The 60,349-nt window shown below is 35.4% G+C and overlaps 2 non-coding genes across 2 annotated transcripts; both read left to right on the forward strand.

The window, feature by feature from the left end:
- Positions 1-8,837: 8,837 nt before the first annotated feature.
- Positions 8,838-8,920, forward strand: LOC113319824. Its single transcript, XR_003345806.1, has one exon. It is a non-coding gene; the product is annotated as a small nucleolar RNA R38 (small nucleolar RNA).
- A 1,732-nt stretch (positions 8,921-10,652) lies between these two features.
- Positions 10,653-10,745, forward strand: LOC113319854. The gene has a single exon (XR_003345833.1). It is a non-coding gene; the product is annotated as a small nucleolar RNA R44/J54/Z268 family (small nucleolar RNA).
- The last annotated feature ends 49,604 nt before the right edge of the window (positions 10,746-60,349 follow it).

The following is a 60,349-nucleotide window of genomic DNA, read 5'->3' on the forward strand; positions in this document are numbered from 1 at the left end:
TTTTATGATTATTTGCACCGAATGAAAATTAAGTAAATGATTATTATTAATTAGTTGTGTTTTCTACTGATGAAGTATGCTTAATTTAGGGCTTTTGATACTTCATGCTTTCGATTAACAATTGATGTTTTGAAAATCTAATTTAGGCAATGATTAGAATCACAATTTCTTTTGATTGGAGTTCTATTGTCTAGAATTGCATGATAAAAATTAACATTAAATCACATGAATTTTGGTGAATGGTGGAATCCTAGCCCCGGTCTCTCCATATTTTTTTACAACACTTTTTAATTGATTTTGTTATTTTTATTTATAAAAATTAAATCTAAAAAATCTGCTTTCACAAGTCTCAACGAACTTTTTACTACAACGTCATTGAAAATAACCATCAATCTCCAACTCTGATATAATCACAAAATCTCAACAACTATAACCATTCAAATCAAAATACTAAAATTGAGACAATTAGAGACTTACCCAACAATTCACGTTCTCTGAATTGTTAAATCACCAAATCATTTCCACCAAGAACCTATTCCTGTTTTAATGAAGAACATAAACCCTAGCTTATCTCTGAATTAACCTTTCTTCACTTAAGTCTTGATTCCATCTGTATTTCAACTCTAATCCACCTAATCATTCAATACCCATCTTCAATTTATCTAAATCTTCTCAATCTTTCCCAATTCGAACTCCAACACAACATGCAGAACCCTAATTCTTCAATTGATCTTCTCTAAAACAGCTTCAAAACTGCAATCAAACCTCAACCCTTCTATTCTTCATCCATCAACAACCTAATTAACTTACCTATTCCATACGAATCCAATGTTTAATTTACAAACCCTAAATCTTTAGTTCATCTTTGAAACAACTGAAAACAATACATAATTCTTCTACTTTGTTCTCAATGATGAAAACCCATCATCTAATGCTCGATTTCATCATCAAACTCTCACAAATTCAATCCTCTCCAGAAAACCCTAAATCAATTACAACAACACCACTCCTCCTTCGCTCGAGCTCAAATAACTTTTAGCTCCATCACCTTCTTCATCTGATCATCTTGAATATATGATTCCTTCAAATAGGATTCACTCTCATCTCATAAATCGACCAGAGCATAGGAACAGAGAAAGGAAAGAGGAAGAAGAAGAAGAAGAAGAAGAAGAAGAGAAGAAATAAGAATGAGAAAGAAATGAGGGATCGAGTTAATCTTCTCGGTTTGATGTTGACACGACCACACTAAAACTCCACGACACCTGTTGAAGATAAGGCCAGCCACATGATTAAGATGTGAAGTTACTATTTTGTCCTTCATAATTATCAGACGATAACTTCTTCGTCTGATATCCGAATGACACGTTCAAGTAGCCAATTTCGCATAACTTTTCGAGACCTATCTAGCGATATTGGTTTCGTATCTATTTAGTTGTTAGGTTAATACATATTGATTAACGTTCGTGTTAATTTAATCGAGTTATAACCGGTTAATTCATCTCTTGACTAGTCTAATAGCGTTGACGATCTCGAGGGTCTTTACAATATCAACCGAGAAGGTTGATAATCCATTGGAATAGGTTTGCATTCAATATACAAGAAATGGAACAACATAAGTTGCAATCATAAATAAGTTCGGCAATAAAGTTAAAATTATCAAAATAACCGAACATCTAGTTCGGTTTGTAAAGGAGTTTTGCGAACAACCGAAGTTAACGGTTGGTTTTAAATTTATTTGGTACGTAAAGTTTGGTTGGAAACTTGGTTGGGTTGAAGTTTGCGAACCAACCGAACTTCAAACACTTGGTTACTTTTAACCTGAAGTTCGGTTGAGAACTTGGTTGCATTGAAGTTTGCGAACCAACCGAACATAACTCTGTAAATCCTATGATAAGGTTTGGCTACCTGCGTGTTCCGAAAAGTAACCGAACTACGTGTTCCTTTAACTGTTCTTCACATTTTGTAACTGAACTACTTGAACCTAGCCGCGCAACAGAAAAGTTCTTTGATAAAGGAAATTTGGATGACTGCAGCCCGTGTAACAACGAAGGAACTTAGGTTTCAGAAAAATAAGTTTTTTTTGATGAAAATGCTCCTCATATCAGTAATAACTTTCAAAGAAGAAATTGTCAGATTTTTCATGAAGGTGGTTATATAATCAACGCCATGTTTGGTTTCCGGGAAGGGAATGCGATCCCTGGGAATATTATTTCAGGAATATAGCTCACTTGGAGTATGATTCCTTTACTTCTTATTTGGTTTAGTTAGGATTAGGAATATAACTTTTGTTATGACTTACTATATGTTGTACAAACATGAACAAAAAGAAAATATCAGATTTTTTTTACTGTTCCTCTTAAAAGATTACAATAAAAATATTTACATCGAAAAAAATAATGAAAATAAGAGATATATAAGTGTATAACTTATATATTTTTTGGTATTTTGTTTTGATAATTATTAGATAAAATAGGAAATATACTTTTTTTTAGCATATTATCTACAATTACAATAAAAACGTTGATATATGATACCGTGACATACATAGCATATAAAATGTGAAAATACGATATTCATGGGTTACTAAAAAAAAGAAATATGGAAAAAAAGTGGATTTCCAACCGGCGGGAATCCTAAACCCACCTTCTTGGTGGATTTCATATTCCCATATTTGGGAAACCTAAAAGTAAGGGAATCAAAAATCCTACGGTTATTACACACTCAAAACGAGGGTATGAAATCATATTCCCGGGAATAAAGTTCCATACCCATGAAACAAACACGTTAGAAATTTAGAAGATGAGGGAAAAAATATGATCGGTCAACAGGTAATTAATTTTTTTAGACTGGGCGTCAAAAAAATAAAATATAACTTCAATAGGGAATGCTTTTGGCCACCTCCATAAATTGGTTACCTTTTTTTTTTGGTGATGGATCATCTTTTGGTAATCCCGGGAATGCTGGCTTTGGATTTGTAGTAAGGGATCATATTTGTCAGGTGGTGTGCACTATGTCAGGTGGGATTGGTATTACTACCAACTACATGGCTGAAGTATATGCCATTCTTTTTGCTCTTGAATTGGCAGGGATGTTAAAGGCTCACAAGATAATAATCAAGTATGACTCTCAATCAGTCATTGAGGACATCAGGAAAGGAATAGTGCCATGGTTCATTAAAAACAGATGGTTAAATGCAATTAAAAAGTTAGAGAACATGACATATTGTCAGTGTTTCAGAGAAATAAATTTCTCTGGGAATTTGGCTAAAAGAGGAGCTGATTTAGAAGCAGGAGAAAGGGTTGTTCACATTGGAAGACCAACTTTCTTAAAGCGCATAGAAATGCCAGAAGTAGTCTATTATATATTTTGGGAATAAAGAGTCAGAAGTCCTTTCTAGTTAGTGTGTCAGATGTAGTTTCCTTTTCGTTTTTTCTCACTATTATTTTGTAATTCTGTGATACTCTTTAGTTATTCTATTAATAAAAAGTTGTGATTCAGAAGAAAAAAAAAACTATGTGATAGACGCATTTATGTGTCTATTTTTTTCTCAGTGTTCTGTATTGTTAGACTCGATTAAATACTTATTGTGTTATTTTATGTTTTTGTAGATGTTTTTGGAAAAATAAGCTCTTGCGTTGGCTCGAAAAGTGGTGTTTTACACCCCAGAATAAAGTACTAAAGGCACACAGGAAACACCCCGGAGGAGTGTTAAAAGCGCCCTAAAAATGTGCAGGAGAAACCCCAGAAAATTACTATTCACACCCAAAAATTACTATTTACACCCCATAAGGCAAGTGCTAAAAGGACCCCAAGAGTGGATAGGGGGCGACCACCTTTTTCTCCACTTCAAAACAGAAATTGGCGGGAAACATGGGTTTTAAACTGGCAGAACTCTCGATCAGATTTTGGACATGTAGCGAGGAGACTAAACCACTAGAATTGATTAGACTATCTCCATTGGGCTTAAGAAACATGATATGGGAGTCTGACCCGATTAAAATTGGCTTGATATTCGATGGGAGCTCAACATGGGACGTGTATTAACGGCGGAGGCAAAACACGAAATTTCTTGTGATTGTGTATGGCTGAGACGATATGGGAGAGTTGGAGCTAGTGTTTGGTGCGTGGAAGAGTTAAATAAGGATAATTGACAGATTTCAAACACGTGAAGAAAGAAAAGCAGCAAATTATTCTCGTGCTGCAGTTAAAAAGGAAAGAAGATATTTGGGAATAATGAGGGAAGATTCTTGTCGCTGTGGAGTATAAAAAGACTCTTGGGGTATCACTGAAGGGGTGTCGAGAGTTGGAGGAGAATAGGAGAGCCGCAGAGGAAGAAAAATCAACCAACATCATTTTCCTTTGCTGCTGCTGCTGATCGTGAAGAACACGAAGAACGGACTCCAGAAGACAGTCGTTTATCAACAGTGATAACGTCACAAGTTTGAGGGTCGCATTCAACTGCGAAACATCACTTTGCTTCTATCGTTCTTGTAACAGTGTTATGCAACATTTATAAGCGTTGCAAAATCCGGCTTTTAATAATATTTTCTCCATTTCATCATTTGTAAGCACCCTTTGAGCAATGAATACCAATTTTGAGCAAGTTTACATAATGATGAGCTAAACCCATCCTCTGGGGCGACGGAGGAAGCTATTTTGTCAATGAAAAAGTGGTAATTTTTTTTAATTATTTGTGCAATTTAATTTATGATTATTTGCCTAGAATAAAAAATGTTTTTCCAATGATTTTTATTAAGCAATTGTTATTTTAATTAATGGTATATGCTTAACTTCGAGTTCTTGATATTCCATGCTTTCAACTTACAATCGCTCTTTTATAAAATCAATTTTTGCAATAATTAGAATCACTTAGAAGGAAAAAAATTGCATAATAATAATAAAAATATCACTTTGTAATTGGTAGAAAAGTGGAATCCTTTGCCCCAGTTCCTCTCGCCCATATTGTCAATATTTGTGTATAATTTATTTATTTATTAAATCTAAAAACTCTGCGTTCACAAGTCTTAGAGTTCGAACCATATTTGCCATTTACTACAACCACAATCAAAAAAATCTTAATCACTATGCCGACATATTTCAAATTCTTCATCATCATTATACTCATCGTAATCATTATTATAATAACAAGAAAATTGTCAAACCTCATCTAAATAAGCAGTGTTACCAATTCTAACCTCGTCATCTTGATTATACAATTAATTATCCTCGTTTTCAAGGTTACTATATTGGAAATACTATGTTGGAAATTGAGATTATTTCGAGCAATTCTTTAGTTTATTTCAGCTATCCGCTTGAGAGTATCTTCTAAATAAAGTTTACTTATTGATGCAGTTCGTTCATTCATTTGTTACATAAACCTTTTTGTGTTCTCAGTTAACTGCTTGAGAGATCCTTCTAGAGGAAGAATAGGAATATAAGGATTCGTGTCCATAAGGCCGAGAGAGGGATTTCTCTCAATGAAATAAGAACTTAGGTTTGGCAAAGCTGACTCAATTGAATCCTAGAGCTGAGCTGAACTAGCTAGTCTGTGTCTAAAATAGAGCTGAACAAGTTGATCCCTAAAGCCGAATTGAGCTAGTTGTTCCAAAGATCCGAGATGAACTTGTGGTGCTTTATAAAAAAGCTGGAATGATAGAGATCCAAAGTTGAACCGATCGAATCAAGCTTTCCAACTGAAAAATACTTAACTAACTCGATCTAATAAGACATAATATATGTATATATATCACTTTTCCCCCCTTAATTTTAAATATCTTAAAACTACCATCAACAATACTATGAAAAAATAGACTGATCACTAACCTTTTCTGCTACTATAATTTAGAGATGAGATGAATTAGTCGCGCTGTAGAGCTGAACTAATGGACTTGGGTAGATCTGATAGGAAATAATATATACTCTTTCGCCTTTAATTTTAGGTATCACAAAACCACCATCAACATACCACAAAGAACCCGATTGGGGCACTTCCCCTTTCAAATTCTATAATATCATTTGCTTCTTAGTAGTAAATTTCAGGAAAAAAAAGAAAAATTTCACCCAAAAAAAATGGAAAAAAATAAAATCCCTGTTGCATTTTCTTGGAAGGCTGTTTTTAGGCATACCAAAAACTTTCAAGGCATACAAAATAGTTTTCCCCATCCTATGTGACCTTATAAGGGGTTTCTATTGGATAGTTCAATTACCTATACACCCTTGAACCTAAAATCAAAAAATAAACTATCTTAAACATCTCTTCTTCCTCCTCCAGCCAAACCACCTTCCTTTTCTCTCAGAAAATTCGATCATCGGTTAAATTGAACTATATAATGGATCGTACAAAGAAAAAAGAAAACATCAGGTGTTCTAAATCCTCTTCCAATCCATGAATTAAAGAAAAAAACCAATTGAAGATGAAGTTGTAAAAACTATAATTGAACCAGAAATTGAATCGGAAATTCAACCATTTGAAGCTCCAAATACTGAAATGAGGATAAGAAGGTATTCCCTACAAACCCAATCTTTTATTTGTTGTTTTTGATTGGATTGAATGGGTTACATTGCTTGAAACTTAGGGTTTTGACGGTTACGGTAGCGGGTTCGGCTGATAATTGAGTTGAGTTTTGAGCCGAACTGTTCTTGAAATTTCACCCTGAAAGTGTCTATGAACAGTTCGGTTAAGCCGTATATGTCAATTTTTATCCGAACCCCAAAATGTGTATTAAATAGGTCCCAGAACAGTGTCAGGTTCGGCTAATACCTTGCAAACCTTCCCGGCCGAACCAGTGAAGTGAAATTTATCCCAGGTGGTTGTCAGGTTCGGCTGACTCGATTAGATCACTTTCAAGCCGAACCTCTCTATGTAAACACTTCGAAAATATTGATTTGCAGGCTCTAGGTCCGGCTAGCTCGTGTTGCTGAGTTATCAGCCGAACCTTCTCTTTGCACACTCAAGTTTTTCGATCTTGTTTTGGCAATAACTTTTTCGTCCGATGTCGGAATGACCTCATTCTTTTTGCGTTATGTTTTTATTTTTATTCTCTTGAAGTTGAAGATAATATATCATTGATTTTAATGAGTTTAAAATGGACCTTGGTATTCTCCATCATTAGACTTCACTTTCTAATACTTTTAGTAATTTCCACTTTTTTTGTTTGGTTCATCCTATGAAAAGGCTGCACAATAGAAAACATATGTAATAAAAAGCCTAACCGCTAAATGTGTATGAATTTAAGTGTTTCATGGAAAATCAGTATCATGTTCGGCGGATGTGATTTTTTGAATATGAGCCGAACTTGGAAAAATGTATAGTTCGGTTGATACGATATTTAGAGTGAAAACCGAACCTAACTCTCAGGAATAGGTTCGTCTTGTTATTAAACTTTAATATAAGCCGAACTAGGATCTTGCAAGTAGGTTGGAAGTTGGAAAATGAAGTTTCGGCGTATAACGTTAACAAATTCAGCTAGCTGAACTGTTCATCAATTTAGTGGGTTCGGCTTATATTTTTATGCCGAACATAGCCCCCTTTCGCCGAACCATGATGAAATATACATTTTTTTTGATGATTTCAAGCTACAAAAGTAAGATTAAACATACAATAAAAGTGTACATTTGTATTAGAAGCATTGGGTTCCTCATCTATGTATTCATCATCTGGATTTGGATCATAAAAATCATCATCTTGAGTTTGAGTTTGTGTAAAATCATTTTCATAATCTAAGAAATCAGCCATTTCTGGATCACTGTTGTAGTTGATATGTATTTTCCTAGGTTTTTTAGATGAAGAATGACCTTCCTCATCCTCTATTGAATCAAGAAATTTTTTTTTCTCAAAAAGGACAGGTTTGCCATTATAAAAAGTTTTGGTTAAAGGGATTTCTGATTTTTTTATCTGACATCCTTTTTTTGTGTTTATTCAATATGCCTACAAAGATTTAGGTATGCCTAAAAAGTAAAAACAGCAATCAGATTCCAAATAGAACAGATAGCCCACCAAATGATAAACCCCAGTAACAAAGAGTCCAAAACCCAACTGCAATCCATGTACCATAACTACGGTCTATAAATCTACTCTAGTCACCCACTATAAACGGTCGTTTATAACCCTAACCCTAATTGATTCACACAGACGAGATTTCAATCTCTCTCCTCGCCTCCGCAGCAAAAACCCAAAGAGAAGAACAACTTTCTTCATACGTAATCTGCAATCATGGGTAAATCCCAGCTTCGATTTCTATTCTCCTCCTGATTTTGAATCTGTGTATTTTCTGAATCTGATAAACTGTTGGTTCCGTGATTTTCATGCAGGTAAGGTTCACGGATCTTTGGCTCGAGCTGGAAAAGGTAGCTAAACAAGACAAGGAGAAAAAGCCTAGAGGCAAAGCTCACAAGAGGATGCAATACAACAGACGTTTCCTTACTGCTGGTAACATTTCTTCTCCTTCTCTATTCTGTTGATTTTAAGTTTTTTGTTGGTGAGATTCATATATGCGAGGATATTTCTTTGTGTATACTGGTTGTTCGAAGTGATTTAGCTGTGTTTTTGTTTGAGATTTTTGTGGATTTTGGTGTTTTGGATGTTAAATTGGTTTGCTGATCTAGTAAGAAAAGATGGGTTTCAGCTGTAATGGCTGTTTGTCTGTGGATACCAAGTTTTTTTTATAGTATCTTTCTATAATAATTGGGGATTTTAAAATTGTTTGTTTATTTGAAGATTGTTACTCTGACATATCTACTAGCTTGCTCTAGATTTTGATTGTTTTGTTTTTAGTTTTTAACAATTCCATAGGAAATTCTTTAATTTTTTTCCGTTCGATACATCTAAGTTATACAGAATATGTGGATGATGAGAAAATTAAAACTAACAGTTATCCCTGTCTTAGTAGCTGGTGCTGATAATGTTAAATCTGACACATAAAATTCTGTAGAAATTATGCTCATAAACTCTGTTGTATATAGTTTGTATTTCATATGCAATCTTAGAAAACCTTGTTTTATATTGATGATAGCTATAAGCATTTTCTGAGGATCCTTGTGATAGAAAAAATTCGATGGTTTTATCTGTTTACTTAGGTGTTTTTTGTTCTGATTTTGTTAGAATGTTTCATTCAATTGGTTGAATATATGATGAAGTTTGCACTGGGCTCTGAGCAGAATTTTTGCGCTAACTGATCGATATGCGGTCTAGCAGAATTTCTATGCTAATAGATACGTTGATGAGTGAAAAAGAGTTGTGCTCAAAATCAGGACTAAGATGACTTTGACAGTACTTAATTAGGATTAAGATGACTTTGACTGTACTTAATTAGGATTAAGATAACTTTGACAGTACTTAATTAGGATTAAGATAACTCTGACAGTACTTAATTAAGATGTTCAGTATTGCTTGGTTAGAGTTTTGCATATTATGATTTTCTTTGAGAACATGTATCATCTGTGAGAATTTAAGAGTGTTCTGTAGTTTGTTTTGGAACATTCTAGTGTTAAGGTGTGCAAATGAGAATTGTTGTTTGAGATCATGTATTGTATTATCATCTAAAAACTGAAAATGCATCTCAAGGTCCAACTGCAACTCTACCATAAATGGTTGAAGAATGATATTAGATGAACGATTTGAGGACTTGGAGTATCTACTCGTTTAATATTACTTGTTTTCCAAGAGTAAAATAAATCTTATTTGATTGGAGTAGTGAGAGGATGAGACTTGGGCCAAGACTAAGTATGTTACTAGGTCGGTATACTGATAGTGGAAGGAGAGTAAGGACTAGTTATAGAACTACCAAATTACTGTGGCAAATGGTATTTTTCTTTTCTGATTAAAATTAATCCACTTGCGTTCAAGTTTTGCATCTACTAGAAATATTTTTGAAGTACCAAATTTTTCTAGTAATTTGGTAGTTAAATTCCCAAGAAATAAAATTCTAAGTTTATTGCATCTACTAGAAATATTGTCTGAACCCTCATCAAGTCACTGTATTTGATAATACATAAGTGTACTATATTAGGACTGAACCCTCATCAATTTGTCTCTAGCGTTAAGTGCAACTTCTGGCAACTGTATGATCGTCTCTAGCATTAGGCCCCATGAATACCATCTTACCAAAAGCGTTAAATGGGATACAGGTAAAAACTATTGAAAGGGCAATTTTCATGAAATAGACTTTTGTTGATTAAAGTATGCTCTCTTTTGCAAAAAAGATGTTGACCATTAATAATTTTTATTTATTGTGTTCCACTTTGAGCCACACATCTTCGTACACTCTTGAATGATTCTAATGGCCTGCTCATGTGATTATCCAACATTAGATTAATTAGTGACTGTGTATGTATTAACCTTAGAATAAACATGAAGCCATTGATACAAACATGGTAATAACTAGTCAATGAAAATGTTTGAGAGTGTATAAATGCTGATTTAGACTAGACCTCTGTTCTGTCTTTTTTGTTGTTGTTGTAAGTTTTTGGGTTCACTTTCATTTTCTTCTATTCCATACATGGAAGTTCTGCTTAAAATGAGGCGTATTCTCTTGTTGCATCCTTATGGTGTTTTCTTTTCCTAGATTAGAAAGTCCTGATTGCCAAGAGACATTTTCCTCTCTATTGGGCTTTGTTACTGGTTTGTTGTTGATTTGAGTAAGATTATGATGAAAATTGCAAGTGACGATAAGACAGACAGGGACATCAGAAATCCTATCTTTAGGATGACAAAATGTTGATCGTCTTGGGAATCTCTCTGATTCTTTTTCATCAAATAGTTATGGTTCTTTAAGGTTAAGCTTAGGATGTTTGTGCAATGGATTTGGCTTGTTTTCTGATCATGTTTTGTGTTTCTTGATGTGTGCCAATGATGGTTTTTAATATACTATTGAGTTAACTCCTGTGACCACAACTTAGAACTGAGGCACGAGTCACTGAATTTGTTATTGCACTGCTTTCTTGATATGTATTTCATTTTTTCTTTTCTTTGATTATTATTTTTGGAGTTGAATCACTAATTTGTTGTTGCCTTTTGTCTTACCAGTTGTTGGATTTGGCAAGAAGAGAGGACCCAACTCTTCAGAGAAATGAAGGAAAGAGTCTAAGGTGTAGAGAATAGCTGTTTTTTAGTTTATATGCGGATTTTGGTAAAGCTGGCAAAGTCACAGTATTTCCATTAGGCTGGTGTAAATTCACATCTTGTATTTTACATGTAGTATGTGTCACTGTTATACAGTTGCTTATACACATCTTGCTTTGAAATCAGCATACAAGTGTATTATGAATGAAATTTATAGTGGTGAAACTAGTAACTTTCCCTTGAAATATTTATTGAGATTAGACATTTCTCAGAAGCAAACTTGCTGAACATGTGAACTCTACAAGTAGTCTTTGTCCCTTATGAAGATGAAACCGTAACTAAAAGGCTTTGCTCTTGATTCTAATATTGCAGGTAGAATTTTAAATACTAATCTGCACGAATGGAAGTTTATAAAAGAATTGATAGTTTTGCTAATATGGAAACTTAGGTGCTCTGTTGTCTTTGATAATGCCTCAATTCAAATACCCCAGCTGTTAACTCAAGTGACCAAGGAGATCACTGAATGGGACTTGAATTCCATGAAAGCTAGGAGTAGAAGAATAGGCACTAGACAAAACTGTGATACCTTGGAATTAGCCAGAAAATGGATTTCATAAATTAAATTTTGATGCTGCTTCCTTTCTGAAAGATAATAAAAACATGGGTATTGGACTAATTCTGTTCTCTGATCGTGGAGGAGCGCAATCAATCTCAGGGTTAGCTCAAGATGAAGAGCAGGCGGAAGCTCTAGCAGCTTTGGAAGCAATTAGATGGGCAAAAGCTGCTGCTATTGACAAGTTACACCTAGAAGCAGTTTGCGTTAATGTACTTCATTCTAATAAGAGATTTCAGCCAAGTAGGCAGTGTTGAAATCCAACACTCATTATAACACTCGTTATTTCTAGAAATTCTAGCCCTTTTACATAGGCTATTAGCCACCTCATTAAATTCTCCATGCACAGAAGTGCATTTCCAATCTTATAAACTAACTAAATTTTTTTTACAATCTTGAATAACATTATTATTTGTCCAACGGACACAACTTACTCTGCAATTTATGGCAGAGTAGGTTATTTAAACTTTTGTAATCGTTATTTAAACTTTTGAATGAAGTCTCCTTTCTTATTAAAAAAAAAAAAAAAAAAAAAAAATACACATCTTGCTTTGGTAAATGCCTATCCAGAGCTGGTGTATATGAACTTTGGTGGTATAGACTAGGCTGCAATAGTGGTAGAGAACAAAGCTAGTAGTTACATAAGTACATACGCAGACTCTGCTTGATAGTTGAAACATATACATAAGAATCAAGTACACAGCTAAACTTATGACAAAATCAATGAAAATAAGAAAACTAAACTTACAAATGAAAGGAGAAGTCATTTTGGCAATCAGTGAAAGTGTTGACTGACAATTTAGACAGCTTGAAAGGAAATCGAAGGATGAGCAAAATCAAAATACTTCAAACTGTCTATATAGGTATAGATGCAATAAGTTCCATAAAAGGATTCATCCACTATGTCATCAGCATCACACGCACTGTCCTTGAGCTTTTGCAGCTAAAATTTGATCTACCTAGCTCTGTCATGTCATGTTGTCAATGTTAGTTCTTGTTTAGCAGTGCCAATTTGTTCCATAGTTTACTAGGAAATTTCTGGGGCATGTCCTTTGACAATGAGGTACTAAAATCTATGAAATTTATAGGGCATGTCCTTGGTCAATGAGGTACTAAAATCTATGGATAGTTTAATAAATTAAGACACTTTTTGTACACAAAAAAAGAAACCATATACCAGGGACTTCTAATCAGAAGTATGGTACTTGTACAATTCTGAGATAAGCATGTGCTCCAATGTTTCTGGCTCGGCATTGCTTCTGGGGCATTGGTTGGAGTTTGTGATGTTGATGCGATGTAGAAAAGAGAAAGTAGGTAGACCTTCGTTTATAGCTTTCCACAAGAAACTGATTTTTTGGTGGACAAGGCAAATTCCTCAAGAATTTTGTGGGAGGTAGGGGGTTGATGTGGTGTTGGGTGTCTTGTTGTTGTATTAAACACGTGTATCCTGTGGCGGTAGTGTAATTTCCTGATTTTGAGTGTGGCCATATAATGTTATCCGAGGCATGTTTAGGGGAAGGTGAATACTTATTATGTTTTGGATATCAGTAGGTGGGAGGTAATTCAGTTGTTCAGGATTCCAGTTGCGGGTGTAGGGGTCAATGAGATCATAAACTGATTGGATTGGGTAGCATTGGTCGGGGTTTAGGTTTTGGTGGTGAAGTAACCAATTTGATTGGATAAGAGTATTTAAACCATTTCCGATACAATGAAAAATAAGATTTTGTAATGTAGGTATGAGAGATGCCACCTGTCTCCATTGTGGGATGAAAGAGGACGAAATTGGAGTGTTTTCTTGGGAGAGTGGTTGATTGTGTAAATATTTCTCATTATATAATCTGGAGCAGAGGGAATTAGGTTGGTCGTGTATGTTCCATATTCTTTTCATGAATAAGTCTTTATTGTGGTGACTACTTTTCCTGATGCCAAGACCTCCTTTTGTTGTTGGTTTATTTAGTTTGGTCCATCCTATTGGGTGAAGTTTCTTAACTGTTGAGTCATGGCCCCAGAAAAAATTCCTAGCAATCTTATCTATCTGCTTGTGTATATGAGTAGGGAGTAATTGTGTTTGCATAAGGTTGTTTGAGGTAGGAATTAAGGAAGTTTTGATGAGTACTAACCTTCCTGCTTGATTCAGGCATTTGGTCATCCATCCTTGAGCTTTCCTCGCCAAACGTTGAAGTAATGGTTCGAAGATGTGACTAGAAGTTCTCCAGCTTTTAAACTGAACTCCCAGATATATTGGTGGAGTTGACGATGCTGACATGTCAAAAAATTGTTGAATATCGTCTAGCTGATTTTTTTGCAATCTTGGATGGTGAATTATTATTGATTTTTCTGCGTTGATTTCCTGACCCGCTGAAGAACTGTAGGATTGAAGAAGTCTCCTGAGGTGAGTATTGCCTCCCGGAGATGCCTTGTAGGTGATTAAGAGGTCATCCGCATACATTAGATGCAAAATAGGTGGAGATTTTTGGGATATGTTTAACCCTTTTACAAAATTTTGGGATTCCAAATTGCCTAGGTGGTTGATAAGATTTCTGCACATATAATGAAAATATAGGAAGAAAGAGGATCTCGCTGACGGATGCCTCTCGTAGGAGTGATGTATCCATGGGGGTACCATTGATGTTAATTGAATAGGTTACTGTAGTGATACAAAGCATAATATAATCTATTGGGAATCCCATTTTTGTGAATGCCTTTTTGATGAACCCCCAATCTAATCTATCGTAAGCTTTCTTAATATCTAATTTCAAGGTTGTTTTTGGATCTTTGGTAAGAGCAAAGGTTTTAATATGATGGAATAGTTCTTCAATAGTTGCTATGTTATCATGTATGGATCTGTGTGGGACGAAGGCGCTCTGATATGGACTTATGCTAAATGGAAGGAGGGGGCGTAATCGATTAACTAGGATCTTTGATACCACCTTGTAAACTACATTGCAAAGGCTGATTGGTCTGTATTGGGATGGTTTTGAAGCATGATCAATTTTTGGTATGAGGGTTACATTGGTATGATTCAGGAGTGGGTGAATGTTTAGTGTGTAAAAGAAACTGTGTACCATGACTATTAATTGATGGTGTGTGGTGTCCCAAAAAACTTTGAAAAAATTACTAGTATATCCATTAGGTCCCGATACACTTTCAGAGTTGATAGAGATTAGAGACTGTTTGATTTCCGTTGTAGTCACCTCTTCTGTTAACTTTGCGCGTTGTCTTGAGGATAGTATGGGTATGATTTGTGCGAAAATTTCTTCGTATATTGTTGTGCTTTGGGATATGAATTGATTAGTAAAATGATCGAGGATGATTCAGATTACCTGATTTTTATCACTGACCCAATTTTTTTGTGAATCTTGTAATTGTTGAATGTTATTGCAACTTAGGTGAATGATGGCTTTTGTGTGGAAGAATGTTGTATTGTTGTCTCCTGATTGAAGCCATTGGATTCTGGATCTTTTCTGCCAGTATGTCGCAGGGCACTGCAACAAATATAAGTGATGGGCTCGAAGTTGCTTTTCCTGGTTTAACCAGTAGTCTAGTTCGACACCAGTTCGTACAGCACATTGATGTTGTGCCATTTGAATTTGAGCCGTTGATTTCTTGATTAGATTTGGAAGGTGCCCAAAAGTTTCTTTGTTCCACTCCATAAGTATCTCGCCATTTCTAATTAGTTTTAGCTGGAGATCTAGAGTCGGTTCCGAGTCATTTTGATGATTCTATGCTGTTTCCACTATCTGCTTGAGTTGTGGATGATTTAACAAGAGATGCTCGAACTTGTAGGTTTTGTGCCCGTACCAATCAATTACTTTGGTATGTAAAAGAATTGGACCATGATCAGAAGTTATTCTTGGAAGATGGATAACACCTGCATGTGGATTGGCCGTACGCCAATGTGGGGTAGCGATGGCTCGATCTAATATTTCCATGATATTGTCTTGTCCTTGTTGATTGTTTGTCTAGGTGTATGGATCTCCCCAAAATCCTAAATCTATAAAGCCTATTTGATCCATTATTTTGAGAAAAGGCTGAGTCTGAGCATATGTAACTTGTGATCCCTTTTTTTTTTCCTTTCTGATTGATTCATCACCTCGTTGAAGTCACCTAATAATACCGATGACTCTGCATTGCTGATAGAGGGGAAGAGAATGGGGAAATCGTGCCAAAAATCGTGTCTTGCTTCTGGTTGTGGCGGGCCATAGATACCGGTACACAACGCGCCGGGGGAGATATAATGGCATAAATGTAGCTTTGTGATTTAAGAAGGACTCGAACATTTAGATTGTTCTTCCACATAAGGCAAAGTCCTCCCCTTCTTCCAATCTTTGGAACGAAGGTATGGTTTTGGAATTGAAGGGTTTGGGAAAGTTGATACATGTGGATTGCATCGGCTAGAGTTTCCGATAGGAAAAGAATATATGGTTTATGTAGGGATATCAATCCTTTTAGGTGTTCTATGGTTGGTGGGTTATTAATTCCTCTACAATTACAAGGTAGGATGCTCATTTTGAAGGTCTGATATACGATGAGAGAGTCAAAGTTTACAAGGCTTCAAAAAGATATTGAAGGGTATGCAAATAGAGTTAGGAGTGGGTTTATAAATTTAAGTTTAGAGTTGGGTTTGAAAAAGGGGTTAAGAATGGAGATTGTGAATGATTTCCAGGCTAGAAAAAGCTTGTTTTGTTGTTCTTGAGGTTTTAACCCAAAGACTAAAAAGAAACCAAGGAAACTTAAACCAAAGAAAATCGACAAAAAAGTAACTTAGAAGATGTGCTTTATATCACAACACTTACATGAAATATCTTTTGAAATACAATTATAACCCAGAAGGTTTGCTTTATAATGAAGTACTTTCAAAATTGCATAAAATATACAACTTAGAAGGTGTGCTTAATACAAGACACCACTTACAAGAAAATTACAAGCGAACCAACCTCGAAAATTAAACCAGCATATTACAGAGTACAAAGAACTATTATACTTGAACAAACTGTTATAATTGATATCGAGCAAAAACTTCAACCTTAAATAACAGGGGAGTTAGTCGAGATAATATAACAGAAAATGGAAGAGGATATAAAATAGAAGTTTAAGGAGACTTACCTGGGGGATTATTTCGATCAGAGGAGCTTATGGCTGGGAATTGAGGGTGAAATCTTCATTTGGACACATATTCGGCAGAAAGAGAAGACAACTCAAAAAGCAAAGCAAAAGATTATAATAGTTTTTAACTTTAAATCTAAACTAGAACTAGAAGTCACACCATATAAAACAGAAAAATACTCAAGATTTTACTAAGATTAGAAACAGGTCCAAGAAAAGGTTGTCCTCCTATTTCAGGAAATCCTGAAAGAAGATACACAAGAGAAACCAAAAAGAATAACCAAAAGGAGAAAAAAGAAAAGGAACAACATAAACTCAAACCATCTTCAGAACATGCATCTAGTGTACACTTTACTAAAAAACATACTATCTCAAACTTTCTTCGAAACTATCTCTTAGAAATAAACTGTCATGAAAAGAAAGGATCCAAGAGGAAAGGGTAGGTAGCAAACTCAATACCAGTGGCAGAGACCTATATAAAGGAACATGAGTAAAAGTAAATAAATTGCATGCGAGGATTATCAGTAAACAATGCTACAAACACATATGAATCGACTACTCAACTAGCAAATTTCTTTTACGAACAAAGACACAAAGCAGCAGAAAGCTTTTGCGCAAGAGTAAGACATCAGTCAGCCGGAAACACCATCCAACATACAAGAGGCAGACTACACTGATATAAGAAAAAGAGGCACTAGCCATAAAACCAACATGAATAACACACACAATAAGAATTAGCATAAGGACTGAAAAGATTGTTTTCATTTTCCTTCAAAAACTATAAACCCATTTTAAGAAAATCAGCATAACGACTATTAATAAGGTTTTCAATTTCCTTCAAAACTAAGAACCCATTTTAAGAGATTTTGCTTTAAAACACCTTTTAATCCCAAAATAAACACCATAATTATTGAAATCTCATAACATACTTTTTAATTTCCCCACTAAATCAAAGCAAAACAATTTGGACACCCTGTTTAGAACATCATTCACCACCAACAACAGAGTTCAATTCAAATAATCAAGTAGACAACAAAATATTAATATGTGAACAAGTTCTACTAACAACCCCGGCAAGTCGAGAAAAAGAAAAAATTCAAGAGGAAGACAGCAACATGGATCAAATAAACCGAAAACCAATTAAAAATCATAACCTAATACCCTAGAAGAGCAATACGAAAATCAGCAAGACGAACTAAGAAATAAAACGAACATGATAAACTTCAAAACAGAGAACTTTACCTAATCAACAAAAATTGAGCTTTACTCTATCAAGAAATCAGATGCAAACAATGCTAAGGAGGAATAGGAAACCTAAATACCTTTCAAAATATTGTTCCATTGATCAGTTCCTCACATCCACAACTCCCATCTCTTAATCTATCTTTCAGCCCCTAAGAGTCCTAAGGATTACTCTTGATTGGAATTAGTGATAGACGCATTTATGTGTCTAATTTATCTCAATTATATATATCGTTAGTGCTCGATATTGTACTTATTTGGATATTTTATTTATTTGTAGGTGTTTTTAGAAGAATAAAGTTTTGCGGCGAAATTGGCTGAAAATGCGGCGTTTGGACCTCCGTTGATAGAGTACCGGAAGCGCCCCAGAAGTGTACCGGAAGTACCCCAGAAATACCCCGGAGGAACCCCGAAAAAAGTGCGGAAAATGCCCCAGAGGACACTTGCTATACGGACCCTTGATTTTGGATAAGGGGTAACCTAATTACTAATGGGTGACCCATTTCCAGGCATCTGGTAAAGGGAGACCAGCCACAGATAAGGGGAGGTCAACTTCTCAAATTCAAAAGAAAATTTTGGCGGGAAAATTTTCTTTCACCAGACAGATTTAGGGTTGGATTTTCGGACGAGTTTTAATGAGATTCAATCACTGATTCTCATGGGCTGGACGTGATATGGATATACAATTCTAGTATGGATGATTTCATGGGATTAATTGGGCTAGAATGGTCGGGAGAAGTGAATCAAAGTTCAACAGTATACGTACTCTTTCGGTTTATTTTCAAAGATTTTGTGAAGAATTTTGGGAGAGTTTTACGCTGGATAAAGATGTACCTAGTCTTGTTCAAGTCTTAAGAGAATTTTGGAGCGTAATAACTGGCCATCGGACGCGTACAAAGCAACAGAAAAGAGATTATTCTCTCAACTCGAGAAAAAAAAAAGAGAAATACTCTCGTATTTAGTCGAGATTTATGGATCTGTTGGGCTATATAAGTGTTGGTTTACATCAAAGAAAGGTTAGAAACCCGGAGGAGAGAATTAGGAGAGAGTTCAGAGCCGAAACGAAGAACAGAAATCATACCTGCTGCTGTTGCTGCTGCTCGAGGAGGAAGACGAAGAAGGAAGAACGGACTCGCAGAGTCAGTCGTTTTTCCACAGTGCTTACAGCGAAATCAAACTGTCGTTTATCTACATCATATCATTATTATCGTTTATAAACAGCATCATCTGTTTTGTAACAGCGACGCTGTAACACTTCTACAGCGTTGCGAATTTCTGTTTCATCATATTTCTTCAATAAAAACACCTATTCAGCCATGAGTGATTATTTTGTGTGTGTTTTTACCATGAAGAGCTAAACCCATTAGCCAAGGCGACGGAGGAAGCCATTGTTCCACATTAATTGGTATAATTCTAATTTTATTATTTATTTGCAATATTATTATTTGATTATTTGCATGGGATTGAATTGAAATATTAGTTCTTATTGAATAGTTGTGAATTAATTTGATGAAGCATGGTGGGTTTTAAATACTTTTGATGTTTTATACTCTTTGATTACAACTATTACTTCAAGAATATACTTGAGGCAAATATTAGAATTATTTTTAAAGATAAAATTGCATGAATATTATTTAGAGTTTACTATTTATTTGGTCAATGGTGGAATCCTAGTCTTGGTATTTTTCTCCAAAACTTTGAATTATTTTATTTAGTTGCCTGTTTAATTTAAATCTATAAAAATTGTTTTCTTCACAAGTCTGATACGAATCCGTTTTACCACTCAACTACAATCACTATTTGATAAACCATCAAATTTTTGGCGCCGCCGACGCGGACCTGTGTTTAGTTAGCATTTTTTTTAGATTTTTTTTTTTATTATTTTGTTCTTCTTTACGTTTTTGGTTTTTTTTGTTTCCTTGCAGATTTTTGAAGATTGGAGCGAAAGACAATTTTGCCAAAGCTTGTGGTGATTTACTTAAAGTTTGGGAGCGAAAAGCAAAGCTAAAGGAGCGAAAGAAGAAGATTTTCTTTATTTTGTAAAAGAGAGAAAAAAAAAGAGTGACATTTTTATTTTTGTAATTTTTTTTTTTAGACTTTCTTTTCTTTTGTATTTTTTTTTATGGACTTTGGACATTAATTTTGGGACATTTTTATTTTTTTTTTAAACCCTACGGAAGGGTACCCTTAAATATAAACTGTTTGCAGGGAAGGACGACGATTACGATATCGTCTCGGCCCCTCGGGTTCGCACACGCATAGGAGTCGTGGCCCGAGTCGACTTCAGCGGTTCTTCGCCCGTCTGGTACGGGAGGTAAAATTCTAAACACCCGCGAATCTCCTGCAAGCGGGTTACTGGACTCCTTAAGGTGAATATATGCTGAGGACTTGAATATGGACTGTTTTTAAATTCCTAGTAAAGGGCAAGGACTGGACCATATAAGATAAGGGTTCGGATTTCATCACCGCTCCCTTCTTGCCCGCCTTAGGAAAACGAAACCTAAAGCGAACCTAAGCCTAAAATTTGGACTAGAAAGAGACCTATAGGGTATCGAGCTTAACAGGACAATCATTCGAAAAATATTGGTTACTCTTTTAAGCACACCTCGAAGTTCTTGACGGTTTCTGCGAGTTGAATGCGTGACTGCGCCGCATTGGATCGGTGAGGTTTTGGGTATCAAAGCTCCACTGAGCTTCCCTCGCCTCGATTCAACTTGCTTAACTCGGATTGATTCCAGAGGGGTTGCTCAAATTGTAACGAATTCCCTTTCGAAGGATTAGAAGCTGGTCTAGAAACAATCTAAGTGGAGCCATCATGCTTGTTGTTTGCTAGAAATCTTTAGGTTTGCTGTGGTAAAGTCGAGTCAGCCTGCTGTGTGTTTGCTAGAACCTTCCTGTTAGGATTTTTATTTCTTTTTGAATTCTTTTTAGTGTATGCCCGATTTTGTTTAGGGCTTGGAAAAGAGATACTCTAGGTCGATTGATTAGCGAAAAACCTAGTAGTTCTTCTGATTAGCAGGGAGCTCGAAGACTCTTCTTTGGAGAGCCCTGTTTTTGGAAACTTCAGTTTTGAGAATCTGTCTCTTTGTGAAAGTACCCCTAGTACTTCTGTTGTGCCACGATGGCAACTTGAAAGATTACATGTTCCCAACTAGGACCAACCGAGCTTCATGCATTAAATTGCCAGCCACTACGGCTAATTTCGAGATAAAACCTAGTATTCTTCAAATGATCCCTATATTCTTAGGAAAAGATGATGAGAACCCTTATTTTCATATTAGGGACTTTGAGGAAATCTGTGGGACAATTAGGATAAAGGACCTTACCGATGAAGTCTTGAAACTTAAGATGTTTCCCTTTTCTTTGAGAGACAAAGCCAAGACCTGGCTGAACAACTTACCGTCTGAATCCATAGAAACATGGCAGGAACTTATCGCTGCCTTCTATATGAAATTCTACCCTAAGCATAAAACTGCAGCTGTTAGGCAGAAAATTAGTGCTAGTGTGCAACAAGAGGGAGAGTCTCTTTATAGGTTTTTAGAGCGATTCAATGATCTCCTATCTCAGTGTCCTCACCATGGATTTGATAATATGAAACTTGTACAGATTATTTATGATGGTTTAGACTATTCCACCAAAGCCATGGTTGAGTCTATGTGCGCTGGTGAGTTCACTAGTAAAAATGCTGATGATGCTTTTACCTTCTTAGGAGCTATCGCTGAAAAATCCCAACAGTGGGAATCTTGTGTTGAACCCCCTAAAAGACTCTTGGTCAATAGAAGTAGCACCAATATGGTAGATACGAGTTTTGCGTCAGATGCTAAGTTTGCTGCTTTATCTAGAAGGTTAGAAGCTTTGGAAATGGGCCAGACTAAAAATAGGTCCCTTGTTGAACCTAATAGAGCCTCTCAAGTCTCTAGTTGTGGAATAGAGCCCGATAATTCATTTTGGGAAGGTCAGGTTAGTGAAGAGCAAGCCCATGCTGTCTATAACAATGCTAGGTTTGAGAACCGTCAGAAGTTTGACCCATACTCAGAAACCTACAACCCTGGTTGGAGAAACCATCCTAATTTCTCTTGGTCTAAGGGCCAGAGTCAAGGCCAGTCTAGTAATTCTCAGCCTCCCCCAGGTTTTGGTTTTAAGAACTCTTCAGGTCAAACCCAGTTTCAGAACACTTCCGAGAAAAAGATCTCTACCTTAGAGGAAGCTATCACTATGTTAGTAAGTAACCATGACATGCTATCAAAGAACCACATGAGCTTTCAACAAGAAACTAGGCAAGAGTTGAAGAATAATTCCCAGAGTCTTGCCAAATTAGAACTTCAAGTAGGACAAATAGCTAAGTTTATAAGTGAGAGAGAAAATGGAAGGTTCCCTAGTCATACTGATCCTAACCCCAAAGGAGAGAAATCGTACAATCATGTGAATGCTGTCACAACCCTAAGAAGTGGAAAGAAAGTTGACAACAAGGTCGCCATGCCTGATAGTGAACATGCTGTAGTTCACCCTGCTGAGCCAGAAAATGAGGAGACTGATAGAGTCTCCAAAGAGACCAATGAGGGTCCTGTTGAGCCTCACTTTGTTCCCAGAGCCCCGTTTCCCCAGCTGCTAGTTCCGACTAAGAGGGAGTCCAACTTTAATGATATATTGGAGGTTTTTAAGCAGGTTAATATCAACCTTCCATTATTAGATGCAATTAGGCAGATTCCCTCTTATGCCAAGTTCCTTAAGGACTTGTGTACGCGAAAGCGTAAGCTCAGTGTCCAGAAGAAAGCCTTCATAGCTAGTCATGTGAGTTCTATTATTCAGAATACCACTACTCCTAAGTATAAAGACCCAGGGTCCCCTACCATTGCTTGTACAATAGGTAAGTACCGTGTTGAGAAAGCGTTGCTTGACTTAGGAGCCAGTGTGAACTTACTGCCATACCATGTGTACCTTAAGCTAGGACTAGGTGAGATGAAACCTACCCAGATAACACTCCAGTTAGCTGATAGGTCCGTTAAAATCCCTCGTGGTGTGATCGAGGATGTTCTTATTGAGGTCGACAAGTTTATTTATCCAGTGGATTTCGTGGTCCTAGATACCCAACCTGTCCCCGACCCAGAGAACCAAATACCTGTGATTTTAGGTCGCCCATTCTTAGCTACGTCTAATGCGATCATAAACTGTCGAAATGGTATCATGAATCTTTCTTTTGGTAATATGACTATTGAGCTGAATATTTTTAATGTAAACAAGCTACATTCTGAGCTAGATAGCACATGTATTGAAGAGGTGAACATGATAGGAACCTTAGTTCAGGAGTCATTACCAAACATCGTATCGGAAAATACATTGGAGAGTTGTTTATCCCATTTTAGCCTGGATTTCGACGATAATAGTAACATTGAACAAGTTAATGCTCTGTTGGATTCTGTTCCTATGTTAGATATTGATATATGGAAAAATAGGTTCGAACCAATTACTAGCTTCTGAGTCTATCTTAACACCTTATTTAAAAGAGCCTCCTGAGTTGGAGTCTAATTATACATTTTTAGGCCCACCCGAGTCTTTCCCTGTGATTATAGCTTCCGATTTGGATAGTGATCAGGAAAGTAGGCCAGAGACCGTGCTTCAAGAAAATAAGGAAGCCTTAGAGTGGACCATAGAAGATATGAAGCAAGCTGAGGATGAACCACCTGATTATGACTTAGAGAAAGCAATTGACCTTTTTCAAGAACCCGATGGTCTAGAAATTAGGAACATTGTGACTAGTCATTGTAGAGGCACCCAAAATTCTAAGTTTGGGGGTAGAGAACTAGAAGAATCTCTTGAGTATTTTAAGGACTGGGAAGATCCGGAAATTCAAGCAATAATGAGAGGTTTGTGTGAGAGTAGTGAAAACCCTAAGTTTGGGGCTAGTAATGATTCTTGTGATCGTCAATTATCCCCATTAGAAGTCCCTATCTTGGGACTCGAGCTAGTGAGGTATTCCATGAGTCTATTCAGACTCCACAACCCATCCTCCTGATAATGTCCAGGAAAAAATCCATATATTAGAGACCCGTTTTTCGGATAAAGCTGTTTGCCGAGACACTCATATGAAGCCCAAGTGGTCACCCGAGATAAATCCAGTTGTCTTGCGAGAAACTTTAGATCAGGTTGTGCTCTATCTGCTCATTTTTCTAATCTTGAGCATTTGTCTCCTATTCGTGGCAGTTCTATTTGGTCTTATGGACCCACAATTGTTTCGACTATTGGTATACGACTTTGGAAGGTGAAAATTCTTTTTGAGGTATTTGATGTCTAGCTAATGACTATAAATTTAGCGTTTCCTGGGAGGCTCCCGCGTTCATGTGATACGGTAATATCCTTCCTTATTTCTTTTCCCTCCAGTGGTAATAGTTTCTCCTTGTTCATGCTTTTAATTTCATCTTTAGAACATTGAGGACAATGTAAGATTTAAGTTTGGGGGTGGGGAAGAAACACTTTTTGTCACCTTTTTGCAATAAATAAACTCCAGAGACTAGAAATTTATGCCTATTGAGGATTGCACTAACTAATCTAAGTGGATGGAAGCATTTTGATTGTAGGAGTTTGAGGAACCAATCTGATTAGATGGAAACATCTAAAGAGTCTATTCATAAAAGCACAGAGCTCAGGTGTTAGAAATAACATGATAGTTTCACCATATCTCGTTGAGTCCTTTTCACTTCTATTTTTATTTTATTTTGTTTTTAAACTATGTTTCTCTAAGTGATACGTGGGGCCCACGATTCAAGTTGTTACCAATGCTAGGGTGAATTAGAGTGATTGAGATACCATGAAAAAAAAAAAAAGTTGAAAAAGAAAAAGAGGAAAAAAAAAAAAGTTGAAAAAAAAAGAAAGAAATTGAGACCAGACCATTTGACCAAAAGGAATAAATTCAATAAATTCGACCACTGGTACCCTTGTATATGCCAGTTGTGTTGACCTAGAGTTAGGTTATTGACCACTGGTACCCTTGTATATGTCAGTGTGTTGATATTAGTCAGACTAGTATCTCAATCCATTAGGATAGGTTCATTTTGGCGGAGGCCTTCAGACAGATATGGGAAACGTCGTTCACTTAGTAAACATCAAAACCATCTATGTTTTCTATATCCATCTTCTTGATCTATCCATGTGATTAGTTTTGACTCCGAATATGATGTCCATAGTGCAACTATCTGAGTAGAGCTCTGTCACTTTATATGAATTTTAGTATGCTTGAGTGCAAACTCGTGTACAGCAATTGGAATTTCGCATCAGGGTACTTCTTCCTGTAGTCAATAAGTATGCCAACCAAGGAGATTCTTTAGTGCCTTCCAAGGTTCTGCGTAGATAGCTAAGGTCTGGAGTACAGGTTTTGTGGGTATATCTCTGGTAAGCCCTCCCGAGACTATAACTCGGCCACTAGGGCCACATAGGGGTTTAAAGGCTTATTGCATACGCTAAATGCAATCGACGATGCCTGCGACAGTGAGTTAGAATTTTATTTTGTAGTTTTGATTTGCTCGGGACTAGCAAATAATAAGTTTTGGGGTATTTCATAGACGCATTTATGTGTCTAATTTATCTCAATTATATATATCGTTAGTGCTCGATATTGTACTTATTTGGATATTTTATTTATTTGTAGGTGTTTTTAGAAGAATAAAGTTTTGCGGCGAAATTGGCTGAAAATGCGGCGTTTGGACCTCCGTTGATAGAGTACCAGAAGCGCCCCAGAAGTGTACCGGAAGTACCCCAGAAATACCCCGGAGGAACCCCGAAAAAAGTGCGGAAAATGCCCCAGAGGACACTTGCTATACGGACCCTTGATTTTGGATAAGGGGTAACCTAATTACTAATGGGTGACCCATTTCCAGGCATCTGCTAAAGGGAGACCAGCCACAGATAAGGGGAGGTCAACTTCTCAAATTCAAAAGAAAATTTTGGCGGGAAAATTTTCTTTCACCAGACAGATTTAGGGTTGGATTTTCGGACGAGTTTTAATGAGATTCAATCACTGATTCTCATGGGCTGGACGTGATATGGATATACAATTCTAGTATGGATGATTTCATGTGCTTAATTGGGCTAGAATGGCCGGGAGAAGTGAATCAAAGTTCAACAGGATACGTACTCTTTCGGTTTATTTTCAAAGATTTTGTGAAGAATTTTGGGAGAGTTTTACGCTGGATAAAATGTACCTAGTCTTGTTCAAGTCTTAAGAGAATTTTGGAGCGTAATAACTGGCCATAGGACGCGTACAAAGCAACAGAAAAGAGATTATTCTCTCAACTGCTCGAGAAGAAAAAAAGAAAAATACTCTCGGATTTAGTCGAGATTTATGGATCTGTTGGGCTATATAAGTGTTGGTTTACATCAAAGAAAGGTTAGAAACCCGGAGGAGAGAATTAGGAGAGAGTTCAGAGCCGAAACGAAGAACAGAAATCATACCTGCTGCTGCTGCTGCTCGAGGAGGAAGACGAAGAAGGAAGAACGGACTCGCAGAGTCAGTCGTTTTTCCACAGTGCTTACAGCGAAATCAAACTGTCGTTTATCTACAGCATATCATTATTATCGTATATAAACAGCATCATCTGTTTTGTAACAGCGACGCTGTAACACTTCTACAGCGTTGCGAATTTCTGTTTCATCATATTTCTTCAATAAAAACACCTATTCAGCCATGAGTGATTATTTTGTGTGTGTTTTTACCATGAAGAGCTAAACCCATTAGCCAAGGCGACGGAGGAAGCCATTGTTCCACATTAATTGGTATAATTCTAATTTTATTATTTATTTGCAATATTATTATTTGATTATTTGCATGGGATTGAATTGAAATATTAGTTCTTATTGAATAGTTGTGAATTAATTTGATGAAGCATGGTGGGTTTTAAATACTTTTGATGTTTTATACTCTTTGATTACAACTATTACTTCAAGAATATACTTGAGGCAAATATTAGAATTATTTTTAAAGATAAAATTGCATGAATATTATTTAGAGTTTACTATTTATTTGGTCAATGGTGGAATCCTAGTCTTGGTATTTTTCTCCAAAACTTTGAATTATTTTATTTAGTTGCCTGTTTAATTTAAATCTATAAAAATTGTTTTCTTCACAAGTCTGATACGAATCCGTTTTACCACTTCAACTACAATCACTATTTGATAAACCATCAATTAGTCACCATGTAAATCGATTTTTTTTTTCTAATTTTGAAGTTTGAGTCTAGGGTTTTGAATCAATAGATTTATAAGAGGTTTCTTTAAAGAAATCTGATTAGATGAAAATATATTGAAGGTTTGAGGAGAAAAAGTTGATAATGAAGATAAAATATCAGATTTGGGAGATTTGAAGAGATTTGGTCATTTGAAAGTTGCGAATCATTATCGCCCGGGTCGACTCAATTTCGCCCGATTCGTAGAGCTCATTATGCACCGACCATCTCATATTGAGGTGATTAAACATGAATTGAAGTCTAATATTTTGATGGTGTATTCTTATTACAAGACTTTACATTCCTATAAAAAATGATCACAATTCTAGATGTATAAAATCACCACCCATCCCTTTGAATATCAACAGTTCAAAATTAACGGTTGAAATTAAGATCAGTAGATGGTCAGGTTTTCTATCTCGAATTGCATTCATTTTTGGTAGGAATGTAAAGTCTTATAATAAGATCATATAAATAAAAGTTCATATTAGACTTTAGTTCATTATCGTTTTTGCAAATCTTGTCCGACCTTGTCTATCTAAAAGTGTCCATAGATCCTCCCTCTTGTTCTAATTGTTCATTTTTCCAACTACTTAGAGTTATGAATTTATTACAGAAATCAACAATGTTTGCAGTTACGACATTTTGAATTCTGCTTATTATAGTAAAAGCCATTTCTTTAAAATTTATGAGTTTTGTTTCTTTGTTTCTTACTAATGTAAAAAAATTAAGACACTTCAGAGGAGCCTCTCCCAATATTGTGTGATGTATGCAGAACATGAGTCCTACTGTGACGAGGTCACCAACTACTATAAGGGTGCACTTCTTAGCCTTTGGATGTCACATCTTAGATATGCACACATCTCTAGACAAGAATTATATATAAAAATATTTGTCTAATTTTTATTTTATTTTACTGCATGCTATATTTAATTTAATTTAATTTGTCCCTCTATAAAATGAAAGAAATTATTTTGGTCTTGGAGAAAAATTGTTAACCTTCCTTTGTTCCAGGAAACCTAGGATAAGTTAACGGGAATAAGATCTTTATTTTGAGCACATGAAGCTCGGTTGATTGATTAGGGGGAGAAAGAAAAATAACTGGAACTACTAACTAGTGGTGACGGAGAGCGGATCGTCCTTTACAGCACGACATAAAGTTGTGTTGAAGCATTAGTTGCTTCTTCTATTTAAAAGAGGCGAGATTGATAGTTGAGCCGAATGTATTTTGCATCTTGATTCGTGATACTAGTTTATTTTTCGGAAAATGGGTCATTTGTCCAAAAATTTTTAAAACACGGTCCAACGGGTGAGTAAAAAACAGTACGGGTGAAATGGACACAGAAAAAATAGTAAGAATGAAACTGGATTCATCCTGGCTTAAATTTAGAAAAGAGCGAGATGAAACTCGTTGCATCCTGGTATAAATTAAAAATAAGAAAAAATATTTGAAAACGGGCATGATGAAACTGTTTACATCCTGGCTATTTTTAAAATTTTATCCATTTAAACAATATCAATTTTTACATGTCTTTTCCACCCATGAATTATTAATTTTGGTTTTTTAACCAATTTTGTGCTTATCTTTTTGATCAACAATACTAATTTTCTTCTTTATCATTAAAACAATATTATAACCATATTTATGCAGTAAATCTGTTTTATCCAGTTTTATATCCAAAAGTGATGATATACTAATTGTGCTAAGGAAGAAAGCCATCAGGTCCATAATGATCAAACTTGATCAAATCTTCATCTATAACAAAAAATTAAAACAACCCACAGTGATTTCTATGCTTTCAGGAACAAAAACGGGCAAAAATACAAATTTCTTTCTCATGGATTAGAGGGATTAAAGGGCAAATATAAATAAAATACAAACATCTAAAAGAGAAAGAAAATAATAAAAATATTTCTAATATTTATTTTTTATTTCAAGATATGCATTTATCTAAGATTTGATATCGAATGGATAAAAAGTGCACATTTATAATAACTACCATAAGGGTGACCTCGTCACAGCACTACTCTGCTGAACATTTAGAGCTGAACGAAACAATTATAGATTACAAACAAAATTAAGAGTTTGAACGAAACAATCATAGATTACAAACAAAATTAAGAGTTCTCTGAAACATGTGTGAGCTGACTGAAGTTATGATTTTTGTTTCGTGACTAGTAAATATGGTGGAAGAATAGATGGAAAAATGCATGCAACCCCTAAACATATAAGCGTCAGCAATCCAACCCAGATAGCCTTGTGCGGGATCCCAAGTAAGAGCTCATCACAAATTGTATAAAAAGATCAAGGAAAAATTGGAAAAATTTTAAATCTGCCCCAACATTTAAAAGTTTGGAGAAAATGCCCCGTTGCGTCAAAATCCCAGTTAACTCACATGTGTGAGCTCACACACGCGGAAAAAAAGACAACTATACCCTTCAAAATTCATGGTTCAAGGCTCAAAATTCAAGATTTAGGGTCCTGGTTCAAGGTTTAAGGTTCAGGTGGTGACGACGGTTGTTTTGATGGTGATGGTGTTCGTACACATGTCACTTAACTGGGTTAGACATTAATGTTAACGGAACGGGGTATTTTTCCAACTATTTTTAACGTTGGGGGATTTCCAACATTGCACCTCGTATGGGTGCAATTTCCCAATTTTCCCAAAGATCAATAAACAACAACAACCCAATCACAAAAAATCAGATATTATTGACAAAAAGATAACTAGTATCTCTTAAACTACACGGTTTCTCTGTGGAATTGTCTCACAACTGTGTCGACTCTTTCTTTTCATTAGATATATATATGGATACAAAATACAGATAATATCTCAACTTATCACGAATATACAGGGAAGTTTCAACTAAATACAACAAACTATGACTGCATAGGATTCGGACCTTCCTGGAGACTTGTTCTGGTGGTTACTGACGGCTTGCTCTGGCTGTTATTGTGCCACTGCTGTGGTAGAGCATGTGTACACATCCAATACCCCCCCTCAAGTAGGAGCGGGAGGATGATGTTGCCGAACGCCCAACTTGCTGACAATATGGCGAAAGTGATCCACACCAAGTGGTTTGGTGAAAAGGTCAGCCAATTGGGCTGCAGAGGGAATGTGGGTCGGTTTGATGAGACCGGAGATCAATTTTTCGCGAACAAAATAACAATCGATTTCGATATGTTTAGTTCGTTCGTGAAATACCGGATTTTCAGAAATGTGAATAGCAGCCTGATTGTCACAATAGACTGGGATTGGTTTCGGAATATTAACACGAAGATCAGTGAATAAATAATGTAGCCATTGTAACTCAGAAGTTACCCTGGCGAGAGCTCGATATTCTGCCTCAGCAGAAGAAAGAGAAATAGTGGGTTGTTTCTTGGATTTCCAAGAAATAGGACTAGCACCCAGCATTGTGAAATATCCTGCCGTAGAACGACGAGTAATTGGGCAACCTGCCCAATCTGAATCAGTATAACCAGTTAGGGAAAGAGATCTAGTTGCAGAGAGAAAAATTCCATGACTAACAGTACCTTTGAGATAACGAACCACACGATAAGCAGCATCCAAATGACCAGAACAAGGATGTTGCAGAAATTGACTTAAATAATTCACAGAATAAGTGATATCAGGGCGAGTCACCTGAAGATATAGTAGACGACCAATTAATCGTCGATAGACACTTGGATCAGGTAGAGGATTTCCTGAATCCGGTAATAATTTAAGGTGTTGCTCCATAGGTTTAGCGCCCAAAAAACCTACATCTTGGACAATGTCAAGAATATATTTACGTTGTCCAAGGAAAATACCTTTTGGAGAACGAGAAACTTCAATTCCCAGAAAATATTGCAAACGCCCAAGATTTTTGAGCGAGAATTTGGCTTCTAGTTTATGTTTGAGTTCGTGAATAGCCAAGTCATTATTACCTGTAATGATGATATCGTCGACATAAACCAAAACATAAATAGAGACTGCACCTTTGTGAAAAAGAAAAAGAGAGTAATCAGAACGAGACTGTTGAAAACCTTCCTCAAGTAAGGCAGTAGAAAATTTAGCAAACCATTGACGAGATGCCTGCTTAAGACCATACAGAGATTTATTGAGTTTATAAACACGAGTATCTCCCTTTTTATGAAAACCAGGAGGAAGTTTCATGTAGATTTCTTCATGGAGATCCCCTTGTAAAAACACATTATTGACATCAAGTTGATGAAGAGGCCAATTAAAAATGGCAGCAATAGACAATAAAACACGAACAATGACTAATTTAGCAACAGGAGCAAAAGTATCATGATAGTCAATACCTTCTTGTTGTGTGTATCCTTTGGCAACCAACCGGGCTTTATGACGTTCAATATCACCATTCGGTTTATATTTAAGCTTGAATACCCATTTACAGCCAATGGCAGATTTTCCAGGGGGAAGAGTAGTCATAGTAAAAGTATCATTATCTTGGAGAGCAGTATGTTCTTTAATTATGGCATCACGCCACACTGAAGATTTAATGGCCTCCGTAAATGATCGTGGTTCATCATTAGCAATGACCGAAGAGAGAAAAGCACTATGTTGCGGAGTGAATTTATCAAAAGAAATATAATTGGTAAGAGGATAGAGAGAGTTGGAAGAACCTTTGTTAACAGAGCAAATGTAATCTTTCAAGTGAGAAGGACGATGATGTTCTCTGATGGATCTGCGTAAAACACTCTCGGTGGCAGAAATAGGATTAGGAGAAACAACTGTGTCAGGTGGAACGCCCGGAGAACTGAATGTAGAATGAGAGTCATTCACAGGAGAAGAAGAATCATTCGAAGTGTGTGTGGACGAATTAGAATCATCTTCTTGCAAAAAAGGTGAAAGACTAGGAGAAGATGTATCTGTCACATGATTTGATGGAACAACATGTATGAATTCCTCATAGAAAACATCATCAGAATCTATAAAAGGTGAAATTACATTGTAAGATGTCAATTGAGCATCTTTGAAGGGAAACAAATGCTCATGAAAAACAACATCTCTGGACACAAAAGTTGTCTTTGTGAGAAGATCCAAAATAATGTAACCTTTGTGATTATAGGGATATCCCAAAAATACACCAGTCTTAGCTCGTGAATCAAATTTAGAAGTTATTTTTGTGTTTCGAGCATAACACAAACAACCAAAAACGCGTAAATGACGGTACTTAGGAACAGTACCAAGGAGAACTTCATGTGGAGTTTTATGTTGCAAAACAAGAGTAGGCATTTTATTAATGAGATAACATGCCGTGAGTAAACATTCTCCCCAGTAAGTGATTGGCAAATGTGATTGAAAATGAAGAGCACGAGTCACGCTAAGAAGATGACGATGTTTACGTTCAACAACACCATTCTGTTGAGGAGTGGAAACACAACTCCGTTGATGATGAATACCATGGTCATGAAACCATGTTTGCATTTCTATGGATAAAAATTCTGAGCCATTATCAGACTGCAATCTTTGCAAGGATGAAAGAAATGGAACGGGAGTGCCAGTGGATATGTGATCAATTTTGTTAGAATATTGAGTGATAACAAAATTAAAGAAGTATTTGAGAAATTTAAAAGTTTCACTTTTGGTGTGCATGAGATAAATCCATGTACAACGTGAAAAATCATCAACTATAGTGAGAAAATATTTAGCACCTGTGAGGGAGGGCGTCACAAAAGGACCCCAAATATCACAATGAATAAGTTCAAAACATCATTTCGAAGACAATGCAACTTTATTAAAGGATAAACGGCTTTGTTTAGCCAATGGACATACATCACAGAAGTGAGTAGAACTAGATTTAATACAATCAAAATTACGACAAAGAAATTTGAAACGTTCTAAGCTAGGATGACCTAGCCTTCAATGCCAAACATCGGCAGATGCTTTATTACACAAGACTCGATTGAAGGACTGATGAGGATTGACTTGGAGATGATACAGGCCGGAGATGAAATCAGCCTGACCAATCACTGTTCTCGTTACTCGGTCCTGAAAGAAGCAGACATTGTCGAAGAAATAAGCGACACAATTAGTTTGGCGAGTCAACTGACTCACAGAAATAATATTGAATTTAAAATTAGGAATATGATGCACATTCGACATCGTAAGTGTAGGCGAGAAAACAACTTCGCCAATATGCTTAACAACGGAGAATGATCCATCCGGTAGTTGCATTTGAATCAATGACTGAACAGGCATATATGATTTAAAATAGTGCAATGAGTTACAGATGTGGTGTGTGGCACCTACAAACCAGGGATCAACAAGAGACGTGGATAAGGTGATACCTGCAAAATTGGCACGAGTGTCAATCTGTGCAGACTCTGGTGCAGGATTAATCAAGGCTAGAAGACGGAAATATTGGTCAGCAGACAACGTTGGAAGAGCATGCTGAATGGCAGACGTATCAGCTGGTGCAACTGCAGTTGCTGTTGTGATGTGCATATTGCTGGTAGATGGAGGCAGAGAGTTGCTGGCGCTGGGAGGAAAACCATGGAGTCGATAACACTTGTCTTTGACATGGCCAAGCTTGTTACAATAGTAACAGAACGGACGCTGGCGCTTGTTTTGGTTGGCTGAAGAACGAGAGCTGGATGGAAAATGGCGATTCGAATTGAGTGCAGCAGCATCAACTGTTGGAAGAGAAACAACAGTGATGTGTTGTTGTTCTTCCTCCTGCTGAACCAGATTGCAAATACGGAGTGCAGTAGGGAAAGGGTCCATGGTTAAGATCTGATTGCGAAGGTTGGAAAACCTGTCATGCAGACCCTGTAGAAACTCCATGGCACGCTCTGATACCATCTTAAACTACACGGTTTCTCTGTGGAATTGTATCACAACTGTGTCGACTCTTTCTTTTCATTAGATATATATATGGATACAAAATACAGATAATATCTCAACTTATCACGAATATACAGGGAAGTTTCAACTAAATACAACAAACTATGACTGCATAGGATTCGGACCTTCCTGGAGACTTGTTCTGGTGGTTACTGACGGCTTGCTCTGGCTGTTATTGTGCCACTGCTGTGGTAGAGCATATATACACGTCCAATAAAGGGAGCGTGCCATGGAGTTTCTACAGGGTCTGCATGACAAGAAATATAGAGAGGAGTGCAAGCGATTAGGTGCTAAAATGTGTGTAATAATGTCAGTGGATCTCAAACCTTACAGGTAGGATCCAATGGTCTCTAGTCTTGGTGCAAGTAGCTTTTTCTGCACTTAATTAAATTTACAGCGCATTTCGTTCAAGGAATTGGATTCATGGGAATCCAATTCCGGGGAAATGTGACCAATTCTTTGAACCAAATGGTCCAAATCAATTCCATGTAATTGAGAATTTTGATTCCCAGGAATCCAATTCCCCCCAAAATAATTGATTTCCATTGCATTGGTCTAGTAGTGCAATGGAATTGGATTTCAAGGTAAAAACAAAAGAAATTGGATTACCTCAACCAAACGCTAATTTTTTGTAATTGAATCCAATTCCATGGAATTCAATTCCAAAAATTGGATTACCCCATAATTGAATTCTTAGGAATCCAATTCTTCCAACCAAACGAGGTGTTAGGGTAATCTAGATAAGCTTAAGAGATAACTACAATCATCATGGTAAATATGGGTTGTATATGAATAGAATTGATGGTAGTCTGTGTTTTGTCAGACTTGATAAATAGTATTGACTGTGGTCTTTGAATCTGTAATCACGAGAATTAATTCCCGCCCCATGTAATAAGAAAATAAATCCAGTACGTCCATCTCACTTCTTCCAAGTCTTTCCGCTGCTGCTCGTCCCTCTTTTCCCTTACTATGTGCTAGCTGGATTTGAGTTGAACGAACTTACAAGTTTGTGTATGTAATGTAAGAAACCATATAGACGATTATTCGTTTTTCTAAACATATAATTCGTACGGTTTGGATTATTAATTTTGTAAACGGTAACAGTTAGAAACTAGTTAGCATATAGGTCTCTTGATGTTTTCATCTATAGCTGGATCCGACAGATGCAGCTGAAGAAAAAGAGAGCAAATTTTCGGTCTTGTTTTGGTGTTCGCAGCCTTTTGTCATATTTTATCTTGCAAGAGTAGGCAGCTGAATGATATTAAGGTTTAAAATAAGCGGAAAATTATCTAGTTGAGCCTCTACAAACCTTGTTGATTGGTTTTTATTTTTGGTTTTGGTATCATTCAACCGGTCTTGGGAGAAGCAAGACAGCTTGGCCAATAAAGCTACCATTCACCGTACTCTCAGTAAGGGCGCGTACGATCAGCTAAATATAAAGAACGTGGATCTTCAAGCTCATGGAAGTTATTTTTCTGTCTATTATTGATATGCAGTTTTGATTTATCCAACAGGATTAATATCTGAATAATATTACTACAAGGTAAAAAGTTGCAAACTAATAAGCTAGCTACTCCTTTAAGTATTCTTGTTTCATTTAAATTTTGAATTGTATATTGTTACAACAGTTCCTATGGACTCAACAAAACAAGAATTTGTTCATTTTGATCCCACTATGGACTCAACAAACATAAAAACGTATATACAAACCAACAAATTTTTTGGTTTGTTAAGCGAGATGGAAGAACAGACGCGCGCTAGAGGGAAGGTCGAGCGTGGGAGCGCAAACACGGAGTTAAAAGGAAGATTGCAGGAGTTGGACGGAAGACCACTGGAGTTGGAAGGTAAATCCCTGGAGTTGGAAGTTTAACCGCCCCTTGGTTCTCTTTATCCGAAACTCGACTATTATATTTAGGTTTTATTTTTTATTATTTGTTTTATAGGTTAAATAATTAGTGGGACCCAATCCTCATTAGTTTATATTAATAAAATCACTAGTGTGACCCAATTATTATTAATTTATATTAATAAAATCATTGGTGGGACCCAAAAATTGGTTTACCATAGTGGAGAAACTTGTTTGTTCATCCACGTGGCTCAATAAAATTTTTAGTTTATACATTGCCGTAGTAATTTCCCTTACTTGATATACAAAACCTTAGTGTTTACGTACACCAGCTCTAATATGGCATTCGAAAAGATACCATGCGACTTGGAAGGGCCTCAAGAGTCAAGCTTGACATTGTTGCCGCAGGTGTTGGTAATTGGAAGATTGGAATGCAATTAGGGATCCCGTCATTTTCAAAATGGATCAATCAAATGGGATTGATAAACCGGGGGTATAACAACCGCGCAGAATAATTTGCTTAGCAATATGTATGGAAAAACTCCAATATGCTTTCGAGAGAATCAACTAGACAGTCAGATTCAATCTTCTGAAAAAGTATATCTATGAGTTGTATCTCAATTTCTCAATTCAATCCGCAATCAAACAAATATGAATTTGCGATCCCGATTGAATATAGAGAAATAACTTAAACGGTACCAAAGACCAATGTTCAACTGTCAATCAATTTATATCAACAACCAAAGGTTGGATTATCTAATTGATTGAATTTACCCACAACCTGTGATATTTCAATTATATAAACAAATATAATGTGGAAAATAAATAACACAACAAAAATTTTGTTAACGAGGAGACGGTAAATGCAGAAAACCCCCGGTACCTAGTCCATATTTGAGCACAATACTGTATTAAGCCGCTATAGACAGTAGCCTACTCCAAATTAACTTCAGACTGGAATGTAGTTGAACCCTAATCAATCTCACACTAATTCAAGGTACATTCGTGTTCCTTACGCCTCTGAATCCCAGGAGGACTCCGCGCACTTGATTCCCTTATCTGATCTCACCCACAACTAAGAGTTGCTACGATTCAAAGTCGAAGACTTTAATAAACAAATATGTCTTATATAGAAAATTCTACTGATATGAATAAATCTGTAACCCACAGAAATACCCAAGAGTTTTTGTTCCGTCTTTTGATAAATCAAGGTGAACAAGAACCAATTGATATACCAAACTTATATTCCCGAAGAAAAACCTATATATATTAATTTCCTCACAATAATCTTAACCGTATGGTAGCGAAACAAGATATTGTGGAATCACAAACGATGAGACGAAGATGTTTGTGACTTCTTTTTTATCTAGCTTATCGGAGAATAAATCTCGAGCAAATCTTAGAGAAGATAGTACTCAATCAAGATTGAAAACAACAAGATCAGAACACGCAACTACAGAGTGATAGTTGGGTCTGGATTCACAATCCCAATGTAGTCTTTAAGTCGTTAACCTACAGGGTTTTGGGGAAAATCTAAGGTAAAGGAGAATCAACCCTAATCACAACTAGTATCACACATGAGGTGTGAGGATTATATTTCCCAGTTGCTAGAGTTCTCCTTTATATAGTTTTCAAATCAAGGTTTGAAATCTAAGTTACCTTGGTAACCAGGCATTCAATATTCACCGTTAGATGAAAACCTGATTAGATTCAAGCTAATATCTTTCAACCGTTAGATCGAACTTAGCTTGTTATACACAAATGAAATGTGATTTCATTTAGGTGCTTTCATTTAGATATAGGTAACCGTGCCTAAACATGCACACACAATTGGTTCAACAATAGTTAACCGAAGTTAGCCATATGAGCACTTTCATATTAACCTTATTCATCCTAATGACAACTAGTTCAAATGACTCAAATAAAACTAGTTATGGAGTTGTTCAATTGTTTATATTCTCTTAGAACTATATAAGACACAATTGAAACAAAATTGATTTTGATTCACTTGAATCAATTCATGAACACTATAGCCACGGTTTGGAAAAGATTGTATTCCTTATTATATATATGTATTAGTTCATGAATAACCAATTTTAGAACTTAACCAGCTCAGGGACGCATACCAGTTTGCATTCCTAAGTGGCGGACTGAGTTTGGGTTCGCCAGTACGCATGCCGGTACGCATACCACCAACCTCGGCAGAATTCCAGAACTTGAATCTTTCAACAGTACAGAACCGGAACAAGAGCTGTGAACTCAGTCCACAAACTCAGTCTGCGAACCCAGTTCACAAATTGGCGGAAGTTCTCGACCCGAGAAAATCTGCTGGAGTTTGAGAACTCCTTCCGGGAACTTAAGTCCGCGAACCCAGTCCGCGAACTTGAGTTAGGTTATATCTAAAGACGATTGTTTTTGAACTTATACTTATATATACTAAGGAATGCATTTCTCAAACCGTGGCTATAATGTTCATGAAACGATTCAAGTGAATCAAATCGTTTTTGCTTCAATTGTGTCTTGTATAATTACATGAGATTTCCTTGCAATTGAATAACTCTCTAACTAGTTCAGTTGAGTCATTTGAACTAGTTATGGTGAAGAAGAATATGGTAGATATGAAAGTGATCATATGGTTAACCATTTGGTTAACTATTGTTGAACCAACAAATGTACATGTTTGGGTACGATTACACAAACCTAGAAACGTGCATTTCATTTGTGTGTAACAAGCTAAGTTTTAGATCTAACGGTTGAAAGATATTAGCTTGAATTTAATTAGTTTTTTCATCTAACGGTGAATATTAAATATTTTGTTACCAAGCTAACATTGATTGCAAACCCTGATTTGAAAGACTATATAAGGGAGAACTCTAGCAACTGGGAAACCTAATCCTCACACCTTACGTGTGATACTAGTTGTTTCTTCTAGAGTCGATTCTCCTGTAACCTTTGGTTTCTTCTTAAAAACCAGGTTAACGACTTAAAAACTTCATTGGGATTGTGAAGCCAGACCGATATTACTTTCTCGTAGTTGTGTGATGTGATCTTGCATTTTCTATCGTACGAGTACAATCACAAATATTTTCTGGAGATTAATATCTCCGATAGGAAAGATATAAAAGTAATCACAGACATATTCGTCTCATTGTTTGTGATTCCGCAATATCTTCTTTCATCGCGTCGATTAAGATTATTGTGAGGTGATTGATAATTCTAGGATGTTCTTCGGGATTATATGTCCGGGTTATCAATTGGTTCCTGTTCACCTTGATTTATAACAAAAGACGGAATAAAAACTTATAGGTATTTCTGTGGGAGACAAATTTATATATTTTGTAGACTTTTCTTTGTGAGAAAGATTTGTTTATTTTAAGTCTTCGATTTTGGGTCGTAGCAACTCTTAGTTGTGGGTGAGATCATCTAAGGGAATAAAGTGCAAAGTATCATGCTGGGATCAGAGACGTAGGGAGCGCAAATGTACCTTGGATTAGTGGGAGATTGATTGGGGTTCAACTACATTCCAGACCGAAGTTAGTTTGTAGTAGGCTAGTATATGTAGCGGCTTAATACAGTGTGTGTTCAATCTGGACTAGGTCCCGGGGTTTTTCTGCATCTGAGGTTTCCTCGTTAACAAAATTCTGGTGTCTGTGTTATTTCTATTTTCGCATTATATTGTTTATATTTATAATCGAAATATCACAGGTTGTGCGTTAGGTTCAATCAATTAGAATATCCGACCTTTGGTTGTCGATTTAAATTGATTGACACTTGGATATTGGTCTTTGGTACCATCCAAGTTATCTCTCCTATATATAATCAAACTCGCAGATTCCATTTGCTTGAGTGGGGATTAAATCGATAGATTGGAACAATATAACTCTTTGATATACTTTACATAGATTGAGTCTTGTTGATTCTATTAAAAGTATATTGGAGTTTGTCCATACAAATTTCTAAGTGAAATATCAGGTGTGGTTGTTGTACACCCGCTTTTTCAGATAGAAATTATGATTAAGGATGCAAGACCCAAACATTTGTATCTCACATGGAATTGTTCATTAATGAATCAAAACCCTAGATCATAACCATTGATATCCGGAACCGTAACAAATGGAAGATGAAGATAATTATTTTTTAATTAAAAATAAAATAAAATAAAATATAATAATAGTAATTCCACCCATATTAACGAAAAAATCAACACTAATTCACCATGGTCAGCTTTCCCCAATACATTTTAGCTTTCTCTATAACATTCATCTTCGACCGAGAGTATCCTCCCTAGTTATTTACCCAGGGGGTCTACAGTTGTAGTCTTTGTACTTTGAGACTGAGAAGACTCTTTATCATTGGGGATAAGTGTCGGATAAACTGGGTCCCAACTATTTTCATCCCTATTTTTCCTTTGCTTAATCTTGCATTTTGGAATTTTATATAATTGTGCGGTACCAAATTTTAAAATGACCCACAAATAGGGATGCACATAACCTATCTGAACTGAGTAAACCGCACCGAACCGAACCACATCTAATAGTCGGCCACAGTTATTAAAAAGAGAACTATTGATCTCTCGGTTCAGTCTACGGTTTGATTATAACAACCGATAGTACCGAACCGAAAAAACCAAATGATATAGACCGTAGATTCATTGTTACCTTGATTGATCTTAGCCATCAAATCTTATGGAACCTAAATTTTAATGCAATAGCTCTCATTTCATTTTGTTTTTCTTCTTCTTTCTTCTCTATTCTCACCAGTCGCTTCCATCACCACTCACCTCACCAAAATTACCTCCATCAAGAATCAAGATTCAAGAGCACCACTGCCTCTATTTAGTAAGTAGTTTCCTCATCTGGATTTCTTTTTAGGTTTTCAATCAATTGATTTGTACGAAAATATGGTCTAAATATCGGCTATAATCAAAAGTCACTAATCATAAGGAAGGGAGCAAATATAAGAGACTGAATCACAATGGTCATAAACTCAAGTGAAATACACCATAAATATTCAACAAAAAATCATGTATTGCAATTACTTTAATCTTGATAAAGTTGCTTCCAATTTTGGATTCAACTCGAGAAAGTTGCTCCAATTTTTGGAACCAAATTGAGGAAGCTGCTTCCATTTCTGTAAGCAACTTGTGCTAGTTGCTTCTAGTGATGGGTATTTTTAAAGTTGACAAGGGGATATTTCAAAGGGTGGATTTTGAGGGGCATTTAAATAATGTTCCCAGAAAAGAATTAAGTAAAATTACCACAATGATGAAAATTGGCTTCTTCCATCATTCCAATGATGAAGTCTAGTTCCTCATGTTGGAAACACTCTCAAAACTGATATTCATAGATAAAAAAGTGTTTGCAAGAGGTAAAAACAATAAAGAAAATAAACGTTGTAGATTCACTTTACAAACCAATTGTTGTGTATTCAAACTAAGTATTGAAGATTTGAAAATAACTGTTACAAAGGACTGTCGACTTCATTGTTGATAAACTATAGTTTCTGCGACAGTTTCTTAGTGTCTTATCTTCGTGTTCTTCAGTTTTCTGCGGTAGCAGGAAAATTTCTCTGCACCTCTTGATTTATCATTCTGTATCACTTTATCAACCGTAACTCCTTCATATACTCAATGCATCAGAATCTCCCGTGTTAGTTACAAAGTATCTTCTCACAATTTTTTTTAATTTCCGGATTATTTTCTTTACCCTTTACATCTTTTGTTGATTCTCTCGTGTATTCTTTCTATTCTCCATACTCCAACACGCTAATTCTAGTTACATATTGAGTCAAACACATACCAATTTTCCAAAAATAACAGATAACTCGGGATAGAGAAAAACAAACCCGAAAATACATTGGGCTTATTTGAGTCCAACGACATCTTTTTTTTTTCTTTGATTCCACGGGACTTACCAACCTGTTTTGGTACAACACGATATTCCCAATCAATTTCAGAGAATATTTCATACCGTAACTCAAAAGAAATGAATCCAGGAAATTATACAGTTTCTGAATTATTTTCCCACCAAAAACTTCTTCAAATAGGGAAGAAGAAGGACAGTCCATATCCAAGTCGTAGTTACCTTTATCAACGGTGCGGGGGTTCCCTTAGTAGTTCCACGAGGTGCCTTTAGTAATTTTATGAGGTGTAAATAACACTTTTCTAGGGCATCCCTAACATACTTCCGGGGTTCCTTTAGCGCATCTTCTGGGTGACTAGTACTTTCTCCCGGGGGTGCAAACACTACTTTTCAAGCCAATTTCTCTACAAATTTTATTTCTCTCAAAACACCTATAGATACATAAAACAACAAAATAAGCATAAAATTGAGTACTGATATTACAGAGAATTGAGAATTGAGAAGAAAATAGACACATAAACGCGTCTATCATCTTTGTGGAGAAAATTAGTTTGTGTAGGGTGACTTTGAAGATCTTGAATGAATTTCGTCTTTATTAAATAAATAATACTATTCCAAGAAACTAGTTGGAAGCCTAACCCGCTAAGCTCTAACAACCTACTACTACATTAGTTGAACTGGTTGCCGTGCTAACCAGCGGTCCTCATGAGGAACCATCCAAGGAAACAGAAGCGGATAGGGTGATTATTATGTCGCAAGGGGTGTAAGCTAACTTACCTTCCATGTCAAATTCTGGAATATTACGTCATCAAAGACTCGAATCTAGGACCTCCTGGAGCGCATCACCTTTGCGGAATGGAGATGGCCAGCTCAGCTAGCTACTCGTTTTATTATTATAATTATTATTTTATTTTTATTTTCTTATGTCTAAAAAAAGAGTACTACAAGAAGTATGACGAATGACGAGGAGTTGGTTGGGAGATGGCCACAGGCCGGGCCCTTACACTTTTCTATTTTAAATTTGTTATTTTTATTTTTGAAATGTTTCTGTTTCTTTTATTTTTCGTTTTATTTTTTTATAATGTTTTTCTTATTAAATGTTTAGTTTTACTTAATTAATTATTCTAATCTTTTTATTCTTTTTTATTTTAATATTAATTATTTTATTTGTAAATAGTTTATTACCGTTTTATTTAATGTTCTGTTTTACTATGCGTATTACACAACCCCTAGACCTACATCAAGATGCAACTCTTTTTGATGATCATTCGTTCATATATCTGAGACAGTTGATGATGATGTCTTTGGTCCAATTCAGCAGCATATTGCTACTTCGCCCATCAAAAAAGGGCGTTTTGAGATATATACTATGTCGAATACTAGTAAATATTGATTTCTGGCATCACAGTGTCAAACTCGTTCTATCCAACAGATCATCCCGAACAAAGTGTTCTATGGTGTCACTAGTTACTGTTATCATCTTGCCTTTCAATCTTTCATCCAGGTGCAAGGTTTGTCTACTACATACAACCTTGAGGATACTGCCTTTCTAAAGAAACAAATTTTCTCCACCCTCCGTATGTCAGAAAGTGATGCACTCTTGTGGAAATACAATAGGGTCAAGTACGCTCAAGATTATCTTCTAGAATTGCCTATTTGTGGGCTTAATCAGAGTCTCGTGCCGAGGCAGTTCAGGTGTGTGGTCAGTTACACACTTGGTATACCTCTTTTCACTTAAGGAAATTTGTGCTCTAGCTGCAACATGAAGATGACTATTTTTGGTGATCACACATTATATTGTGCTAGTGAAGTGGGGCTCAAATTCAGACCTGACTTGGTCCGGGATGTTTTCACTGACATTTGTTACAAAGCTGGTGTACCTGCTAGAAAAAAAGTCATTTTGGGTTTCTTGTTTGGTGAAGGTAATTCTTTGAGGTTCGCTGACGTTCTTGTTTATAATTGGGAGAATGGTCACGATATTTGTTTAGATGCCACTGGTGTCTCTCCTTTCACAGGTGGTAGTGTTAGATCTTTTATTCCCGAACAGGCCATTTCTCAGGAAATTTAATGGAAACACACTAAGTATCTTGACAAGTGTGTGACTCATAGTTATGGATTTGGTATCCTGGCTTTCAACCTTAGGGGAGCTTGGAGAAGACACTATAATTTTTTTGAAGAGGTTGAAGAATTTTTTATCAAATAACGTGGCTAATGCTGGTTCTAGGAGTTTTCTTTTTTATACAATAGGGGTAACCATTCAAAATGGTGTTGGAGCTCAGCTCGTGGCGAGGCTCCTATCCAACCTCTTGTAGTGTTTATCCTTTTCCCTTTGATTTTAGATGAACAAAATTTATTTGTTTCTTTTATTATTAATTTTTCTATATATTTTTAACTTCAACCTTTTTATTCTTAATTTTTTTTATATTTATTATTTTTCTTCATTATTATTTAAGAAAAAATATTTTCTTCTTGCCTCTAAAAGTAAAAAAACAATAATTCTAAATTTTCAATCACTAACTATAAATAAAAATTGTTAATCCAATTGGGCCGACCGACCGATCGAAGCGAGGGAGGGATGATCTTCTATATGGTCACTTTTTTGTACAATGTAATTAATCAATTGACAAAGAAAGATTGTAAATGGTTCGGGCTGAAAAACCAAAAATTCCCCTCTGAATCAAAATTTTCTTTTTTTTCTTTATGTATCATATTTTTTCAGGGGTATAATTGGCAAGCAAACTAGAATATAGTATATCAAAAAAAACTGTTCCCTGGAGTTTTACACATTTCATCTCGTTTGAAAGATTTTAAAGATATCTACACAATAAGTACAAACAACACTATCAAACTTAAAGTTTTTTACGAAAAATTCAGAGGTGTTTATCATTTTAGGCAAAATTTTCAAAAAATGATTTTCATAGCCATTATGCAAACCACCACAACGGATGCATAACACATTATGTAGCCATATTTTGGTTTATGCTTCAATTGATTTTCCATTGCAACTAATAAAATAATGTACCCCTTTGTCTCAGGAAAATTGATACTTTCACTTTAGGCACAAATTTTCTTTTATAATTGCAGACTTGCAGTAGTATTTCCTTCGATCGGCCCTCTCCACTGTGGTAGCGGTATTCTAATCTAATAATAACTAAGACTAAATTGAATTAGCTAATTAACTAATCATTAAAACTAAATAATTGGAAGTACTTTAACCATTGTTGAAAATAATTGGATATGAGGTTTTTAAATTTACTACTAGGTGATCTAATTTTGTCTTACATGACAAGCCTCTCGGTTGGAAATCAAATCCCTTATGCTAGCTAGTAATTCCAGAATTCGGCAAACGTACCAATGGGTTATGTACGTGTATTATTTGGATTTTGAATGTTAAATTCGGTCAAGAGTCTAACTCAATGGTTCGTAATTCGACAATCATTCGGGATGGTATATATACGTGTATAATTCGATTTGCTAGTATAAATAGGGTGGCACAAATAAAAAAAAAAATCCTATTATTGGGGCTTGAAATCCAAATACTTTTGGGAGCTTTTTTGGGTCATGAAATAGAAAATTCAATAGCCACTTATCCTTTTATTTTATTAATGACTAGCCCTTAACCCGTGCCGTAACGGCATGATCCATGATGTTGGTTCATTTTTAATATATCGTATAATTTGTGTCCCGAATACTTATCAACTCCTTATGATTTAATATGGGCTTGTCATAAAAATAGTCAGGTATTCCTCTCTTGTTTTCTTGTTTTTTTCCTTTAATATTTTACCTACGTAGATTTTCTCAAACGAAATAAATATAAACTTAACTTCCAGACAATTTTTTATTTAGGTTCATTGCTTATAATGAGATAATGCTCTACATGAACATGGAAGTTTAAATATTGGAAATATGTTGTCAGCAGTGCTCATCTCAGTGAAATCAACTAATCAATATCGTATATAAAAGTCTCCCCATGCTCCTATTTCGCTCCAGCTGACTCATCTATAATGGCCATGTTGTCGATCCTCCAAATAGCCAAAGAATAATATTTTTTTTCATCGAACGGATGATACAAACTCTCCAATATGACATGATTTTCCTATAATTTTTTAACACCCATTAGATGACAATGTTTAAAATGTGTACCAATTACCTTTTCGAAGGGATTGTATATATGCAAACCTCTGCCATTAAATCTTCAACAAAGTATTGTGCCCAGCAGTTCGTCTTAACAAAGGCTTTGGAAACTTCAAAAGTCTTAGACATTTTATCATTTCCATATGTTTCTTCCTTCACTTGGAGTACAATATGGCGACACATTACCTCATAAAGAACTTTGAACACATATTTTACTCCTTGGTCCTATTTCAAATTTATAGGTTGTCAATAAAAGTTGACATCTTCTACGTTGAATATTTATAATATTTTTTTTATGGTATTGTGGATTGTTGCTTTCTAAGATTGTAGTTTTCAAAATTGGCCTCTTCAAGTCCCACGACTTTCTAAGTTTATATATCTTGTTTGTTTTTAACATTTTAGTTAGCCATATTATGTTTGTTACTAAATTTAAACTTGATGTCATCTTCTACTGTGTACTTTATGTGATTTCAGAATCGAAATATTTATACCTCTTTCATTCGTATCAAGTAATCCGTCGTATATCCCAACAATTCTTCTACAAAAATTCCTTTCTTTTGTCGTTTCCGGACCATCGGTAGCCATTACTATCAAACACAGTCTGTCAAATTTTTGTTGATGTTATGTATTTGCAATGTTCATTTTTTCTTAAATAAATAGATTGTGGAAAAACTAAAAAAAAAAATAAGTATTACGTCGGGTCTAAGTTACTATATCCAAAATAATCCGAACACTGCTTCTGGTGCCTGGTTTCCTCAAATTCATCGTTGCATTCTATACAGTACACGGAACACCAATCATTTACGAAGTGAGCTATTTGCGCAAGTGTGGTCAATGTATCCCTTACCTGTAATAATAATAACAACACGTCAATTTTTTTTTCAAGGCGTCCAGTTGTAAATGGTATGAATCTAATAGATTTGAATTGTACCTCAATCTTAGATATCACCTTCTTCTCACATAACATAGCAATTGAGGAAGGACAAATCTTGACCACTCTATACATAGGCAGAGTTAACCAAACTATGTTTTAAAATTGTCTTACGTGGAAATTATTATTAATCCATATTTTAGTCGGCTCCTATGGAAGCCGATCTAATTAGTCCTTTAGAAAGTTAATCTTAAACTTTTGACCTTATTTCTTGACCAAATTATTGAAGTATTCTCAATCATGTTCTACTTTGTGTGATCTACCCATCTGTATCTACTCTACCTTCTAACCTAGTGAATGAAACCTGTACATATTGATCCGTAATTTGATATTGTTGATTTGTAATCAAGAGGTCGCATCATTTGAGAATGTAAAATATTAAAAATATTCTATAAACATCGGAGGCGAAATTTAGATTTATGACTTAGAGTTTCTTATGATGATTTTGATGAACAAACATAATTTTCAAACAAATATTTTAGAATGCAAGTACATTTTCCCGGTCAATAAAATTTTATATCGAGAATTGAGTGAAAGTTGTTGTCTTAGTAGGTAATTCTCGCGAAACAAATCGACATTGATGGTCTTTCAGGAAAAAGAAAATGTAATAGTACTTGAGAGAGCGATAATGTTATCTTACGCGGGGTAAACCAATTTCCTATATATAATACGGATACCGTTTCGGTGATCCAACAGTCATGATCATATTGTCTTATATGTTCCGGTATCATCCTCGAAATATTTGATTTTTGTCTTTATCAATGGTGCTAAAAACAACCAATTACATCTTTCACAATACAATGTTGTATGTTTTGTGAAGATTTTTTTTTTACTCGGTCAATAAAAGTCACTAAAAAGCAAAAACTATTATTATCCACTACTATTACCAACACCCAGCACCATAAAAACCATCCACCGCCACTATTTCTTCCACCAATAGTAATGTTACCGCCTTCACCATTCACAAACACCCGCCACCGTTTATACTAACCCTACTTCCACTAACACCATTAGAATTAATATATCTTTTGGTACAATTATTTATTAATAAAATTATGTATTTATGTTCGATTATTAAAGAGACGTTTATAATAGAAATTTAATTAATCATTATGAACAACCAATGAGAAAGTAATTAATAAAATATTTAAAAATGGTTAAGTTAAACAAACCCCAGCGATAAATTTATTTTTTCCAAGGACAAACCCTGACCAATCTTTACATAGACAAATCGACAATAAATAATTTCATATGTTCTGATTTTGATTTGTGTCGTTCGTTTAGTTATTACATAACATGGCAATTGATTGCACCAATTTTTTAAAATGGACATGTGTTTTATCGAGTTTATTTTAACATTAGAATGATCAACCACGTTTTATAATTTATAATATAAGGTTACATGTTTTCTGGCGTTACGAAATTAGCATAATATGTTTTTGTTCATCAATACCCGCAACCACCATAAAACCATATGAATCCATTTTTTTAATCCACCAAAACCTAGTGACAGAGCCAGGTTGACTAACCTGGCTCTAACCCCTTAACTACATAATTTTTATAGTTTATTTTATAAATAATACTTTATCCATATATATTTATGGTTTAGTCCACCAAAGATTACATTTTTTTTTTTAAAAAAGTAGGCCTCCTCAATGTCAATTTTTGACTCCACCAGTGCCGCCCACCCCATGTAGGTTGTTGGACGCAATTCTAATTTTCAATCACAAATGCCATGTATGAGGTTTATATTCAACAAAATGTCGTCAATTGATTAGTTTCATTTTTTTCCGTGTATATATTCTTTTTTGTATTGCAATCAATTTTATTTTAACATTAAAAAATCATGACTTATACGATATAATACCAAAGATAACAGGGGTACCATTTGGGTGATCCAACTACGATCATGAAAATATTATCTTGTATGATATCATCTCTGAAATATATGGTACCTTCCTTTATCAAAAGTGTTATAAACAACCAACCATATCTTCCACAAACGATGTTATCGATATTGTAACGACAACATGAAATTAATATTGTCTATCACTACTCACCAGCACTCACCCTCACTACTTCTTCCACCACAAACCAGAGACGGAGCCAGGATTTTGAGGAAAGAGGGAGAGAAAAATCTTGGAAAGTTGGATACATGTGAAAAATGGACTTTGTATCTCATTTTTTGATAAAAGAACAAAAATAAATAAAATTGTGTTTGACGCCGCCCTTAACCACCACTAATCTTTTGGTCTCCACCTCTTATACTACTCATTGTCGCCAAAAATGTCTATTGGTATTATTTTTCAAAGTTACTTATTAATAGAAATAAATATTATAATTAATTAAGAAAATATTTATAATTAAAAAATGATTAGTCATTTATTACGAGCAATTAGTGAAACACTAATTAATAAAACACTTTGTAATTAATAGATTATTTATTATGTGCAATTAGTGAAACACTAATTAATAAAGAACTTATGATATTTAAGTTGAACAAACCACCACTGTTGATTTATCTTTTCTATTAATTCCGACCAAGGTGGAGCACTGGTTAAAGGCCACTCATATGACACAATAGGTCATGAGTTCGAACCTCCCAGTTATAATTTCTGAAAATCCATATCTTGACTTGAGTATTCGTTTTTCATTCATAATATTGAAATTAATGCCACGCGTGCGAGTTGTAGAGGGTGGTCAGGAGAACCACAATCCTTGATTTATCTTTGTCTAGAAAAATCCTGACCACCACTAACACAGGCTAACTTAGCCTAGCTTTTTTCACCATTACCCGCAACCACCATAAAACCATGTGAATCCATTTTTTTTATCCACCAATACCTAGTGGCAGAGCCAAGGGTTGACTAACCTGGCTCTAACCCCTTAAATTTTTAATAACTACATAAATTTTTTAGTTTATTTTATAAATAGTACATTGTTCATATATATTTATGGTTTAGTCCACCAAAGTTTACATGTTTCTTTTTTTAAACAAAAAGTAGGCCTCTTCAATGTCAATTTTTGACTCCACCACTGCCATTATCACTGCCGCCCACCCCATGTAGGTTGTTGAACGCAATTCTAATTTTTAATCACAAATGCCATGTATGAGGTTTAGATTCAACAAAATGTCTTCAATTGGTTAGTTTCATTTTTTTCCCATGTATATATTCTTTTTTGTATTGCAATCAATTTTATTTTAACATCAAAAAATCATGATTTATACGATATAGTACCAAAGATAACATGGGTACCATTTGGGAGATCCAACTACGATCATGAAAATATTATCTTGTATGATATCATCCCTGAAATATATGGTATATTCCTTTATCAAAAGTGTTAAAAACAACCAACCACATCTTCCACACTACGATGTTATCTATGTTGTAACGATAACATAAAATTAATATTGTCAATCACTACTCACTAGCACTCACAGTCACTATTTCTTCCACCACAAATTAGAGGCGGAGCCAGGATTTTGAGGAAAGAGAGGGAGAAAACTCTTGGAAAGTTGGATACATGTGAAGATGGACTTTGTATCCCATTTTATGATAAAAAAACAAAAATAAATATAATTGTGCTTGGCGCCGCCCTTAACCACCACTAATCTTTGACCTCCACCTCTTCTACTACTCATTATATCCAAAAATGTCCATTGATAATATTTCTTAAAGTTACTTATTAATAGAAATAATATTATAATTAATTAAGAAAATATTTATAATTAAAAAATAATTAATCATTTATTATGAGCAATTAGTGAGACACTAATTAATAAAACATCTTGTAATGAAAAGATTATTTATTATGTGTAATTATTAAAACACTAATTAATAAAGAATATGATATTTAAGTTGAACAAACCACCACTCTTGATTTATTTTTTCTATTAATTCCGACCAAGGTGGAGCACTGGTTAGAGACCACTCTTAAGACACTATAGGTCATGAGTTCAAACCTCCCCGTTATAATTTCTGAAAATCCATATCTTGACTTGATTATTCGTTTTTCATTCATAATATTGAAGTTAATGCCACGCGTGCGAATTGTAGGGGGTGCTCAGGAGAACCACAACCCTTGATTTATCTTTCTCTGGACAAATCCTGACCACCACTAACACATGCTAACTTATCCTAGCTTTGTTCACCAATACACGCCACCATCATAAAACCATATGAATCCATTATTTTTTATCCACCACCACCTAGTGGAAGATCCAAGGGTTGACTAGCCGGGCTCTAACCTCTTAAATTTTTAATAACTACATAAATTTTTTAGTTTATTTTATAAATAGTACTTTGTTCATATATATTTATGGTTTAGTCCACCAAAGTTTACATGGTTTTTTTTTTTTAATAAAGTAGACCTCCTCAATGTCAATTTTTGACTCCACCATTGCCACCAGCACTGCCGCCCACCTCATGTAGATTGTTGGACGCAATTCTAATTTTCAATCACAAATGTCATGTATGAGGTTTAGATTCAACAAAATGTCGTCAATTGATTAGTTTCATTTTTTTCCCATGTATATATTTTTTTTTGTAATGCAATCAATTTTATTTTAACATTAAAAAATCTTGATTTATACGATATAGTACCAAAAATAACAGGGGTACCATTTGGGTGATCCAACTACGATCATGAAAATATTATGTTGTATGATATCATCCATGAAATATATGGTACCTTCCTTTATCAAAAGTGTTAAAAACAACCAACCACATCTTCCACGCTACGATGTTATCGATGTTGTAACGACAACATAAAATTAATATTGTTCATCACTATTCACCAGCACTCACTGTCACTACTTCTTCCACCACAAACCAGAGTCGGAGCCAGGATTTTGAGGAAAGAGGGAGAAAAAACTCTTGGAAAGTTGGATATATGTGAAAAATGGACTTTGTATCTCATTTTATGATAAAAGAACAAAAATAAATATAATTGTTTTTGGCGCCGCCCTTAACCACCACTAATCTTTCGACCTCCACCTCTTCTACTACTCATTGTCGCCAAAAATGTCTATTTAAATTATTATTTTTCAAATTTACTTATTAATAGAAATAAATATTATAATTAATTAAGAAAATATTTATAATTAAAAAATGATTAGTTATTTATTATGAGCAATTAGTAAAACACTAATTAATAATACACTTTGTAATGAACAAATTATTCATTATGTGTAATTAGTGAAACCCTAACTAATAAAGAAATTATGATATTTAAGTCGAACAAACCACCACTCTTGATTTATTTTTTCTATTAATTCCGACCAAGTTGGAGCACTGGTGAGAGGCCACTCTTAAGACACTATAGGTCATGAGTTCAAACCTCCCCGTTATAATTTCTGAAAATCCATATCTTGACTTGATTATTCGTTTTTCATTCATAATATTGAAGTTAATGCCACGCGTGCGAATTGTAGGGGGTGCTCAGGAGAACCACAATCCTTGATTTATCTTTGTCTAGACAAATCCTGACCACCACTAACACAGGCTAACTTAGACTAGCTTTTTTAACCAATACCCGCCACCACCATAAAACCATGTGAATCCATTTTTTTTTATCCACCACCACCTAGTGGCAGAGCCAAGGGTTGACTAACCTGGCTCTAACCCCTTAAATTTTTAATAACTACATAAATTTTTTAGTTTATTTTATAAATAGTACTTTGTTCATATATATTTATGATTTAGTTCACCAAAGTTTACATGTTTCTATTTTTAAACAAAAAGTAGGCCTCCTCAATTTCAATTTTTGACTCCACCACTGCCACTATCACTGCCGCCCACCCCATGTAGGTTGTTGGAAGCAATTCTAATTTTTAATCACAAATGCCATGTATAAGGTTTAGATTCAACAAAATGTCATCAATTGATTAGTTTCATTTTTTCCATGTATATATTCTTTTTTGTATTGTAATGAATTTTATTTTAACATTAAAAAATCATGATTTATACGATATAGTACCAAAGATAACAAGGGTACCATTTGGGTGATCCAACTACGATCACGAAAATATTATCTTATATGATATCATCCATGAAATATATGGTACCTTCCTTTATCAAAAGTGTTAAAAACAACCAACCACATCTTCCGCACTACAATGTTATCGATGTTGTAACGACAACATAAAACTAATATTGTTCATCACTATTCACCATCACTCACTGTCACTACTTCTTCCACCACAAACCAGAGGTGGAGCCAGGATTTTGAGGAAATAAGGAGAAAAAACTCTTGGAAAGTTGGATACATGTAAAAAATGGACTTTGTATCCCATTTTATAATAAAAGAACAAAAATAAATATAATTATGCTTGACGCCGCCCTTAACCACCACTAATATTTTGGCCTCCACCTCTTCTACTACTCATTGTCGCCAAAAATGTCTATTGATATTATTTTTCAAATTTACTTATTAATAGAAATAAATATTATAATTAATTAAGAAAATATTTATAATTAAAAAAAGATTAATCATTTATTATGAGAAATTAGTGAAACACTAATTAATAGTACACTTTGTAATGAACATATTATTTATTATGTGTAATTAGTGAAACACTAATTAATAAAGCAATTATGATGTTTAAGTTGAACAAACCACCACTGTTGATTTCTCTTTTGTATTATTTCCAACCAAGCTGGAACATTGGTTAGAGGCCACTTTTATGACACAATGGGTCATGAGTTCGATCCTCCTCGTTATAATTTTTGAAAATCCATATCTTGACTTGAGTATTCGTTTTTCATTCATAATATTGGAATTAATGCCATGTGTGCGAGTTGTAGGGGGTGGTCATGAGAACCACAACCCTTGATTTATCTTTATCTGGACAAATTCTGACTTCCACTAACACATGCTAACTTAGTCTATATTTGTTTTGTAATAATGACATACCCTCAAATTAGTATTAATTAGGTTGATTAAGTAAACTAATTATGATTAGTGTATGAATTAGGATTAGTTATTGTACTAGTTTATGAGAATCAATTTTTTTTTCATGATTTTTTTTTGGTCTAAGTAAGAGGACTCCTAGGATTTTAACTTTAATTTTTGAAAATCAGCCACCTAATATGGTGGAGCATATCCTTAAATTACTCAGATAACCTTATATTTGGAGGAATTTTTTGATTCAAATCGAAAAACATCCATTAAAAATATGGGCTTTTTGCAATTTCAGATGGAAAAACATGAGATCTCAGCCGCAACCGACACTTATTTGTTGGGCAATAATGAACTTCCAACCTAAAATATTGTTTACATATGGGATAATTTGTCGACCCAACCGTAGAACGCAAAAACGGTTGGGAATTGTTGGTGTTCCAAGCTGTATTTGTTATTTACGATGGGAAAATAAAGAACTCCTTGCTGAAATTATTAATCTGATTTTTTTAGGTTTCTGGAAACAGAAAAGGTTGGGTTTTTCCAGCCGTATCTGGTTCCGGGAACCAAAAGATACCGGAAAAATGATTCAGTTTGGAAAACCAAGACAAAACATGTACTGTCGGCTGAGAATCTAAGAACTCTTGACCATAAACACCTTCAGAAGATGTTTTTTTTACCCGAAATTCATCGAATCGTATTTTTAACCATTGAAAAACAACAATAAATGATGGGTTTTCTTATTATTTTTTTTATGATCATGAAATTATGATCATGATCTATGAATGAGAAGGAAAATGAGAATATGATAGTTTTGAATTTTCTTTATGATCATCATGCCCAAAACCAAAACCAAAGCTCTTTTCTAGTAGCAAGTACCGGGTCGAGCGAAGATAAACCGCATAACGATCTTATCTCCAGAGAATGCGGCGAAAGTTTTTACACCGGCTGCCAGCAGGCCGAGACGCAACTTACCCGAAGGCAAGAATAATTCCTTAACACAGACCGCGTCGTTTTGTGATGAACAGGGAGTGAGAACACTGCTTTAGTTGGGTTTACGTATTCACGACCGTTAAAGTAGCATTCTCACTTTATCCCTGCCCAAAAGACAGATCAAATCTGCCAACTGGTGGTATAACAGGTTTGCATGCTGAAGATATGACCGTCTTCAAAGTGGACCATGTCGAATGACCCGTACACATGAACAAGGATCCATGGATACGACTGACCACCCAAAAGAGCAATCGTCAGATGCTAAATCATAACGGTTTTAACGCTCAACATTGTTGGGTAATCGAGTCTGGTTGTTGGATTACCTTTGGACAGGGTCCATTGCAATGATCTATCCCCATCACGATGAAATTTTCGAAGATCACCCGGGCCTGTCGTCCAAGGCTATATACTCGTTAAATACATCAGGGTAGAGCGCGTGCGGACCACACCATCGAAGGAAATCACAGACCTGTTATTGTCTCAAACTTCCGTGGCCTAAACGTCCATAGTCCCTCTAAGAAGCTGTCCGCGGAGGGAATCCTCCGCATAGCTTGTTAGCAGGCTGAGGTCTCGTTCGTTAACGAAATTAACCAGACAAATCGCTCCACCAACTACGAAGGCCATGCACCATCACAATGAAATTATAATCATCATCTTTATCATGATTTATGAAATAAAAATACGAGGAAAAGATGATACATATATTTTTCTTATAATCTTCATCTTCTTCGTAACGAAATCGTAATTTGTCAATGAAAAGTTGAGATTATAGATTCAATTTTTTTTTTTGATGAATAATGAAATATATGTAAGGGTATTTTTGACTGTTTGTTATAATTTGAGGTCCCCTATACATCTTTTGGCTACACGTAGCATTTTAAGCCCCCAAAATCCTAGCAGATTGAAACCCCATTAATAGGGTTCTAAAATAAAAAAATAAGGAACATGTGTTTTGTCGGAATATTTTATATAAATATATGTAACACCAACATCAACTAACCGAGTGGCTCAGTGGTGTTGGTGCCCACTACTTGATCTATAAGGCGTAGGTTCGAATCTCTCTCGGTCGGGAGGAGCTATATATTTTTATAGTTACTCGTTCTGACTATATACGAGGAGTTACAGATCAAGTTTGGGTTCTGACTATACAGATCAAGAATCAAGAAAGAGTATTTCGGTACAAGATCAAGAATCAAGAAGAAAGAGTACTACCTGAAATAGAGAAGACATATATAATTCTTATGGTTGTATATTAGGTTTGGTTTACTGAAAGAATCAAGAAAGAGTATTTGAGGTCCCCTATCCATCTTTTGGCTACACGTAGCATTTTAAGCCACAAAAATCCTATCGGATTGAAGCCCCATTAATAGGTTCCTAAAATAATAAAATAAGGAACATGTGTTTTGTCGGAATGTTTTATATAAATATGTAACAAAAACATCAACTAACCGAGTGGCTCAGTAGTGTTGGTGCCATTACGTGATCTTTAGGGCGTAGGTTCGAATCTCTCTCGGTCGGAAGGATCTATATATTTTTATAGTTACCCGTTCTGACAATATAGGAGGAGTTACAGATCAAGTTTGGGTTCTGAATATACAGATCAAGAATCAAGAAAGAGTATTTCGGTACAAGATCAAGAATCAAGAAGAAAGAGTACTACCTTAAATAGAGAAGACATATATAATTCTTCTGGTTGTATATTAGGTTTGGTTTACTGAAAGAATCAAGAAAGAGTATTTGAGGTCCCCTATCCATCTTTTGGCTACACGTAGCATTTTAAGCCACAAAAATCCTATCGGATTGAAGCCCCATTAATAGGGTTCTAAAATAATAAAATAAGGAACATGTGTTTTGTCAGAATATTTTATATAAATATATGTAACACAAACATCAACTAACCGAGTGGCTCAATAGTGTTGGTGCCCACTACGTGATCTTTAGGGCGTAGTTTCGAACCTCTCTCGGTCGGGAGGAGTTACATATATTTATAGTTACTCGTTCTGACTATATACGAGGAGTTACAGATCAAGTTTGGGTTCTGACTATACAGATCAAGAATCAATAAAGTGTATTTTGGTACAAGATCAAGAATCAAGAAGAAAGAGTACCACCTTAAATAGAGAAGACATATCTAATTCTTCTGACTGTATATTAGGTTTGGGTTACTGAAAGAATCAAGAAAGAGTATTTGAGGTCCCTTATCCATCTTTTGTCTACACGTAGCATTTTAAGCCCCCAAAATCCTATCGGATTGAAGCCCCATTAATAGAGTTCTAAAATAATAAAATAAGGAACATGTGTTTTGTCGGAATGTTTTATATAAATATATGTAACACCAACACCAACTAACCGAGTGTCTCAGTGGTGTTGGTGCCCACTACGTGATCTTTAGGGAGTAGGTTCGAATCTCTCTCGGTCGGGAGGAGCTATATATTTTTATAGTTAATCGTTCTGACTATATACGAGGAGTTAGCGATCAAGTTTGGGTTCTAACTATACAGATTAAGAATCAAGAAAGAGTATTTCGGTACAAGATCAAGAATCAATAAGAAAGATTACTACCTTAAATAGATAAGACATACCTAATTCTCCTGGCTGTATATTAAGTTTGGGTTACTGAAAGAATCAAGAAAGAGTAATTAAGGTCCCATATCCATCTTTTGGCTACACGTAGGATTTTAAGCCCCCAAAATCCTATCGGATTGAAGACCCATTAATAGGGTTCAAAAATAATAAAATAAAGAACATGTGTTTTCTCGGAATGTTTTATATAAATATATGTAACACCAACATCAACTAACCGAGTGGATCAGTGGTGTTGGTGCCCACTATGTGATCTTAGGGCGTAGGTTCGAATCTCTCTCAGTCGGAAGGAGCTATATATTTTTATAATTACTCGTTCTGACTATATACGAGGAGTTACAGATGTAGTTTAAGTTCTGACTTTACAAATCAAGAATTAAAAAATAGTATTCCGGTACAAGATCAAGAATCAAGAAGAAAGAGTACTACCTTAAGTAGAGAAGAAAGAGTACTACCATTAATAGGGTTGTAAAGTAATAAAATAAGGAACATGTGTTTTGTCGGAATGTTTTATATAAATATATGTAACACCAAAATCAACTAACCGAGTGACTCAGTGGTGTTGGTGCCCACTACGTGATCTTTAGGGCGTAGGTTCGAAACTCTCTCGGACGGGAGGAGCTATATATTTTTATAGTTACTCGTTCTGGCTATATACGAGGAGTTACAGATAAGGTTTGGGTTCTGACTATACAGATCAAGAATCAAGAAAGAGTATTTTGGTACAAGATCAAGAATCAAGAAGAAAGAGTACTACCTTAAATAGAGAAGACATATATAATTCTTTTAGTTGTATATTAGGTTTGGGTTACTGAAATAATCAAGAAAGAGTATTTGAGGTCCCCGATCCATCTTTTGGCTACACGTAGCATTTTAAGCCCCCAAAATCCTATCGGATTGAAGCCCCATTAATAGGGTTCTAAAATAATAAAATAAGGAACATGTGTTTTGTCGGAATATTTTATATAAATATATGTAACAACAACATCAACTAACCGAGTGGCTCAGTGGTGTTGGTGCCCACTACTTGATATATAGGGCGTAGGTTCGAATCTCTCTCGGTCGGGAGGAGCTATATATTTTTATAGTTACTCGTTCTGACTATATACGAGGAGTTACAGATCAAGTTTGGGTTCTGACTATACAGATCAAGAATCAAGAAAGAGTATTTCGGTACAAGATCAAGAATCAAGAAGAAAGAGTACTACCTGAAATAGAGAAGACATATAAAATTCTTCTGGTTGTATATTAGGTTTGGTTTACTGAAAGAATCAAGAAAGAGTATTTGAGGTCCCCTATCCATCTTTTGTCTACACGTAGCATTTTAAGCCACAAAAATCCTATCGGATTGAAGCCCCATTAATAGGTTTCTAAAATAATAAAATAAGGAACATGTGTTTTGTCGGAATGTTTTATATAAATATGTAACAAAAACATCAACTAACCGAGTGGCTCAGTAGTGTTGGTGCCCAATATGTGATCTTTAGGGCGTAGGTTCGAATCTCTCTCGGTCGGGAGGAGCTATATATTTTTATAGTTACTCGTTCTGAGTATATACGAGGAGTTACAGATCAAGTTTGGGTTCTGACTATACAGATCAAGAATCAAGAAAGGGTATTTGAGCTCCCCTATTCATCTTTTGGATACACGTAGCATTTTAAGCCCCCAAAATCCTATCGGATTGAAGCCCCATTAATAGAGTTCTAAAATAATAAAATAAGGAACATGTGTTTTGTCGGAATGTTTTATATAAATATATGTAACACCAACATCAACTAACCGAGTGGCTCAGTGGTGTTGGTGCCCACTACGTGATCTTTAGGGCATAGGTTCGAATCTCTCTCGGTCGGGAGGAGCTATACATTTTTATAGTTACTCATTCTGACCATATACAAGGATTTACAAATCAAGTTTGGGTTCAAATTATACAGATCAAGAATCAAGAAAGAGTATTTCGGTACAAAATCAAGAATCAATAACTATTGCGATTCATTACGCGAGGTTTTTTTTGGGAGCCTTGCGTCAGCTAGGTACTTCTGCTAAACACTATTCCCGTGTTTGTTTATTGGGACTAATTAATTGGCTAAGGAGTAGAAACCATAACAAAGAAAAAAAGGGACGAAGTTCCACTTTGGCCGATGATATTGTTTCAAGTCCCTTTGGAGCAATTATTCCTTGTAACGGTGGCAACATAAAGCACACCGATCCAAACGTTTTGAATGTAACTTTTTATGCAATGATTGGTGGGAATCCTAAAAGGATGGTAACTCTTCAAAGGTGTGAGAACCAGGAAGAGATCGAGAAGTTGAAGTCCGTAGAGGAAGGTCAAAACTTGTTGAAATATTATGGTGCAGGGAAGTGTGAAGATTTTTACTATCACATCAATAAACATCATGACAAGTCGTTAAGGGAGTTTGTTTTGGAGAATCCTAATTTCGAATGGTAACTATCTCCCTCTCTTATGCTCAATAAAATCCTACCGGATGAAGCCCCATTAATAGGGTTCTAAAATAATAAAGTAAGGAACATGTGTTTTGTCAGAATGTTTTATATAAATATATGTAATACCAACATCAACTAACCGAGTGGCTCAGTGGTGTTGGTTCCCACTACGTGATCTTTAGGGTGTAGGTTCGAATCTTTCTCGGTCGAGAGGAGATATATATTTTTATAGTTACTCATCTGACTAAATACGAGGAGTTACAGATCAAGTTTTGGTTCTGACTATACAGATCAAGAATCAAGAAAGAGTATTTCGGTACAAGATCAAGAATCAAGAAGAAAGAGTACCACCTTAAATAGAGAAGACATATCTAATTCTCCTGGTTTTATATTAGGTTTAGGTTACTGAAAGAATCAAGAAGGAGTATTTGAGGTCCCCTATCCATCTTTTGGCTACACGTAGCATTTTAAGCCCCCAAAATCCTATCGGATGTAAGCCCCATTAATAGGGTTCTAAAATAATAAAATAAGGAATATGTATTTTGTCGGAATATTTTATATAAATAT

Source organism: Papaver somniferum, chromosome 10, assembly GCF_003573695.1.
Source record: "Papaver somniferum cultivar HN1 chromosome 10, ASM357369v1, whole genome shotgun sequence".
NCBI lineage: Eukaryota > Viridiplantae > Streptophyta > Magnoliopsida > Ranunculales > Papaveraceae > Papaver > Papaver somniferum.